General features: G+C 32.9%; 6 protein-coding genes across 6 annotated transcripts; 4 read left to right on the forward strand and 2 right to left on the reverse strand.

The window, feature by feature from the left end:
• Nucleotides 1–9,595: 9,595 nt before the first annotated feature.
• On the forward strand, nucleotides 9,596–13,037 carry LOC144564649 (uncharacterized). Its single transcript, XM_078314251.1, has 9 exons — nucleotides 9,596–9,695; nucleotides 10,156–10,317; nucleotides 10,887–11,421; nucleotides 11,513–11,585; nucleotides 11,707–11,817; nucleotides 11,908–11,997; nucleotides 12,120–12,293; nucleotides 12,400–12,456; nucleotides 12,602–13,037. The coding sequence occupies exons 1-9, from the start codon at nucleotides 9,683–9,685 to the stop codon at nucleotides 12,788–12,790; spliced, it is 1,404 nt and encodes a 467-aa protein (XP_078170377.1). The 5' UTR covers nucleotides 9,596–9,682; the 3' UTR covers nucleotides 12,791–13,037.
• Nucleotides 13,038–21,018: 7,981 nt separating this feature from the next.
• On the forward strand, nucleotides 21,019–23,249 carry LOC144563979 (pirin-like protein). Its single transcript, XM_078313443.1, has 6 exons — nucleotides 21,019–21,526; nucleotides 21,944–21,993; nucleotides 22,096–22,163; nucleotides 22,262–22,324; nucleotides 22,408–22,511; nucleotides 22,599–23,249. Exons 1-6 carry the CDS (start codon nucleotides 21,258–21,260, stop codon nucleotides 23,083–23,085), a joined length of 1,041 nt encoding a protein of 346 aa, XP_078169569.1. The 5' UTR covers nucleotides 21,019–21,257; the 3' UTR covers nucleotides 23,086–23,249.
• A 432-nt stretch (nucleotides 23,250–23,681) lies between these two features.
• Nucleotides 23,682–26,951, forward strand: LOC144563866 (UDP-glycosyltransferase 87A2-like). Its single transcript, XM_078313333.1, has 2 exons — nucleotides 23,682–24,174; nucleotides 26,767–26,951. Exons 1-2 carry the CDS (start codon nucleotides 23,682–23,684, stop codon nucleotides 26,949–26,951), a joined length of 678 nt encoding a protein of 225 aa, XP_078169459.1.
• A 4,094-nt stretch (nucleotides 26,952–31,045) lies between these two features.
• On the forward strand, nucleotides 31,046–35,293 carry LOC144563980 (Nucleic acid-binding proteins superfamily). Its single transcript, XM_078313444.1, has 9 exons — nucleotides 31,046–31,407; nucleotides 31,963–32,122; nucleotides 32,424–32,485; nucleotides 32,911–33,070; nucleotides 33,266–33,386; nucleotides 33,744–33,914; nucleotides 34,648–34,726; nucleotides 34,805–34,855; nucleotides 35,111–35,293. Exons 1-9 carry the CDS (start codon nucleotides 31,162–31,164, stop codon nucleotides 35,192–35,194), a joined length of 1,134 nt encoding a protein of 377 aa, XP_078169570.1. The 5' UTR covers nucleotides 31,046–31,161; the 3' UTR covers nucleotides 35,195–35,293.
• Nucleotides 35,294–35,749: 456 nt separating this feature from the next.
• LOC144563867 (uncharacterized) lies at nucleotides 35,750–36,697 on the reverse strand. Its single transcript, XM_078313334.1, has 2 exons — nucleotides 36,359–36,697; nucleotides 35,750–36,003 (listed from the first exon to the last, which is right to left on the reverse strand). The coding sequence occupies exons 1-2, from the start codon at nucleotides 36,695–36,697 to the stop codon at nucleotides 35,788–35,790; spliced, it is 555 nt and encodes a 184-aa protein (XP_078169460.1). The 3' UTR covers nucleotides 35,750–35,787.
• A 2,517-nt stretch (nucleotides 36,698–39,214) lies between these two features.
• On the reverse strand, nucleotides 39,215–42,089 carry LOC144564693 (7-deoxyloganetin glucosyltransferase-like). The gene is made up of 4 exons (XM_078314291.1): nucleotides 41,508–42,089; nucleotides 40,487–40,759; nucleotides 40,032–40,406; nucleotides 39,215–39,518 (listed from the first exon to the last, which is right to left on the reverse strand). The coding sequence occupies exons 1-4, from the start codon at nucleotides 41,992–41,994 to the stop codon at nucleotides 39,241–39,243; spliced, it is 1,413 nt and encodes a 470-aa protein (XP_078170417.1). The 5' UTR covers nucleotides 41,995–42,089; the 3' UTR covers nucleotides 39,215–39,240.
• Between the last annotated feature and the right edge of the window lie 8,936 nt (nucleotides 42,090–51,025).

Genomic DNA, 51,025 nt, shown 5'->3' on the forward strand with positions numbered 1-51,025 from the left:
GGTCAACTATTTTTGTTAGAGAAATATTGACGCGGAATTAGTGCCGAGGCTTTGAAAGGGTGCTGCTGGAATTTTAGAATAATAATTAGTTGAGACTATATAATATCTTTTAAGAATAATAATTAGTGGACACAATATAATTAGTGGGGACCATAATACATTATTCCTCTAAATGCGGGTACTATAGCGCGAGTATTGTTGATATCTCCATATTTGATCTATTGTTCTGACCAATTCCTGTACCAAAATCTGCGTTTTAAACCACCAAATCGCGTATTTTACATTGAATATCCATAGAATGTGGTACTGCTGCGATTTCATTCTTATTTTGCAGAAAACAGGCGAAATCAGGGAAGTTACTGAATTCTGAGACTCTGCACGCGACCCTCATCAGAGTCGATGCGGGTAGCATCAGACCTGACGCGGGTAGCATCAGAGTCGATGCGGGTAGCATCAGACCTAACGCTGGTCGCATCGCGAGCTTCCAGAGCAGACAGCAAAGGCCCAATAAAGGCCCAGAATTGAAGCACTCGTTTTAAAAAGCCTATAAATAGGTCACCCCTGCTACCAGAGAGAGAGTTCCGAATTTGAAGATTCAAAACCGCAAGAATTGGAGTATTGATCAAGAAAGAGAGGAATGAGGGAAGATCCTTGCTTGATTTGGTTTCATCATGATCCTATCTCTTATTTCATCTCTTATCTTTTCTTTCATAATGCTTGAGTAGATCTTTCTTTGTTTCTAGGGTTGATGTAGTCTAAAGCTTTGATTGTATGTATTGAATTTGAATTAGAGTTGTTCTTGTGATCAATTGATTGAGTATTATTCTTTCATTGCTTGATTTTGATTGTTTGAATCTTGATTGTCTATTGTTGAGTGTTTCTTGCATCTCATCTAATATCTTGACTTGATCCTTCTTGCAATTTAATCAAGCACATGAGGTAGGTTAGAAATCTGAAAAGATAGATCAATTGAACCGAAAGGTGAGATTTCCATTTATTGAGAGATAGTGGATACCTTTAGCAAACCGATCAATTGACTTAGATTGAATACGAATAAACGAGAGTTGAAAGTTGTAGATCTAAGAAGGTGAAATTGCAATTCCTTACTAGGTTTCTGGTGCTAATAAACGAGAGTTGAGGCTCAGGAATCGTAGGTAGGGTCAGTAGAACCTTGCACAATCGAATAACTCAGAAACAGGTGCAATGCTGCATTCACTCGAGGGCCATGCGAGTCGCATGGGAGACCATGCGGGTCGCATCAAAGATGATGCGAGTCGAGTGAGGGTCCAGAGAGGCAAAGCTGGGGATGAAATCTGAAACCTTGGAAACATCCTTTTAAACTTGACTGAAACAAACATTTATTTTCTTTTGCAATCTTTTGTTATTAAATTGAGAAATTGAAACGAATTCAAACCAAACTTTTCACTTCTAGTACCTAACTCGGATTTGCAGGAATTTAGAATCGAATTAAACCGTCCCTGAGGATCGATACCTTATTATACTATACGGATAGGATTGTGCACTTGCAATCTTAGACGAGAGTTGATTCAAGGTTTAAACTGGTACAACTAGCTGTACCTGAGACTTTGTAGCATACCTTTGTAAGCGAACAACTGTACGGGTACTGTAGCGCGAGTACAGAAATAATTATTCAAAAACTTAAGCAGAAAGTTTCAAATTCGGAAAGAACAAAAGATAGATGTAAAAATGGACAACATATACGCAATGATTCTTGTATCTTATTTCTTTCTATATCATGCTCAAATAAACTAAATTTGTCAATTTACGGATGAAGTCAATGTAAAAATGCATTCGAATAAATCACATAACTTTTTTTTATTATTTCACCTATATTAATTAATTAAATTATGATTGTATAAATTAAAAATGCTCCATTAATTAGTGTTATGTCAACTACATGTTTTTCTTTTTTTAAAGATAAGTATTAGTTCGCTTTTCTAAATTTATTTAATTTATTTAATTGAATTCCCGGAAGTTGGAGATTTTGGTTTTTTTTTTTATAAAATAGAAATTTTTTAATTTTTTGTATTCAAATATTAGAAATGTTGAATATATTTCTTTAAAAATAGATGAAATACAATATAATTTGATTTATTAGAAAGACTGCAACAAATAGCCCGGATCAATATTTTTCAGGCCGGATTTTTCGCGGATGTAAGAAAAATTAATATATTTCTTTGTGTTATTGGAAAAAAATAAAAATACTTAGATTCTGAGTTATTGATCCCGATTCAAAAGTCACTTCTAGGTAATCCAGAAAATATTGTGATCCTTCTAGTACATTTAATTTATAAAAAGTTGTATCTATTATGAGAATTCTTTTTGAATAACAGTCATTAAATAAATTAAGTTTTTTGTTTTTTTTTCAAAAATAGATACACATTTTTATAAATGTACTAGAAGGATCACAATATTTTCTGAATTATCTAGAAGTGACTTTTGAACCTGGATCAATAATTCACAATCGAAGCATTTTTATTTTTTTCCAATAACACATAAAAAAATATATTAATTTTTCTTACAGCCGCGAAAAATCCAGCCTGAAAAATGTTGATCCGGGTTATTTGTTACAGTCTTTCTAATAAATCAAATTATATTGTATTCCATCTATTTTCAAAAAAAAATATTCAACATTTATAATATTTCAATACATAAAATAAAAAATTTAAAAAAATTTTGGGGGACTGAAGTTGGAGAATTGTTAGCTGCTTCCTTTAAAAAAAATACAAAAGTTGTACGTTCATTGGAATTTTCAAAATTTAACAAATTAAGTATGTGTATCATTTTTTTTGGTTTCTTGTATATCATTTATGGTTCAATCATGAAAGGAGGAATTTTAATTTTACCCTTAGCTTTAATATTACCCTTAATTTTGTTAAATATATAAATTTTACCGAAATAAAATTGTAGCAGGTAAATATGAAATTAAAAAAAAAAATTAAGATCTAAAGTTTACAGGAGCATATAGAAAATAACATTCCCCTCACCAGTAAATAAAGCCGAGTGTGGAATAGAAATCTATTTCCGGACCTTCTAAAATTTTTTAATTAATGCCTTCCTAAAAATAACAAAAAAAATTTGAAAAAAAAATAGAAGCCGCCTCCAGTTCCAACGCCGCCGACCTCTCTCTTCCTATTTAAAAGCCCTATTACGCTTCTCATTTATTAATTTTACAGAAAGAGAGAAAGTGAGAAGATACGATCATCGTAACAAATTAAAGGTATTCTCAATTATAGTTATTGCCTTTTACAACATTAATTTTCTGTTTTCTTTTTCTTTAAACCCTATTTAATCTTCCCAGTTACGCCTTTTGAATCCTTGGTCATAATCTGTTTCTTTTTTTTTAAAGAATAAATTATATCTCACGATTCATTAAATCATATTTAATGAGCCATCATATTAATTTTATGTAAAGTAGTTCGGTTATATATTATTTAAATTTCCCATTTAGTTTCACAATGTATTGTCTGCATTTAAAATCTATTGAATTTAGTTTTACTTAAATAGTTCTACAATAGAGCTAATAATAATATAAACATAAAATTCAATAATCTAATTTCATATTTATGACTTACATAGTTTTTTGTTCATTATTTTCCTCTTATTAATCTAATTGTGCAATTATTTTAATGATTTAAATAACTAAATGCAGATCAAATGAAGGTCCCAATGTCAAATCCATTTGATGCACTTTTTGATGAAAATTGTGGTATTGATGTAATCAACAATGTTGTTGAACAATGGACGCAATTGAAGCAGCCATCATCAAACGGGTCTAAATCTAACAAAACCAAAGAGGATCATCAGCAAAAGTCGTTGTTTTGTGCGATGCTGACTCGTCTGACTATGGGTGTTGATCTTGTGAGAGACCCTCCACCTCTAGCCAAATTCAATGATGAAGCACGCGCGGCCATCCTTAGAACGACAAAGCAAAGCCGAGCAAGGCGATAACTCGTCGGATGAATCTGATGATGAGGAATGCCCAATAGGCAATAGACATAACCAATCTCTTCATCGCCAAACCAAGTCAACAAGAAATATTTCTATGTAGAATATGTGACACGGTTAAAAAAGCTCCTGGGGCACTGATATGCCCAAAGTGTGGGACTAGGGCTGGGCAAAAAAGCTCGAACTCGTAACTCGCTCATTTACAGCTCAGTTCATTTACAACTCGAGTTGGCCAACTCGTTTAATAAATGAGCCGAGTTCGAGTTGGCCCCAACTCGCTCATTTATAACTCGAGTTGCAAATTATTGGTCACAATAAATTCCAAAATAATCAAACCCAAATCTCTAGACTGTTATTTGTGCTTTGAGATTCGTGCAAAATATGTTTGAACTTGTGTTGTAATACTATCACTGGTTAAACGAGTTATAAACGAGTTGTGAGCCAACTCGAGTTGATAACGAGCCGAGTTCGAGTTGGCTCTACAACTCGTTATTACCATCTCAACTCGAGTTGGCTCGCTCATTTATTAAACGAGCCGAGTTCGAGTTGGGGATAACTCGCTCAAACTCGGCTCATTTACAGCCCTATGTGGGACAAGTCCTGCAAGACGTCTCCTTTGCAATGCAAAAAAACTCGAACTAGGAGAAACTATCTGGGTTCAAAACAGAGAGACTCAAAACCAGGGAAGAAGCTTTGGGATACCTATATCGTTAAGCATACCTTGATGAACAATACCCATCTTCTTGTCAAAGACTCCAGTCGTAAAAGCACAAAATTCACAAATGTTCGAGGCTTGCTCGATGTGAATTGTGTATCCGGATATATTACTTAAGAAGAAGGGGTGCTAATATTCCTTGCGCATCTCTCCTCTTGTATTAACCATGTAGATGTTCTGATCCACCAACGGCTGTGATTTAGTTTGCTGAATTTTAAACGGTTAAGATAAAACAATTATGCAATTATAATTTTATGTGGCAATGTATTAGCATGTATTATGTTGAAGTAAGTATTTAATTAGTTGTCTAAACACTCTCTACACTTATTTTCTCCTACTATTTTTTTCATATGAATATTACCATAAAATCAATTAATTCTTTTTATGTTATTAATTAGAACAAAACTAAAAAGTAATTAACATGTTTATTTACTAAATATTGATTACCTTTCTATTTAAAGGAGAGATAAAGACAAGATATTCATTTCATTATTGAATAAAGAGAAATTATAAAAAGACAACTATTGTTAATGATTAAATTAAATATTTGATTTTATTTAATTCTATTTTTTTTTAATATTTTATGTTTCAATTTTGAACGCATAACAAAGCACTAACAAAATAATCTTACCGAAAACCCTTATTGCTTAACAACATCGACGAAGAACCGACGTGGAGTTCATAGAGGCTCGCTAGTGGAGTTCGAAGAGGGGAACTAGGGGTAGAGATTTTAACAGTCCACATTTTAAAAGGTAAACATGGCAATTAATGATAAAACAATTCAAAAGGAATTACTACTAAATAAACAATATCAGAATTTTCATATTCACAAAATAAAATATAACGGCTCTGTACTGAGTGAAAATCAAAATATATGTGCCAAAATCGACGTAGATCGAGATGAAAATGAAAACATACGAGGTAAGCGCCCAATTTTTTTTTCCGACTGTCGATATATATATTAATTAAAAACAATTATTTACATTTTCTTAGCAGAAGCTTTAGCACTATATACATATCTCATCAACTGTTAACTAAACACTAATTAAAACTATCGTGAGTTCCCATTCTATTATTAATTGACAAACCTCTTACTAGCAATTGGTAGTCCAAAGCAAAATTTCTTCCGTCGCTTTTATTACTTAATCTTTGCACTTGTTTGTGTTTTTGAAATAATATCTTCCGATTTCTCTCCTTCCACGGTATAAGCGTCCAAATTTTTCATTGTAACACTTAAAAAATACAAAAGTTGTACATAAGGGAAATTTTAAATTTTATCAGATTTTTTTTTTTTGAAAACCGGAAAAAAAAATAATAAGATTAAGTTGGACTTTTAGTCTACGTATTACTTAAGCGGTTCAATCATATGAGTTATGCTTAAACTTAATCCTTGTTAAGGCCCGAGATTGTCAATAAATTAACGTGCTACTTTTGTATTTTTTTTTTGTTTTTTTAAATGCTATAAATTAATAAAACAATTCAGAAAAGCGGTGTTGGATATTAGCGAGCTTTAATAATTTTCTGGTGATGTTCATATCAATAGTTCGTGTGGTGCCAATTATTTTTGCAAGAATTTTAAAACTAATTTATTTTATCTATTTTGTTGTATGTTTGTGATGCCAATTTTGTGATGTTAAAAACTAATAAAGATGTTATATCAGTTTTTGTGATGTGTTTATGTTTTCTGTTTTCTAGATGGGACAATTCATTGCCATTCATTTGAATGGAAAGGGATATAATTTATTTATAATTGGTCCTAAAATAAAACAAAATAAATCCGTGGTTGGGATAAAATTATCTTTGCAATTTGTTATTTTTATGTATTCTTAAAAAATATAATTGGGATAAAAACATCAGACCAAGGCAAAGTGTGAATTCCAACCTTATTCTCACTTTAAATAGACGGTATAAATATATAAATAAATTATTTATCATATTTCAATTGTTTTAAATAAAAAATTAATATATTTCTATTTGAACCGAACAAATCGAACAAACTAAAATAGAACTTTGGTTTAGTTCGGTAATTATAACTTTAGTTTGTCTAGTTCAGTTCTAGAAAAAAAAATTAGTACGATAATAAAAAAAATAAACCAAAACACCCTCGTTTGGTCCGAATTCAAGAATTACCCAGATCGTAGAGCCAATTCATGGACCCATTTAATGGAGACCGCACAGTCGATCCGTAGCCCCTGACAGGGGTCTGCAAATTCAATCTGCAGCTCAACCAAAAAAAAAAATTGGTTTACATAAACATTTATAATAAAACCAACAAAGCTCAAAGTTTGAGGTATGTCAGACGACCAAAATATTTTAACATGAAACAATTCAAATTTGAACCCACCATGATTTCCAAGTAAAATAAGAAAAAGAAATAGTAAAACTGGGGCCGCAGACCCTAGTTTAGATCCGTTGATTGGCTATGCAGTTTTCATTAAATGAGGCTGCATATTATCTATGCGATCTGAGTATTGATGGAATTCTCACAAAACAATAGTGTTTTGGTTTAATTTTTTTAAGAGAAAATTTTCAGTGTACCCATCAAAATTTTCAAAATAACTAATATTCCCATCAAAACATTAAAATTTCTTATTTCTCCATTATAAATTGAAATTTTTTTCTTATTTCCCCATTGTTGATTAATTCTGAAAATTTAAATTAAATTTATTATTTCATTTTATCTTGAAGTTTAAAATCCTTATTTTACCCTTCTAAGATTCTCTTTCTTCTTCATCTCAATTTTTACAGAGTTGCTCATGTTTCTTTCCTTTCCTATTCTTGCTCCTGTTGAAATATAAATCATTAATTTGAAGATACCATATCCCGATAAATTAAGCAACTGTGTCATGAGAATTTTGCAATGGATTTAAGTAACCTTATTTTTATTCTTTATTTGATGGGAAATACAGCTCATCACTCTCCTTTCTTCTCTATATTTCTCAACGACACATTAATTGTAATATATACAATTAGAAAGAACAATTAATTTCCATCAATTAGTTTGTATTTTCAGGTTTCCTTTTTTGACAGAAATAGCGGAAAATGAGAGAGAGAGAGAGAGAGAGGAGTCAAGAGTCACATATTGGGATTTATATACATATGTAGATCAAGAGAAGATATGAGGAGCAATTTCGTTGGCACAAATAGTTATAGATATATATACATATGAAGATGAAAAGGTTTTAGATACAAGAGCATGAAAAAAAAAGGTTTTAGATGTACATTCGAAGAATGGAAGGGAATTTTAAGAGATTCATAGAGATAGAATGAAGGAGAAAGGAGACCTTAGTTTTAAATAGAAGGGCAAAATAAACATTTAAACTTAAAAATAAAATAAAATTATAACTTTAATTTAAATTTTCATAATTAATCAATATATGGAAAAATAAGAAAGAATTTCAATTTGGAATGGAAAAATAAGAACTTTCAATGTTTTGATGGAGATATTGGCTATTTTAAAAGTTTTGATGGATACACTAGAATTTTTATTTTTTTTAATTATGCTATTAATAAAATTTTCGGATTCAGTTCCGAACCGATGAACACCTCTAGTTTTACGTTGATATGACTATTTGAGACTGGTTTATTGATTTAAATGATGCTCCAGGTGCAACCTGACGAAGGGACGCTTACCTCCGTATGCTTTCACACACTGCGCAATCTGAAGTGAACCTTGTTATTTTCATAATTATAAACATTATAATATTATAAGTTTAATTTATTGTGTTAACAAAAAAAATGGCGATATTGTAATTTTTTTTCGGTTTAGTTAGTGAAAATGAAATAAAATGTTTCTTTCCAAATAAATCCAGTGAATAAATATCATTATATTGTGAATGTTTATAATTTTCCTTGTACATATTATGTACATAAATATCATCACATTTTTTTTTATTTTCCTTGTACATAATTTCTAACAGAAAATAATGTAAAAGATTGTGAATATTTTTCAACTTGTGTATTCTAATCTGTTAAAGAAAATATCTGAATTTTTCCATAAATAAAATATATACTCTTTTTTTTAAATTAGAATTATATACCTATCAAGAGAAGCCCGTTTTCATGATTCTACCTTCTCTTAGGGGTGTAAGTGAAAGTACGAATTCTAATTTAACCTTTTTTATTATTTGACTTTTTCTCAAGGGTGCAAGTGAAAGAGTTGTAACTTTAGTGTAGTACACCGTGTGCATGCAAAAAGTTGAATTGGTTTATCTCGGAGCATGCAGTTCTAATTGAAACCGATTTCTTGACAGTCACGAAATTCCAAAATAGTCCCGTCAAAATATTTAAGCAAAATGTTTCAAATTTGCAAATAATAAAAAATAGATGTAAAAATAGACAAATAGATAGGCAATGATTCTGTGTCATCGTATTTCTTTCTATCATTCTCAAATAATCTAAATTTGTCACATAAATTAATTTTATTATTTGATCTATATTCTAATTAAATTATTATTATTTGACCTATATTATCAAGAACTTGTTTTAATTAATGATAATTATTATTTTTCTTTTCTAAATTTATTTAATTGAATGTATCTGAATAGTAAATTAATTTGTTCTACCCCATTTATTATATATTTTGTTAAATATTTTAATTCACCACTTCATCCCACCATCGGAATAAAATTGTTGCATATAATTATGAAATAGGACAAAAATATATATGTTAAATTTACAAGATCGTTATTTAGAAAAATAATAGTCTGTCCCCTTCCCCCAGTAAATAAAGCAGGTGTTAAATAGAAATCTATTTGAGGACCTTCTAAAAATATTTAATTAATCCTTTCCTAAAAATAAACAAATTTATTTCACAAGAAAAATCCGAAACTACCTCCAGTTCCTACGCCACCGACCTCTCTCTTCCTATTTAAAGGCCCTATTGCGCTTCTCATTTCTCCATCCTTCCCCATTGAGGGAATTTGAGAAAGAATTTACAAAAGAGAATTCTGGTAATCTGTAAATTTTACAGAAAGAGAGAAAGTGAAGATCTGAATCATGGAAAGAAAAGGTATTCTTAATTTTTTATTTATTTAGTTATAGCGTGTGCAATATTATTTTTCTAGTTTCTTTTTCTTAAACCCTAATTAAACTTCTTAGTAGCTAGAATGTTGTGCTTTTTGAATCCGTGTTCATAATCTGTTTCCTATTTTTCTAAGAATAAATTATATCAGGATTCATTAAAAGCATATTTTAATTTTATGTAAACTTGTTCGGTTTTCTTTAAATTCTCCATTTAATTTCACAATTTATTGTCCGCATTTAAAATATATTGGGTTTTTTTTTACTTAATTAGTTTTACCCTTTCCTTTTTTCAATTTAAGTTTATTTTCTTACTGTAGAGCAAATAATAATATAAACAAATTTCAATTTGACAAGCCTTTTTAAAATTGTACAATAAATTAGTTTTTTTTTTCCTATTTTTAATCTAATTGTGCAATTATTCTAATGATTTCAATGAATAAATGCAGATCAAATGAAGGTCCCGGCATCAAATCCTTTTGATGCGCTTTTTGATGAAGATCGTGGTGATGATGTGATCACCAACGCTGTTGAACAACTAAAGCAATTGAAGGAGGCAGCAAGCGGGTCTAAATCTGATAAAACAAAGAGGAGCAAGAGCTCTAAAATTGGTATATTGCAAACTTCATTTATTCCTATTGCAATATTTAGGTCAAGAAAAACCTTTGCTTTTTTATGGATTTTTTTGTTTAAATTAGGGTTTTATAGGTTGTTTGTCAATAACATTGCTTTAAGAATGTATTAGTTTTTTTTCATAATATTTTCTTTTTGGTACCAGAAATTTCGAGCGATATTAGTAAGAAAAAATAATTTCCAATTTTAGTCCTATTGCAATTCAATTCACCAATTCTTAGGTCAGGAAAAACATATGCTTTTTGTTATGGATTTTTTCTAATCTGGTCTTTGTTAGGGTTAATAGTTTGTTTGTCAGTAATATAGGTTTCAGCATGTTTGAGTTTTTTCATAATATTTTTCTTTTTTGGGACCAAACGTGGCGATCGAAATTACTAAAAAAATAATTTCAAATTTTGCTCATCAATGGAGGCAAAACAAATTTAGTATGGTTTAAGGCATTTAGGAAGAAGGTTGTCAATGTAATTGCTGTAAAAACCTTCCAATAATCTATTGTCAAAAGAAAAAAAAATCCTTCTAATAATCTATTGCAATTTTTAAATTTCAGAGAAAGAGAAAGTAAATACAGTTGTCAAAGCAAATAACATAAATTCAAAGAGTGGCAACCCAAATAACTCAGGATACCAAAATGGCGCTAATGTCCTGAGAGGTGCCGGTGAAAGAGGTGTTTCTGTCAGCCATCAGTACCAAAACAGCACTAATGGTCAGAGAGGTGCTATTCAAAGAGGCGGTTTTGACAATTGGTACCAAAACAACACTAATGGCCCGAGAGGCTCCATTCAAAGAGGTGGTTCTGACCTTCATAACAATAGGTACCAAAACGGAGCTAATGGCCAGAGAGGCGCTGTACAAATAGGCGGCTTTAACGGCCATAACAATCAGTACCAAAACGGAGCTAATTACCAGAGAGGCGCCGGTCAAATAGGAGGCTCTAACGGTCATAACAATCGGTACCAAAATGGTTGGTATCATGTTAATGGTGCTAAAAGTTCCTCTCGTAGCAGTAATGGTACGGATGATGGTGCTAGTGACAAGGCAGAGAGGAGTTCAGTCAAATCTGAGAGGAGTTTCAAATCTGAGAGGTATCTCTTTGTTCATATTTTCTTCATATTTGAACGATTATTAATTGGTTTATTTAATTGGGATAATCTAATTTTATTTTTTTATTGTCAGGGAGCTAAGAGAAGAAGCATTTCAGAAAAAATTGAAGGAGTTTATATATGATCCTCAAGAGGAGGAGAAATGGGTAAAATTATATATAATGTATTCTTTTTCATTTCCTATTATATCTGAATGGTTTCTTTGTTGGATATGTTTCCTAATATCTGGCTCTTTCCCATTTTTTTGTTTATAATTCTATGAAATAGGATAAATTCCTTGCGAAGTATCCAGAAATTATAGCAGAGAAAAGAGAACTGTTACAGAAGTTAGAATCTTTGTACCAAGACGAGGAAACAAGAAAAACTGGTGAAGTAAAAGTATGTATTGTAATAAATTCATTTTCTTGACATTTTTTTTTATCGTGTTGTTTAGTATTAATATAAGACACTTTTCTTATGGTCTTGCAGGAGAAGTTTGACAAGGCAGAAAAAGAGAGAAAAAAAGTTCAGGATGAAGAGAAACAAGCTAGGGAATATATTAAACTATCAGAAGCAAAGGTTCTTAATTTTTAATTTATGTAATTATGTTTAATAACACGAAAATATTACTTTATAGATCAATATTCTTAAAGTAGGAAACTAGTGATCTAATTACCCTTGCCATTTTATATTCAAAATAGAAAATTACTCTTGCTGCGTATGAAAAGATCAAAGAAGAGAGAAGGAAAGCTCTTGGAGTTACCAAAGAAGAGAGAAGAGTTGTTCAGAGTTCAGATTTTGATGGTTTGGTGGCAGTTGTTGCCAAAAAGGATTTAGAGGAGGAAAGTTTATCTGTAATGCCTGTAAATAAGCCGGTATGTTATTCGTTTATTATTCTGTGGCAACAGTAATTTAATTTATTTATAAATTATAACCCATTTTAAATGCGTTTGTATCTAACTTTACTGTTAATATTTGCAGAGCATTGAAGCAGAGAAAACTGAGAAGGCTCAAAGGATGAAGAAGAAGAAAGCTCCGGTATAATATTTAAAACTTTATATTTAGTTCATAATTATTCTCTCATGTTTTTGTGCCACATAAAACATACTGCCTAACAAAAACTCATATTAAAAAAGGAATCATATTTCTGATGAAATTCTTCTACTTTTTAAAATTATTACAGCTCCTTACAATTGGTGGGTCCCAAAGCCAGGGTCGTAACTTCTCAGAACAACAAAATAATCGTCGTTACCAAGTTGGGCCCCGCCCGCAAGTCCAAACTATCAAGCAAAATGTTGTTGAACCATCTTTCAGTTTGGATTTGGATTCAACCGACAACTTCCCTGCTCTGCGCTCTGCAGCCGGCGCCTAATTTTTTATTTTTTTTTGGGCGGGTGGGGCTGATGGTTGTGTTCTGGACTTCTGGTTATGGTGGTTAAACTTTTCTGATTGGTGGGCTCATGGAGTCAGACATGTTTCTCTGATTGGGGTGAGCTAATGGGGTGTGACATGTTTCTAGGATTTGTCCTAGATGAAGTTTTGTTTATGTTTTTTTTCCCTTCTTTCTATGCATTAGAAGAATATTAATGTTAGTATCAAAATCGAGATTGTGTTAGTAAATGCTGAGTGTTTTAATAATACCATGAAAGTTTCCTTACAATATTTGCTTGCTTAATTACTTACTGATTATTAATGATAGCGAAGATTTACTTGGCATATAAGGTGTTTGTGGAATTGCTTGTATGAGAATACGTCATATTCAGGTTTCAGCCTTAAAAAGGATCATGATATATTCAAAACTGTAGCTGTATTTCGTCAAACCAATTTTAATCATAACTCATAAGCGCTTGACAGGATTATTTTCTAGGATGGTATGAATCTTTGTCAGTGCACACAGGTGATTATTTTCTAGGATGGTATGAATCTTTGTCAGTGCACACAGGTTCCTTCAATGATGTACCAAGTTCAGTACTTGGTCGCAAGAGCAATACAGAAGGTTTACCAAAGGCAAAAGAAAGAAAAATTTGTCAAATTGACAAAGATCGATCAGCCAGTGCTAGAATCAAGAAATGGATTGAAAATAAGGCAAATGGGGAGGAAGGGAAGAAAGAGAGAAGGTTAAAATTGTCAATTAGATATTTCATTGATATTAATATGATTTTTTTAGATCAAAAAAATGTGATGGGGAAATAACTAATTTTCAATTTGATGGCAAGTTGTGATGGGCATATATCTAAATTTCTTTGCCTCATCATATCCTTTTTCCTGACTCTTGCCCCTATTTGTGGGCCTATCTGTTGGAATAGCCAGATCACAAGGAAAAAAAATGCTTGAATTGCGAATGTAGCTGAAAATGAGATAATCAGGCCACTAGTTGTGTCCAAATTCCTCCTTTATGTATAAATTAAGGTTGAGGGATTTTCTTGTCAATATATATTCTTCTCTTGACCCTTGCAACATTTTTTTTTGTCAAAATTCTTCTCTTGACTCTTGCAACATTTTTTTTTGTCAAAATTCTTCTCTTGACCCTTGCAATCATCATTCCAATTGGGGAATAATGCCAAATTTCATACAACTTGCAATGCTTTTTTTTTTTCTAATATGCACAGAATGTTTATTGCATAATTAGTATACTAGCTGAAACACAACCATGTTGATGTTTTTAGTTTTATTTTTGGTCAAATGCTGCTCTCAATTGCTTAGTTATTCACAAAGAAAAATAATAACAAATTAAGAGAGAGAAGAGAATAAAATGAAGAAAAAGTTGAGGAGGGTTACAGAATAAAAAGAAAAATTTGATACAATTAATATGACTATGAAAGCACACATACAAAAACTTCTGTGCTTTATTAGCAAAAATAAAAAGAAAAAGAAAAATCAATTTCCAAAAGATAATTTGATAGATAATAACATAGAACGTCTAATTCAATATGAAACATTATATTCACCAACAATTTGTTCTGGTCAAAAATTTCGGTGAACTTTGAGCTAATTGCCAGATAAGGCGATACTTCGTTTACCAGTTGCTTTCTATGTTTCTGTTGAAATTCTTTGTTTGATTCCTTGATTCCAAAGTTACAAACCAACTTGAAGAGAACAACTTATTTCAGTTCAAGTGGATCATGTGGATAAGTTGAAGAGCTTCTAAGGCACTCCAAATTAATCACATGGCCTTGACAAATGAAAATCCTTTCAGTACATGATTTTAGCATCTTCTCTTTATTCATGGTCAAATAATATTCCCTTGATAGCTAGAAAGGGAAACTAGAGCTTCTCTTTGACATGATCTTGTTGTCAAACACACAAGGTGTGCAGAATCTCTCCTACTTTTATCTCTCTCTCACTCGATCTCTATATGTATATATAAGTACCCACAAATCCAAATTAAAAAACATAAACAAGTAACAAGCTAGATATATAGACTGAAGTTAATTAGGCAACAATAAGTGGATACTTTGATAGCCAAGGATGATTTGCCTATGATATTTTTCTTCAAGAGAAGTAATTAATTTCTTTTTAGATCTCTCATAGTGGTTTTATGGGCAATCTCCTTGGCTATGTAAGTGCCTCTTATTTAATTTCCATTTTACATACTTAATTAGTGTGTGTGATCGAAGAAGACAATTCCTATTTTCATTATATTAGATTTGATTTCTTATTTTGATCACTCATTGCCTCGATCGATTGGTAGAAGCCACCTTACATTGTAATAAGATGTTACTTTGATAGCCAAGGATGATTTGCCTACAAGCTATTGACACATAGTTAATACTTTAATTAGACTCAATATGGTCTTATGGGCATATTTCCTTGGCTATGTAAGATAATCTTATTCTTAGAGAAGTACCTTAAATTGCTGCCTGGGATGCCTCAAAGGTTTTCATTTCTTAACTTGGACTAAATTACTATGTATTTCTTAAGTCTGCATGCATGACTATAAGATATGTGAGAGAGTTTTACATGATCATGGTAATAAGAGTATACTTTAATTGACATAGAAACATGATGGGTAATTTTTTCTGTAAATAATCGAAGAACTCTGTGATTAATCCGACTGCCTCAAATGGCCAAGCCACTTATCTTCTTATATATGCTTTTGCCATGGAAAAGCTTCTTCTTTTTTCTTTTTTGAGGTTTAAATAATATATGACTATATTAACTGAAAGGTATTTTACATGAGGGACTCTTTCTCCTATTTAGTAAAATTTGACTTGAAGTGGCAAACCATGATCCATGAAGAAAATTATTACATATAAATAAGAGGATATTTTCAATTGTCAAGGATGGAATTTTCCAAAGTTACAACATGCCAGTTTTAATAGATATTCTTTGTGCCTTTATTATGTCATGGTAGCGAGACTTACATCGCACCTCCATAATCTATAATTTCTTGTAATTCAAAGTTAAGAGATGTAAGTTTATCTTTGTTATTTTTACAGTGATAAAGTTAAATATACTATGATAAATGATAGCAATCATTTTGGGTACATTAACTTATTTCAAAGTGTTAATAATGTCTGAATTGCAATTAATTACCGTCACACACTTTACATTTTACTTTATTGCAGAAATTTTGGAACTTTGGACCGTAAAGTACAATTTTTATTTTACATGGATAAATTTTGCTTTATGTGTGCGCAATGAATGAGATAACAAAGAACAAAAGATTATGGTCAAATTATCCTTTATCCATGCACAATCAATATTCTCCTAGTTTCTTGACAAAAGTACAGAATCCGAATTATACAAGACAAAACGAATATAGAATAGGTTCAAGCTTAAGCTTCCTCCTGATGTGCACATCCACATTTGGAGATGGGTTCGGATCAATTAGTGGCATATATAAGAACTCTAGCAAAGTTTCTCGGCCTGTAATTGAATAAGAAAAAGAAAAAGCCCGGCCCATTTGAAATGACGCAACTCTGCAGTTGGGACCCAACGAATTCATGAGGTTCGTGACCGAAGAGGAGTTTGATTCACTGAAGAATGGGACCCGCGTTCTGGGAACGGAGAAGAGTTGTGCGCGAAGAACTGGAGGCGAAGAGAGGAGCTTATTAAGCGAACCGCTCGAACTTCGAACAGATCAGAGCGATCGCTGATCTGTCGCTGACATGGCAAGACAGATGGCGCACTGCGAAGCATTCAAGCGATTCATTTCACCATTTCTAGATTTTCTGGTACCGTTAGGATCGCCTATGTAAGAGGAATAGATCTATACTATCAGATTAGACTATTATTGTGAAAATTGAGTACTCTAGGCTCTAGCTACGTTTTGACCGAAGGCCGTTGTATCCCATTTCTTTGATATTCAATAAATTTTTTTATTCTTTTTTGTTCTTGTTCAATTTACGTTCTCTGTTGCTTCCTTACGTCTTGGACGTAACAAAATAAGTAGGTCTTGACAAATTGAGGGCAATTTGGAGAATTTTTTGGTGAATTGTGGAACTTTTTTTTATATTTTGATATAAAACGGATACTAGAGAGTGTAGAGAATACAAATTCATTTCACTCAACATGTTGATTACAAGAATTACACGAGGATTTATAATTAATTATTTTTAGATTATTTCCTTACAAGCTTAAATGAAATATATTTAGATTAACACAAAATATTATGCACCAAAATTAGCAACTGTAATCGTATCTACCCATGAAATGTGACAGAGGACATTATTTTTTCTTACATTTAAGATTCCATGCATGTCGACCTTCCCACAGAGGAAAAACAAAATTAAAAATAACAGAAAGAAACCACAGTTCAATTTAATTACCACTGGAAAAAAAAAAAAGAATAACAAAAAGAGAGATGCAAACCTTGTTGTAGTGTTGAACCATAAAATACAGTGTTATTAAAACCAGACCACACCGGACGGTTGGATCTAAATAAACTGGAATTGGACCTCTTTTCGGTTTGGTTTATATAGAAGACCATTTGTGCTATTAAACTAGTAAAAACCAGTTTATTTCTCTGGTTTTTTAAAAAATTGACAGCTAGTTCTTTATAAACACCCGGGTTTTTACATGGGTTTAAATTTTTTTGTACTTTTTCTTGCTTTAAATGAGAGAAGCTTAGGGAATGACTATTAGCTACTAGCTAGGCTCTGAGAACCATATCTTGTAACATGTAAATTTGTTGAGTCACAACTGTAATCTATTTTATATTAAGGACTTGGCTACGGTGCTATGGGTAGCTAAGAGGCCTCCCGTGCTACGGCTCAATATTTGACTTTTTAAAATTCTAACGGTCGATCCGAATCATTCATCTTGTTCTCCATATTAATATGTGCTTGGAGACCAAATTTTACATTTTTTGGAAATTTTTTACTATTTTTTTAGATTTATTGAAAATCGCTGTTTTTCAGACAAATCTGGACCATAAAAAACAGCGATATTCAATAAATCTAAAAAAATAGTAAAAAATTTCCAAAATATGTAAAATTTGGTCTCCAAACACATATTAATATGGAGAACAAGATGAACGGTTCGGATCGACCGTTAGGATTTTGAAAAGTTGAATATTGAGCCGTAGCACGGGAGGCCTCTTAGCTACCCATAGCATATTAGCCAAATCCTTATTATCTTATAATTATTTTTATATTTCATTTGTATGTGAGTATTTGAATAAACCAGCAATTGAACCAGTTGAACTATCGGTCTAACCAGTGAACCGTTAACCTAAAGCTTTACCGGTTTGATGTCCAGTTCGGTTATGATAACATTGATAAAATGGGTAACATTTTTTTTGTTTGCAATACCTGACAAAAGGATTTAATTAAACTATTAATTGCTAATAGAATCGTTCAAATAACCATTATTCAGATCTGTTTGAGCAAAAGCCTAATCTTCTAGCAGGTTAACATACAGCAATTACTGTCCAACCAAATACAAAAAATAAAAATGTTATAAAAACATTCCCAACACAGTACGATATTCATGTACAAAATCAGAAATTTACTATAGTGGGGACTGAATTTAATAAAAAAGATAATATTAATTGAGGTAAATTTTAGAACCAGACATATTTATTATTTAATTAAACAAATATAATATTTATTAATAGAGGAGCAAACTATTTTTTTTATTAAAATACAATGCATAAATTTACAACTTTTCTAAATTTATGAAGAAAATCAACATTAAATAAAAGAATTTTCCTAATAAAATCCAGCACAAATAGTTCTAACTTCAGAAAAAAAAAAGTATTTGTACGTGAAATAGTAGTAGCTTGTGCTAACACGGTACCTCCCGGTTTGACGGTTTCAAATAAAAACAATGTGCAAAGCATGAATGCCTTCTAATTAATCCTCACATTATTAGGAGTGGATACAAAACGGGTTGGATAGAAGTATTTCCATACCCTTTCATATTATCATATTATGTTAACAAAAAAAAATTATTCTTACCCATACCTAATAAGTTAAATGAAAACAAATTCTTACTCATATATATCTTATCGAATACTTACATATCAGATAAACGAAAAATGATACTATGACATCCCTACTCACGTACCTCGTATCAAACAAAAACCAGATAACTAAATTTTAAAGCAATAAATTTATAAAGGAAAAATAATGGATAAATTAATCTAAAAACTAGATTTATTGGGAGGTGTGTTATAAAAATATACTATCAAATATATATCACTATGTAACAATTGGATAAATTGGATATATTCCAACATATTTCATATTTAGAAATTAATTGAAATATATATAGAAAAATAGATAGATGTTGTTGGTATTTTGATGTCATATGATACCATTTAAGATGAGTCAAAGGATGGATCGATTCCAGCAGTAGCAATATGTCAGTCCAAAACGTCACTTATTAATATGCCTTACTATTTTGATTATAAATTCTTCCGACAAACTCCAATTAATGTGATTCAAAGTTCTATGGAAAGCTGTAAACATGCTCTACAATATCATGTGAAATATTATTGTAAAATTAGAATGAAACTTAGTTAAAAATGACATGATAATTATGTGGCAACTTTTGATGATTTTTGTCATTAAATAGTTAAGTGTGAGTTTTTAATGTCGTCAAAGTGTGTTTGAATTATCTTATATTCTGTAGGTTCTTTTTTGGACAAATGCTCATAGACTCAACACACACAAACTTAGGATTCCAATCCAGTGGAAGTGCTACCGAAATATAGCTTGAAAAAAACCAACAAGTAACGCACAATAAGCGCACTCCCACAAAGTTCAAATGAAAGTTATAGGGATAGAAATCATCCAAAAGCAATATACATTCTATCACAATGCTAAACAAACAATTATATTGGATAATATTCACAAAATGCACAATAGACAATTTGGAGAAGTAAAAATGAGTCATTACTCATTACCAAGGTTCTAAATAGAGTTTATAGCGGCATAGTGGGGAGACAAAAAAAAAAGCTTTAGCGAATAGCGCAGCTATAGCGAAAGCTATCATAAATAGCGTTTTCTTATTTCAAAAATTATATTTTATATTTCTACTAATAGTAAACACGTCTCATAGAGAAAAAAAAAATACCAAATTGATTAAGAAGTTATAATATTCATATTGAAGTTCAATTTCTCACTAAAAAGGTTCCTAGGCATTGTTTTAATTTTTCATTTTTGGAAAACCCAACAATAATGCATAATACAAAATTTAATTGATATAGCAGTATAGCCTGCACATATTCCATTATATTGATATAGTTTGATAAAGTAAAAAAAAAAAACCATCTAGACATTAACGCCCATTAAAATTGCAAAATCATAAGCTCATGTAGCATAGCGGACTGCTATTGCCGCTACACGCTATAGCGGCCGTAGCTTAGCTTTCTATGTCCAAAACCGCTATAGCTAGCTATTTAGAAGCTTGCTCATTACGCATCATCAAAATCTCTACTTTGGAGGGGAAAAAAAAAAAACCTTAGAACCAGCTGTTGGTCGCTCAAGACAACAATCACTTTCAATCCTCTGAAATGCAAAATGCAGTCGGGTGAATTGAGACTTGCATATAGGGGTATTCATCAGTTCGGTTCGGTTGAAACCGAACCGAACTTGGCAAACTAAAGTTATAATTCGGTTTTAAAAATAGAACTGAACCGAATTATCATTGCAACCGAACCGAACCGAACCAAAGTTTTATTTCGGTTTGTTCGGTTCAAACTGAAATATATTAATTTTTTTATTTAAAACAATTGATTTATAATAAACCGAAGTATATTAAGAAATAAACTAAGATATTTAGAAATAAATCAAGTATTTAAAGTAATTGATTAAGAAATAAACCGGAGTATTAAAAAATAAACTGGGGTGGTTCTGATCAAATTCATATTATATGAAAGTTCGGTCGGTTCGGTTATTTTGGTTTTGAAATTTTTCAAACCGAAACGAACCGAAGTTATAATTTGATTTTGACAAGCCAACCGAATCGATCCAATAAACTGAAATAACCGAACCAATTAAACCGAACCATTTGAACACCCCTACTTGCATAATCTCATTGATGACGTCAACCAATGGCCACAATGGCGTCATCAAAAAGTCCACCCGAACGTTCCATCAGCATGACGCAACCATGACGTCATCTCAAAGTTTCTCCGCATGGACGTCGTTCTCTTTCAGCAGCCCCAAATTCCGGTCAACGCCACAATCCTTTTCTTCCATCTAACCATCCATATCCATATAACTCTCTAGCGGTTAACAATGTATACTTAAATCAACCTGCTGTACATTTAGAAACACACGATATTGTATAGAGGATCAGCAATGGTACTCCCAAAATCTCTCATTAAATGAAAACAAATAAAGGAAAGAATCCTCCAGAAATAATTAAACGAAAAAGGAACTGGGAACATGAGGCCTATTTATACTAAAATCCTCCACAGTTTCTCCCCACTTGTCTTCAAAAATCAATTTAAACCCACAAAAGACATTAAATTCTCTCTTTTCCCGCAAATTCCCCAATTAAGTACCTCCTTCATGTCTTCTTCTACTGTGTCAAACGATCATGGCGAGACCAAAACCTTAGATCAGATCAAGAACCCTAGGCAGGTGGTGAAGAAGCTTCTCTCTGAGCTACAGGATGAAGGCGTCGGTGCCAAAGTCAGGAGAAGTATTGGAAGGTAATAGTCCAAATTTCAGGGATTTTCGTGGATTAATATTTTATTTACCCTTTCGTTTCTGGAATGGATTTGGATCTTATTGGATTTTGGTTCAAATTTGGGGAAAAAATAAACTGATAAATTTCGAAATTGATATAAAAGCAATGGCCTAATTAGTCTTTGCGAATTTCATTACTTCGGATAGTTTAAACTTTTAGAATTACATTGTCCTTCTTTACTCCATAAATTGGGGAAAGTATGACCTTTTTGAATGATTTTAAGGCGCTTAATTTCACACCATAACTTCAAAGGTCATATGTGCAAATGTTAACTAATGTGATTTTTCCTTATTATCCTGCTAATTTTAGATGTCACGTGATTTTTAAAGTTCATGATGTATTTCTAAACAAATTGTTATATGGTGTTTGTCTCTATCAGGCCAGAGCTCAAGAGCTTAGATCCTTTTCTACTTCTAGATGAGTTTCAAGGTAAGTCTGACATGTGAATTTATGTCTTGAATTTCTAAACTCATAACTCTTCATAACAACATTATAATTTTGCTCGATCATTATTGTTTTTCACATGTATAGTTTCACCGCCGGCTGGTTTTCCGGACCATCCTCATAGAGGTTTCGAGACTGTCACATACATGCTAGAGGTAATCAATAGATATCATGTAAACAACTACACATTTATTTCATTTATGAGATGACAATTGCAAAATTCATCAATTCTCACAAACTGTTTGTGAAACAGGGTTCATTCACTCACCAAGATTTTGCCGGTCACAAGGGAACCATTAGACCTGGAGATGTCCAGGTATACTTTCTCAGTACCCTTTTAAATTTCATACTGTTAGATATCGGTTAAATAGAAAAACTAATTTTATTTTATTGTTACAGTGGATGACGGCTGGTCGTGGGATAGTTCACTCAGAAATGCCGGCTGGACCTGGTGTACAGAAGGGATTGCAACTTTGGATTAACCTCTCCTCCAAAGATAAAATGTATTGAGTACTTCTGCTAATGAATTGTTTTCTGAGATTACTGTTCCTATCATATTAAGTCTTGTTTTTTAATATTTTTTATTTTAGGATTGAACCACGATACCAAGAGCTTCAAAGCAAGGACATAACCGAAGCCGAAAAAGATGGTGTTTTTGTTAGAATAATAGCCGGTGAGGCATTTGGGGCCCGCTCGCCAGTCTACACACGGACCCCAACATTATACATGGATTTCACAATGCAACCCGGGTCCCACTTGCAGCTACCGATCCCTGAAAATTGGAACTCCTACGCATACATAATAGAAGGCGAGGGTATTTTCGGAAATGAAAACTCAGACCCTATTAAAAGCCACCATTGCATTGTTTTTGGTCCTGGGGATGGGATTGAAGCGTGGAATAAGTCGGGAAGCGCTTTGAGATTCGCACTAGTGGGAGGACAGCCGTTGAATGAGCCTGTGGTGCAACACGGGCCATTTGTTATGAACTCCAAAGCTGAGATCAAGCAGGCTATGGAGGATTATTACATGGGGAAGAATGGGTTTGAAAGAGCTGCAAATTGGCAAAGCGATCAGTAATTGCTTAGGCTTGTTTCATAAGGGGATTTGATTTATAGTGGATACAAAATACATGTTTTGGAGGATCAGGTGTCAATAATGGTTATGTGGGTTTATTATTATTTTTTTTTTTTATATTGCGTGTTTAATCATTGTTTCAAATAAAGATTTTTTTTCTTTGATTATATAATCTCAAATAAAGAAATCTGGAACGAGGCATACCTAATCTAAGCATGATTCAGAGTTTATTGGGCCTTCCATAAGCCCAATTTACAAGATTTTAGACAACAAGTACAAGCCTAACAACAGATTAATATATCTTTTTTTTTTTTTTTTAATCTCTTTCATTTTTCCATGTCCAACTGTTTTTCATTTTTGATATTAAAGTTAGTAGGCCGCTAATCAGATTGATTGCCAATAAAAAAATAATAGCTTGTAAAATGAGGATTATATAAATCGAACTGAAATCTCATTGCGAAAAAAAAATAATAACGTTTATTTAAGTCAAACTGAAATAGTGAAACCTCTTAGATAATAAATAATGATGCCCCCTCAACTCTCAAGGTAGATAAATGCCCCTATATATCAATCACTAAAAAACCCCTCTATTCAAAAGCATGGCACCTAACATGACTGGCCAAGTACCGTTCCACATGGCGGCAATAGCATTTCCGGGTCGCGGCAACATCAACGCGATGATGAATTTTTGCCGTCTCCTCTCTGACCATGGCAGTTTCCTCATCTCATTCGTAGTCAGCGAGGAATGGCACTCCATTCTCTCCTCCGACCTGCCACCCCAGCCTTGTGTGCAACTATGCACGATCCCGGATTGCATCCCCTCTGAACGAGGCTGTGCAGCAGACTATAACGGGTTCTTGCAAGTGGTTCTGACTAAGATGGAGGAGCCATTTGAACTGTTGATAATCCAGCAGCTGGAGACACCCGTACAGGCTATTGTCAGCGAATCATTCTTGCCTTGGGTTGTTGCTGTTGGGAACAGGAGGGCCATTCCGGTTTTCTCCTTGTTTCCCATGGCAGCTCGCTTCTTCCTTGCTATGGATAATTGCGACATGCTGCCGGTACAAGTGCAGACAGCTGATTTGATAGCAGGTAAAAGAAATGAACTAATTAGACTTGGTTTAATATATATATATATATATATATATTTGAAGCTCAGTGAGCTTTATACTCACCTACAATTTCATTAATGATAAAAAAACTGTGCAGCACCTCTATTTACATTGTTAATTATGCAACTACCCTAAGCTACCTATCAAATGGAAAAAAAATATAATTACATCATTCCTAGTGACTGAACAACTCCACAATCAGTATCGAGAACCGAGATGCAACATCTCTTCCCAATTTGCCCTTCTGCATTTCACCATACCAGCAGCCACTGTTGAAACTGGATACCAGTATCATTTATTAGTCTTTAGTCTTCAAATTCATTTCTTATTTCATAAAGTGATTATTCAACTGTCATGTGAAAAAGAGGGAAACAAGTAAATAATGAAAAAACAATCACGGAAACTCTACACATTATATTTCTCATTTGCAAAAGTTTCAGTTCTTAATGTTGATTCACTACAGCAGAATGGTTTATCAGCGACCGGTATCAGCGACCGGGGCTGACGCCGGTCGCTGATGCTCAATTTTTTCTCAAAAAAACAGAAAAAAGAAAAATCTATGGCGACCAGCACTTTCAGCGACCGTATCAGCGACCGGCGTCATCGCCGGTCGCTGATAGTCAATTTTTTTTTTTTTTTTTTTGAAATCGCTGAAATTTTCGCTGAGAAGAAAAGGCGCCAACGCGTCGTCTCTCCGCCAAAAGCCCAAAATCCTAATCCGAATGCCTCTGTCTCCTCCGGCGCCTCTCCCTCCTCCGGTGCCTCTCAAGCGGATCCTCTCCACTGTCTGCCGTCGTCTCTCTCCTCCCAGCGCCTACATGTAATTCTTAAACCTAATTTTAGTACCGAATTTGAGTAATTTCTGATTTGAGTAATTTCTGATTTTCTGATTTGAATCAATCCAGTTCTGATGTATGCTAGTTCTTGATGTAATTGCTTATGTCGACATGGATTGCTTCTATGTGCAAGGTTATTCTTCTCAAATTTCTCAATTTTGGGACCAATTTTAGTTTGATTTGGGTTTCTTTAATTTCAGTGGAGCAAAGGGAAAACCCTGATTTGGGTTTCTTTAATATCCATGTCTAGCATCACCTCTAAGGTAATATTTCTTTAAATTATTATTTATCATAATAATTGTTCTCCATTCGTACGTTTTGCTTATTTGAATTATTATTTATCGATTGTGTTCATATATGTTCCCAGTTAGGCTACTGTTTGGTATAGCTAGGAAGCCCTAAAATTTATGAAACTTTACCAGCACATAGAACAACATGCCAAAAGACATGACGTATGTTTAAATACAAACCCTAAAATCAGAAAATACATAAAAAAAAACATAAAAGACCCTAAAAACTCACAAATTATAAAGAAAGGTCCAAAAGTCCATGAAGGAAGACTCGGATCGCGAATCTGAGCCCGCAAATGGCGAAACGAATCATAGATTGGTTTTGCATCCGGTTTTGGGCTGTGGAGTTCCTGTCAAAATTTCAGCCCGATCCGACGGACGGATCAAAAGTTACGCCCCTTTTCGTGAAGCATGCGCAGGATCATATTGCATATATATGTCTTGTATTGTATGTTTTATATATGTCTTGTATTGTATGTTTTATATATGTCTTGTATTGCGCAGGATCAAAAGTTACGCCCCTTTGATGAGGTTATTCACATGAAACTTTTATGATTAATGCAAAGTATTTTGAATTTTCTATATGTCTTGTATATATCAATATCAATATTTATGTTTAAATTTATTTGTATGTTTTATATTGTATGTTGGTACCTGTCGTACCTGGTGCAAATTTAAATAATAAAAGAAATTTCAAAAACCTGACAGAATACTTTCTGCGACCGGGTTTGACTATCTGCGACCGGTTTTGACGGTCGCAGAACTATTTTTCTGACGTCAGCAAAAATCAACAGCGACCCAAAAAAATTGGTCGCAGAAAAAGTATCTGCGACCGGGTGACGTCTTTCTGCGACCGGTGACGTCATCAGGAGAGTATTTGCGACAATGCTTTCTGCGACCGGTCTTTCAGCGACCGGATTTTACTTTCAGCGACCGGATTTTACTTTCAGCGACCGGAAATAGTATCTGCGACCGGCGCCTGGACTTTCTGCGACCGGTTTTCCGGTCGCAGAAAGTCTGTTTTGCTGTAGTGATTTAAGGGTTTTCTTTTTCTTTTAAACACAATAACTTCCAAATTTAGTTTGATTGTTTGGTAAATGGTAAATGTAAATATGTTGTTTTTTATTGCAGAGTTTAATGATCAGCCATTGGAGCAATATATTCCGGCCTACATCCTTTAAGGTATAGTGATCTTAATACATTGCATATAATGAAACCATTGAAGAAGATCCTTCAATCTTTCCCTTGGGTAAAGAAAGCACAATGCATCGTTTTCACCTCATTTGACTCAATAAAAAAACAATTCCCATGCCCCATTTACCTGACATGGCTTGACGAGGAACCGAAGAATTCATTCTTATACATCTCGCTCGGTAGCTTCCTCTCTTTATCACAAACTCAGTTAGAAGAACTTGGCTCTGGTTTGGAACTCTACACTTGAAGCAGTACATGCCGGTATACCAATGTTGACATTCCCCATTTTTTTGGACCAAGATGCCGATAGCCGGCTTATAGTGGAGAAATGGAAGGTGGGTGTGAGCTTGAAGGGCAAAAAGGGAAATGATGATATTGTTTGGAAGGAGGATATTGCAAAGGTTGTCAAGGAATTCATGAAATTTGGATTGATATAAGAATAAAGAGTTGAGAAAAGAGGCACTCAAATTGAAAGAGGCAGCACATAATGCAATACAAGCAATTTCATTGAAGGCCTGTCGGTTAATTTTCATTTTTGACATGGAGGTTTAATTATATCTCTAAATTTCACTTTAAATATTTTACACTACTGGTTATTTCACGGGTGATTTACCGTTTGTTGGTTGTAACTTTGCTTTATATAAAAGCAATATGAAGCATAAATAAAATGTAACTTTCGATACTGGTTATCTTAACTTTGCTTTATAATTAATAAAGTAAGACGTATCATGTAATATATGGTCTTTATATAGGAAACGTCTAATTATCCAAAGACTTTTGTTTACCATTTGTCCACTGACTTGCACGGATACTGTAAAACTATTTTTACATGCTGTATAACTATACAATATATCACATAAAATATATCAGTTAATCACAAAAACATCTAGCAACTATTTCAAGTGATCCCATGATAGTTAAAAACAGATTGCAACTTGCACTACAAGAAAAAAAAATTGTACTTTCAAACTGTACTTTTGGATATTGCAGTTATAGGAAGTTATTGGCAGTCAATGTTAGTTATTACCAATTATTTTGATAAAAAGTGATAAAAAGGCAAAATTAAATTTTCCGATTAATTTTTTTTATTCTTTCTCTCGATTTAATGAACACACAAATAAATCATCAAAATATTGAATGTTGTAAAATTGACCACTTTACCTATAAAAATAAAATATACAAACTATAAAATTACATACATGCAAAATTCACAGATGAAAACGATAAAATATAATGTTAAAGAATATCAAGTTTCAATACTGTAAAAATATTAAGTTAAACTGTAAAAACAACACATAAAAACTATAAATTTTTAACAATGTAAAATTAGCAGATGAAAATGATTAAATAAAATTTAAAAAGTATCAATTTTCAATACTGTAAAATTGTCAACTTAAACTGTGAAAACAAAACATAAAAACTATAAAATTTCAATAATGTAAAATAAGCAGATGAAAACGATAAAACAAAATGTAAAAAATACAAAATTTCAATACTATAAAATTGTCAACTTAAACTATAAAAGCAAAACATACAACATACAAAAACAAATACTGTAAAATTGCTATATCTAAATTATAACTCAATTGCATGTATACAACATCCAGAACATTCAAAATAAAAAGTCAAAAAATAAAAACAACAATAGCTCAATACTGTAAAATGACACATTTGAACTATAAATATAACAATTTCAAACTGTAATACACAATTGCTTAACAAAACACATAGTACGCTCAGATTTTTTTTCCTTATTTGTTTATTAATAAGGCGTCGAGTTAAGCACACTTTGTCATGCTTTGATCTATTGGATCAGTGATCAGCATTTCCATTTTGCTTCCATTCTGTTTGAAGATTTGCCTCAAAGAGAGTTCATTAATTTCATATCAGAAGTGATGTGACAAAAAGAGTTGCTGTGACCCAGTTTTTAGCCATTTTAGATGTTTTCATATGATAATCTCTGATCTAGATTTCTTGAATCCATGTGCTGGCAAGAGACAATGGGCAAGCAAGATATAACCTGGTGAACTGAAACATCTTAGTAGCCGGAGGCAAAAACGATTCCAGTAGTAGTAGTGAGCGAAACGGGACCAGCCTAAACTGTGAAGCTGCCGTATGAGTCAAACAGGTCACAAAGCTTGCCATTTCTTACTAGCAGTAGGGAAAGCATAACTGCCTACCTTCCAACACAGGTGTAATGGTGACTAGTAGTTCTTGGCATTAGTAGAGTATAGAGTAAAGCAACGATTAAAGTAGGCTAAGATATGTAGAAAATCACTCCTTTTGATTTGTATAAAGTAATTGAAACATTGAGAGCCGGAATCTTACTGAGTTCCCAGGCCTAGGAATCCATAAGTGTAAGTGTAAGTAACTGTACCGTAGCCTCACCCGGATCCGATCCAAAACCGAATCGGATTTGACCTGGAACCGACCCGGATCCGATTAATTTGGATAGGGTATGATTTAAAAAATATAACCGGTTAAATTATGGGTACAATTACAAAATTAATAATTTAATATCCGACCCGGATCCGAACCGGAACCGATAATGTAATGGGTAGGATATGGGTATCATTTAATTATCCGACTCATAATCGAACCCGACCCGATACCAGTATAAATGCCCGATAAAATATATATTAATAACTCTGCATCAAGTTTTTGTGTTAGATAATATATTTCAGCTGTGCTATAGCTTGGTAAAACTTAACCAGGTTTATGTTGTAGTTTTACACTAGCTTTTTAATTACGGCCTTAACAAGTTCGGTTCTTCTGTGCTATATTTTACTAATATAAAAAAAATTCTGCTCATATGACTAATCTAATATATGAATATGATACTTCCAATTCAATTTGCTATGTTTATACACACATGAGCTTCAGAATCCGCTTTTAGCACAGGTAACAGAATAATTGATGACAAACGAGCAAGTTTGGAGGCATCAACAATTGAAGCTCTCATTTGTTACAACGATTGGCAAAATAGTAATTGAGATAATGTACTTGCAAATGTTGAATCAATAGGATAATAATTTTTAATTTAGATAGATAACTAATAATTTAGAGTTATTATTTTTATTTTGCTATGTAGCATGATATATTTTATTATTTATGAACAAGATTAATAGTGTAATTTTTTATTTTGTAGCAGTTTTTAATTTATATTGTAATGATTTATTATATGAGATGTTTAAGAAATGATAATTATATTTAAATGTAAATAATTTCTCAAATGCTTTGGAGTTGTGACCTATACCCACTCTGGATCTGGAACCGCCCCGTATCTGAACCGGACCCGATAATTCACAAACAAGTTATGGGTATCTATCTATCCGGAACCGAAAGACTGGACCCGAAATATCTACGGGTAGATAGGTATCCGGATCCGGACCTGACCCGATTTGAAACAAATAAGTATATGGATCGAAGTTTGGACCCGAAAACTTTTAGGGTACGGGTCCAAATTTAATAGTACCCGGACCCGACCCGACCCGACAGCACCTCTACCTAAAATGAGTATTAGAGCTAAGCTTTAATATTTAGTTTTATTTTTTATTTTAATAGAAAGCTCATTTTAGGGAGGCTGATTCAGTTAGCGGAATAACTTGAAGAAAATTAGGGGCGGATTTATGTATAGATCAGGGGTGCTAAGCCACCCTATGATTTTAAAATTCTTAATTATATATATTAAACTTTAGTTAAACTTTTGAGTTTTTTGAACTTTTATATAGTCTAGCACTCCTCATGAAATAACAAATGTTTGTTAATAGTCTAGTGGTTTGAGTTGTAGTTGTTATGTGTGAGGTCATGGGTTCAATTCTCACTAGTTACATTTTTTTTCATATATTACATTTTATAGTTCCGCCCCTAAAGAAAATAGTATTTATCAGCTTACGCTACAGTAAATATATTTGGTTTGTTTGAAATATGTTTATTGCAAAAAAAAAAAAAATCTTTTGTATAAATGTATTAATTCATTATAGTCTAGATTTGTTTATAATACATTTAACTTTACAATCTTGAGTACTGTAAAATTCAACTTCTAATTGCGTAACCCAATGTTAAGAATGTTATCTACTGGTTTTTGTTGAAATATCCAATAATATCCTAAAATTACATGAAGTTGATGGACAATCGATCTATAGACTTGTCCATATATAACAAATGAATGGAAAAGATTCTACAACACTACTACAAAGGAAATTAAAAATTAAGTGAAGTACCTCAGATATAAAATATGGGAAGATATCTATAACACCGACGGATTAACATCAAAACAAAAACCAAAAATTAATTACGGCGGAGCCGCAACAAAGTAACTAGTGGGGAATGAAATGAAAATCTTCCATTTTAGAAAGTAAAAAAATGAGTATCTTTGGAATTTTCTTATGATCCGTGAAAGTCAACACCCACATTAGCATACGAGGACCATTATCAAGATAAAAATATCGGTCCCGCATGTCAGTATCTTTTGACACGCTACTTTCACAGCAAATTGCAACACAGAATCCGAATCCCACAATCCGGATTACAGTCTCCATTTGAAAAGCTCAGATTGTGCGTGGCGAACTCAGAAGCCACTCTTCCTTTCGCCCCCCACCACAATCTCTCCTATCCCCTTCCCCCTCTCTCTGTTTCTGTAGCGCCATGTTTTCTTCACTATGCTCGACTCGAGCTCTCTCTTCCCTTTCCCGCTTCTCACTCCCCGACTATCCTTCTTCCTCCATTGTTCCCGCTCCAAAGATTCCTTCTTTACGGTTATCTCCTCTTACAGCCACGCTTTCTCTCACGAGACATAGGCGCGTGGCGCGAGTGAGCTCCACGGAGGACGTGTCGGCCTCTGAAGACGCCGCGTCAGCTAAAAAGACTGACGAAGAGGCTAGCGAGGAGCAGGTACGAACGAGCACCATTTCTTATTTTTAGTTTCAATTGAATAATGGAGATAAGAGGAAAATTTTAGTTCATTTTTAATTGAAATTACTGAATACAGTGACAATTTCTCATGCTTACTGTAGGTCTTGACTACAAGATATAGATAAATAAATGCCATAAATTAAACATGGAAAATTTTCATGAAAACCCCGAAATACATAAAAATTGTTATAACTTATGGATAAGATAATTTTCTTCAGTACTTTAAAAGAAATATAGTGCTGAGATATTATCATACAACATTAATCAGATGTCGCTTTGATTATAATTTATTTTGTCAGTAAATTATTTTTAATTCTTCCATTACATAATAGAACTAAGAGTGTTAATGGCATACTAATAGAAGGCAGTTGGGGATTTTCAAGTTTATTCAACAAAAAGGCTTAAAAAGTGAAAAGATAGAGAGGGTTTCTCAATTGATGGATAACATAGATAATTCATGGAATAATTTACTATAACTCTGAATATTAATCATGTCGTGATGATGTTTACTATAATGCTTGCATGAAGAAATAGAGATCGGCTGATTGGGCGAAAGCGAGGTCATACAAAGAAACAGGAGATATCTTTGAAGTAGAAATTGAAGGATTTAACAGCGGAGGACTTCTGACTAAATTTAATTCTCTTATTGGATTTCTTCCTTATGCACAACTAAACCAGGCCCCCTTTTGTACAGGTAATCTTATGATTAATTTCTTTTACGAGGGACCTGGTACAATTCTAGTTGGTACCAAGTTTGAGCAGAAAACATAGTAAGTAGAAATAATAAATTAAGGAATAAAACGCACACAAAATCTGATTGAGACTGAAATCATCTGGTACTGTACTGGTACTTCTATAGTCTCTTTGCTGAACTGCTTTTCAGGTTATGTAAATGGAAAATTTATTAGCAATTTTGTCAAATTAAATTAAAGTAACTAGCCTGAAAGTTATTTAGTTAATTTTCATAGTGAAGTTTTTTGTTTTGTTTTCTGTAGATATTCAAAAACCTATCCAACAAAGAGCAAAAGATTTAGTAGGCTCTCGTGTTTTCGTAAAGGTAAATGGGCCTAAACTTTTCTAGAGTGAGGCTATTGTAATATGCATAATACACTACGGTGCTATCTGTTTTTAAAGTTCAAACAGTCGATCCGAACGGTTCAATACAATCTTCATATGAAATTGTACTTGCATACCAAATTTTATATATTTTTTTATTTTTTTAGATAGGTAGAAAATCATTCGATTTGAAAATTCTGGACCATCCAAAAGGAGCGACTTTCTACCTATCTTAAAAATAGTAAAAAATTAATAAAAATTATAAAATTTGGTGTACAAGCATTTTGATATGAATATTATGTTTAACGGTTCAAATCAATTGTTTGAACTTTAAAAATAGAAATATGGGTCCATAGCCTCACTCACTTTTCTAAAAGAACTAAAAGTTATTGAATTGTGAATAAACCATGTTATGTGAAATTGTAGGTGTTAGATGCAAATGAGGAGATCAGGTCACTGATCTTGTCAGAAAAACTTGCGAGTTGGTCCAGGTATTCTACTAAACTCGAGGTGGGGTCCGTTTATGATGGCCGGGTTGCCTCAGTTGCCGACTATGGTGTATTTGTTCATATACTTTTTCCTGACGGTCTCTTTATTATCTTCTTTTTCTCACATATCTAAAACAACTTTCTCTGAAAAAGCAGTTGCTTTTGAACATTATGCTTTGCTTTCAAGTGTGACATCTATTATTATTTAGATTGAATGAAAGCCCTCTATTGCTGTATTTTCCAAGGTCTCCTAAAGTTGGTCAGAATTTAGTATACTTTTATTTTTGTTGCAGGTATATATCATCTGACAGGGATGGTGCACATCTCTGAGGCATCTTGGGATGTGATACAAGATATGAGAAATTTGTTTGCTGAAGGGGATGAGGTCAAAATCAAAGTTATTGACATTGATAGGTAGAAAGGTGTAAGATATATTATTTTATCTTTTGTTGAAATTTTGGGGGTAATTTCACACAAAACCCTTAATAAGTATTATTAGTGCAAAAATTTAGAAGACCGAGCATGAGCGTGCAAAGTACTGGAAACATGACATATGCAAAATAAACATCCTTATTTGTTTTCAAAATCCTCATTATTCCCTGTACATTATACATATTTTGGTGATACGATTTGGGGAGAAATTGGAGATCTGGACCATAGCTAATACATTTCCTTGTTGAATTTTTTCTTTTCTTTATGAACATGGAAGACATCCTTTATGTTAAATAAGTGGAGATAGAAATTTTTTTTTTTTTTATAATTACTTCTCAGGGAAAAGCAGCGGATATGTCTATCAATAAAGCAATTAGAAAGGGATCCCTTGTATACCACATTAGACAAAGTAATTACCCAATCAGGTGAAGTCAGCACGGATTCTGATGGAAACACTGAGTCTCTACCGGGTCTTGACAAAATCTGTGAAGAGCTATTGAAGGAAGATGGGTAATGATATATAATAAAATTTAGAGGATTTGGTTGATTTTAATTTTTCAATGATGACTATGCAATACTTACTTTGGTCGGAACTGTTATACCCTAATATTTCTGGTATAAGGAGAAAGGAAAAGGTTAAAAAAAACACAATCAGAAAAAATCAAAATCTTGATATGATGCATAAGCTTAAATATCTACATCTCTGTGTACACTTTCCTGTGTATGGTGCTTGAACCTCGTAGCTGTGCCTTAAGTATTTTTTTTTCAATTTTAATTACTGCATTCAAGTACCTTAGAGTCCCTTTCTCCCAAAAAAGAAAAACTATGGAGTATAAACAGTCGATTTCAACTGTTTTACACAATGGCCCGTGCTATGAACTCATATCTCAGTTTTTAAGGTCCAAACAGTCGATCTGAACTGTTCGACATTCTCTTTATATTGAAATGTACTTGTAGACTAAATTTAACTTTTTTTTAGAATTTTTTTACTATTCTTTTGGAAATTCTGGACCATCCAAAATCAGTGATTTTCTACCTATGTAAAAAAGTAGTAAAAGAAGTTTCTATAAAATGGAAAATTTGGTCTACGAGTACCTTTTCATACCTTTTCATATGGAGATCATGTTTAATATTTCAGATCGACTATCTAAACATCGAAATTAGAGATGTGGATCCATAGCACGGGTCCATTTGTAATATGCATATTACGATAGCTTCACTCAATTTGTAAATATCTGAACAGAATAACGGATGTTCAACTGGGGCGCCAAGGATTGGAGAAGCGAGCTGTATCTCAAGACTTCGAACTTTGGCTTTCAAATGTATGTTACCCATGCAACTTGATCTCGGTTCCTTATTATTTGGCATCCAACTTATCTATCTTAATTGTCAATATTTAGGCACCGGTCAAGGATAATCAGTTCACTCTGCTTGCACGAGCTGGCAGACAGGTATTTTTGGCCTCCTTTATTTTCCTCTCTGGTTTTGAATATACCAGTACTATTCTTTGTCAGTGGTGATACATTTTTGATATCTCAAACCAACTGATTGTCATGTATGATACCGGTTGGTGAAGGAGAAATGTGATGTGACATGATTGAAAAGTTCACAGCGTATGACGTGATGTGTTGTCATGGAACAGGTAAGACTATTTTCCTTCACTAATCTGAATAATTATTGGTTAATAATGCAAAAATAATGTATAGGTACAAGAGGTGTACTTGATAACCACACTAGACAAGGATGGCATAAAGGCGGCGGTACAACACATACTGGGGCGAGTTCCTTGATGTAACAATTTGAATTCCAGATTAGTTAATATCTTTTGTTATTCTATAGGTTACAATATAAGCATCAATTTTGTTATATATTGATACTTTTAAATTTCTTTTCTACCAGTTTATACTCATGTTTACGTTTTCATAGCATTCTATAATTCGAAAAATGAAATATGCTAGTAAGAAAAGCAAACAAAAAGTAATGAGCTACTTGTTTTACAATGAAAAATAAAGAAACTTTAACAACAAAAATAGTGCAAATATAATAAAAGGATTGTTTTGACTTCTGAATGAGATAGCACAGTAATAGTCTCCCTCTAACACTCTTTATGAATGAACTACTCTTGGAATTTTAGACATCCTTAGGGGGTCCATGTGATTGTATTTAATTTTAGTAGACAAATCGCTTATACAAAAAACAAAAAATAAAGAAGGTTGTTCCAGAGCACAACCGGGATTTATTTATCCACGCAAAAACATCAATGGATGAAATATGGTCTCAGCTCAACACACCACAAATTTTCACAAGAAGATGCAACCAACAATAAAATATATACATCTCATCTAAAATGTGAAATTTACTGGAAATATTTGCAATCATTAATTCACTCTACTCCAATAAACGACTTCAATAGCTGAATATTATCTCTTAGTTTATCACAGCCAACCAATTTATTCGAATCAAAAGGAAATTCTATTCCGATAAAGATGAAAATAGCACAAAGTTCTTCCAAACATGAAGTGTGCAATGGATCCTTGTATCCGATTATAGCTCGTATCAATTCAATTTGCTGCCATATTTCCTCTTCAGTACATGCTGCCTGTTGAAATGATCAAGTAAATTATAACAAAATCGATTTAAACTTGATCAATTAAATTACATTATTGGTTATAAGTTTCACAGTATATTTTGACAACTACAGCTAAATACATAAAATCATATGGTAATGTTCCTACTTCCTACATCAGATTTCAGTACTAAATTCGCGACCCATAACCAATTTCATGGCCCATAATTAATCCTAAATTCTGATACATTGTTTAAACGAATGTTCGCTGACAATTTTGTTTAAAATATAAGGCAACGTCTGACAAACAAAATTCTCATCATAACCAACATTGAAAAAAATAATAAAAGAAATAAAATCATTTACACTACTTATTAACCAAAAATACCTGATGATTTTCATTTTCTTCATCAAACCAAGCATCGAACTCCTCGTTTGGTTCTTCCTCTACTAATTGCTCCTCTGGCAGTAAATAATTCATGAATTTATCTGTCAATGCAACAGTGCCAAGATACACACAAAAGGGCACACAGAAAGCGCCACCGAGAGTCGAAAGTACAATGGCCGGCGGAATCAGCACCAGTGCCGCCACTGCCGTGGCACCCACAATTGCTGCCTTTCTGATAATGGAGCCCACACATGTCCCCCACCCGCTCTCCTGCTTGTAAATTTGTTGGTTTTCTTCTTCTTGTTCTTCTATTTCTTCACTTTGTATTTCTTGTCCCATGATTTTAGAGTGTTTTTACTTTTAGGTGGAGTACTTCGTTTGTTTAATGTTTGTTCTCATCAGATATGTGAAAAGTGAGGCTACGTGTCAAAAGTATGGACAGGTGGCTTTTGTCTCCATGTTTGACAAAATCATACGCCTTTTCACTGGACTTATCCATTAGCTAAATAGCTATTCCTTGGGTAAGCGAGCGTGGGGTTGGCGAAATCAATAGAAAGTTTCACAATATCCTTGGAAAATTCGAAATTATGTACTAATATTTATGTTTATAAATTTCAAAATTTCACAAATTTATCTTCTCTTTTTTTTTTTTAAAAAAACTCCATTTAATTTTATAAAATTTTCATTTTTTCTATATTAAAAGTTAAAAATTATGTAATATAGAATAATATATAGTCTTCTAATTAGAGTTTGTGAGAAAGAATGATTCATTTTTTTTTGGTAACGTGTACATAATAATTTTAAGATTCTCATGTGATACATTATAAATAGAGAAATGAACCATTATAATTATGAATTTTGAAGGGTATATATGACATTTCGACATAAATCAGTTCTGACCGTAGTTTTAATGGTCTGTCGATGGATGAACAATCAAAGTTTTCCACTTGGACTCTTTGATTTGAAATCAATTTTTCGTCAAAATTAGAATGTTAATAAATTAATTTTAATACATTCATTTTTTAAAAGTTTTTTAACTGCTTGACTTTATACTAAATTAATTCGAATGTTTAAAATTTTCACATGTAGACACATTACTCCTAAGATAGGCGGGTTTCAACAGTTAGGATCTGTTATTTAAAACCGATTTGACAGATTTTAGACTTGAGTTCACCAAAGAACTTGACGAACTTAAGAACACCCTAGTTCTGAATTTCAAAAAATAAGAACACCCTCGTTCTACTCTATTTTTTTATCTTCTACTCTGTTTCAACAATACGTCAAAGAAACTTACAATTCAATAGTCTCAACAATGAGAACTTTTTTTTTCTTCTCATTTTTGACATGTAAACGGAAGGATAATAAATAAATCATGCGGCTCTAAATATATTAAAAAGCAAATCCCAAAAAATTAATATTCATAAATATTTGACAACTAACAGGTATGGTCATAATCAAAAGACCCATACCCTTATTCCCTTGAATAGGTGAACATAAACAACAATTTTATATCTACTTGAACCACGTACAAACAAAAATAAAATAAAGAACAACTATAATTAAGAATGCACGGCCATTTTTATTAATACCCAAAAAAAAAAAACATTTTTACCAAAATAACCTGAAATTTTTTTTTTTTTTTAAATCTGACCAGACCGCTAGGGTTGCTGGCGGTCTGGTTCCATAGCAGACCGCCAGGAACCTGGGCGGTCCACTATGGACCAGACCGCCAGTGATCCTGGCGGTCCATTATGCTGCCATATAGCAGCTCTGTCTGCTGTCTCTCCAGCACAGTATCATTTATTAAACCACAGAGAAGAAAGAGAGAGCGATTTTGGCGATTTTGAAGCGATTTTAAGCGATTTAGAGGCGATTGCTACAGGTATATTATTTTTTATTTAATTATTTTATGTTTAATTTTTAATTAATAATTATTATACCCGCAGTCTGTAAAAACTATAAATTAGGCTTTAATTAATATTATAATTAACTTTTAAATTCCAAAAAATAATGAATCTATTATACTGTAATTCTTATGAATTTTTTTTTTAAATGTAGTTTGTTAAGGACAAAATGCTGGTTGCACTGTACGTGGGCGGTAGGCTAATTAAGGGTGTAGATGGTGTGTATTACTCGAAAGATGCCTCATTCGGCTTGCAGGTTAATGAAAGAACCACATTTATTGAACTTAAGCAACTAGTATATGAAAAGACTGGTGTGAACCCCAACCGGTATGAATTAGAATTGGCTACCCGAATTGACACACAACGGGCTGGGGCGGGTAGACCTTACTTTGTGAGTTTTCCTATAACAGATGAGGAGTTGTGGAAGGCTGTGTACCAACAATTTGAGTCTAGGGGGGTCGCTATGATAGACTTATATTCCAGGAGGGTTCCCCAGGCCGGGGCTAGACCTTTTAGTGCGGCTGGGGCTGGACCTTCTAGGGCTCCCCCTGTTGGACCTTCAGGTTATGACAATTCGACTTATGACAGCCAGGGGTACCACCACTCCCCTCATGATAGCCAGAGGTACCACCACTCCCCTCATGACAGCCAGGGGTACCACCACTCCCCTCATGACAACCAGGGGTACCACAGTCCCTGTTATGACAACCCGGGGTACCATAACTCCCGTGAGTTTACTGAAATTGATTAGGAAGGCTAATTATGTGCGTAATTAAATACTAACTGTACAGTAATTGATTAGGAAGGCTAATTATGTGCGTAATTAAATACTAACTGTACAGTAATCAACGACTAATTAGAAAATAATTAGAAAATATTTAAAAAATAATTGTAAAAATCAGGTTATTATTGTAAAAATGTTTTTTTTTTTGGGTATTAATAAAAATGGCCGAAGAATGCATCTATACTTTGCAACATTCAATCATTCTTTAACAGGACATAGTTGATCAATCTATCAAGACTAAGAGATGAAGATCCCCCAGCACTGGCAGCTTCCTCAGCCTTTCTCTTCCATGTCAGTGCCATTCTTCTTTTCTCTTTGCCAGATTCACCTACCATCATCTCTCTTACAAGCTCAGCTACTTTCTCTCTTTTCACATCCTTGTCTAATTCCATGCCATTGCCCCAAACCTTACAAAGCTGTCGACAATTCGTCACCTGCTCGGCAACTATCGGCCAGCAAATCAAAGGAACACCTGCGATACAAATCATGATGCGAGTTGAATGTAAATTTCAATTGATGTTCTACAAATATCATACTTTTTCAATGAAGGAATACAATGCTAAAGTGGGGCTATGGATGTCATGTTGAAATGTACATGCATAGCGCATATTGATCCCCTACATACTATAGATCAACATGCTTATTTTCAAATTTCAAATAATCGATCTGAACCGTTTAACATGATCTCCATATGAAAATGTACTTGCATACTAAATTTTACATTTTTTTCTTTTTTTAATGGATAGAAAATTAGTTGATCTAAAGATTATCGACCATTCAAAAGCAGTATACATATATGTACATTTTTATACATGTACATTTTTATATGGATGTCATGTTGAACAGTTTATATCGATTGTTTAGACTTTAAAGATAAAAATATTAATTTGTAGTACGAACCAATCCGTGCTATGCATAATAACATAGGTATAGGTACGTCCATAGCCTTACTCATTATAATAGCTTTGAGAAATTAATTAATTACCTCCAACGATAGCCTCAAGCAAGGAGTTCCATCCAGCATGAGTAACAAACAATCCCAAAGAGGGGTGTTTGAGCACCATTTCTTGGGGACACCATGGCACCACTAGACCTCTCTCCTTTGTCTCCTCCAAGAATTCTTCATCCAAAACCACTTTCTCTCCTTTCACAATATTTGGTCTCACCACCCACAAAAAATCAAACCCACATTTTGCAAGGCCCCATCCAATCTCTTTTGTTTGTTCCAATGTCATACTTGCATGACTTCCAAAATTGACATACACCACTGAACTTTTTGCTTTGTTGTCTAACCAATTCAAGCATTCTTTGTTCTCCTCAAAGAAGGTCAAGTTTTGGGTGTTATCCTTCAAATGACCATCTGAAAGTACATATGCTCAAGTTAATCTCTTGAATTAATTAGTTATCAATGAATTAATGTCTTGAATTAGTTATATGTACCTGTCATGTTGGCTAAAGGGCCTATGGTGTATATAGGAGGATAGTAGGTTGCCAAAGCATCAACCACATCTTTCTCCAACTCATATAAAGTGTTGATGATTATTGCACCAGATCTTTGGCAATTCTTCATTTGTTCAATGCAGTGGTTGATCATTGTATCGTTCGGGTTTGTGGTGTAGAGAAAAGTATTCACATCTCGGAGCCTCATATGCTTCATGCCGGGAATCCAATCCAAAGGAGTGTCGAGATAACCGTTCTTCGTGTAGCTTTCATCTGAATCAAATCCAATTATTAAGCAGGTAGCATGTAAATGATGAAACTATTTTGTTTATTTCTACATATGACAGTATAAAAAGTATATAAAGGAGCTTTTAGTTCAAATTTTATTATTTAGAAATGAAGGGACTAAAACAAATATGTGACCATTTCAGATAAGAAGGGACTCAAACGCCATTTGTTCTAATTTTAGAAAAGAGGTACTAAAGTATATTAACAGAAGGACCTGGTAGTTATTTTTTCTTTTTTTGAGAGATAAGAAGAGGGCCTGGTAGCATGGTAGTTCTGTAACGCATCAAAAGTAAAAAAACAACCCTTTTTTTATCTCTTTTTTCTTTTTTTTTTAGATAGAACGTTTGATCACAACTTCTCACACGGAAAATGTTGTCCTTTTTATTGATATTCAGATTTTTATAAGAGAAATAAAGCAAAGATGAATTATTGGTATTGTAAAATTAATTTTACTTCTGTAATTATTTTGTGAACCATTTTAATTTTCTGACGAACTGAGCTGGCGTATATATTTTTATCTAGTGCCAAAATATATAGCTCAAAATCCACAAGAAAACAGCTAGTTCGTGCAAAATGGTTTTGATGTCAGCAGATTGTTAAGATTAGTTATATTGTAAATTATGATCACCTTTCAATTAAACTATGATTGGAGCATCCTTGATTGATCTCAACAATAATTTGATGAACTCTGCTCTATAACAAAGCTCTACTAAATTTTATACTGGTTAATTACCTTTCAAAGGCACAATCCCTCTTTGGATAAGCTCCTCAAAAGAGTGGTGTCCCATAAACCCACATGCCGAGGCAGTCCAAAACTGCACCTCCGGCAACCCGACTTCCCTCGCAGCGTGCATTGCACATGTCATAACTGCATCAGATATGACACACGTTGGGGCTGGTGACTTCTCCATCAGTTGCTTCAGCAGAGTCGTGAATGTCTCGGTGCAATTCTTGTGTGTCAGAGTGCATTTTGTGCCAATGTCAGGCAGGGTGTCGGGCAGATTATCGGGCAGACGTACAAACTGAAAGTCTGGTGCCAAGCTGGGGATCGAATCTGTGCTTTTGGATTTAACGAGTTGGCGGTAGAAATTGTCGGTGTACACAAAAGTGATGTGGAACCCTTTAGTGTGGAGGATTTCGGCGAGTTGCATGAGAGGATTTACATGCCCGGCTGCTGGGAAGGGAAGCAACACTGCATGAGGTTTCATTTGTGTATCCATTGAAAATGGTACTCTTCCTCTTGTTTTTTTCTTTGAATTTTGAACAGTGGGTGGTGCCTTTTATAGTTTACATGATGTATATATTAGAAGAGATTCGATTATAATTTTTGGGTGGGGACTCCATGGCGGTAAATTTGTTTAAAATTAAATTTCAAATTAAATTGTTGATATTAGATAAATGAAAAAAATCGAAGAATTAATAATCGGCTAACCGTGCATTGATATTTTTTATCGTTTAATCTTACAACAAATTAAAAAAGCATTAAATTTTGTAACTATCAGTAATTAAAAAGCTAGCATATATATATAGCTATAAGTGGCATAGGAGAAGATTAAAAAGGAAACAAAACTGCTGCTATTTCTTTGGAATAATAGGAACCTGTTGTTTAGATCTCAACCGTTTATTTTTGTTGATATTTGTGCATAAAAAACATACTTCGTTGAAATTCATGCGTGAAAAAATTTGAACGGTTGGGATCGAAATAACATGTTTATGTTATTCTCAAGGAATAACACAGCAGGTTTATTTCCGAAGATTAGTGGTTTAAAAAAAATTGAATTATTTATATAAGAAAGATGAGAAGGGTTCAAATGCATCCAAATTTTTGTGCATCCAAATGCACTCTATTTTTCAAATTCTTTTTCTCCGTTTTTGAAGTCTGAATAGTCAATCCGAACCGTTAGATACGATCTATATATTAAGATGTGCTTGGAGACCAAATTTTACATTTTGTGGAATTTTTTTACTATTTATTAAGCCACTTTGAAAATCGCTGATTTTACATTTTCTGGACCATTGGATCAGAGATTTTCAAAGTGACTTAATAAATAGTAAACAAATTCCAAAAAATGTAAAATTTGGTCACCAAGCACATCTTAATATATAGATTGCATCTAACGGTTCGGATTGACTATTCGGACTTTGAAAACGGAGAAAAAAGATAGAATGCATTTAGGTGCACAAAAATTTGGGTGCATTTGAACCCTCCTCAAGAAAGAGACTATTCCCATTTTTTTTAAGAGACTATTCACATTATGTTTAAATAAGAGACATCACGATTTGATCCTTTCTCAATTTAATAGATATGGTTGATAAAAGGACACAATATTAATTACTTCCTTAATATTTATCACGTTATGTGCAAAAAAAGTTATCATTTTTTTCTCTCTCAATAGATATAGAGATGGTTGATAAAAGGACACATTTCTTTTATGCTTATCACAAACCATAAATATATAGGTGACCATTTAATTTGAAGTCATTTCTTTTAGGTTATTTAACTTTCAATTTGTTTTGATCAGGTTATCTCTAAAAACTACTTTGATGGCATGCATAATTTTGCTAACATATATATATGTAATTTAATATCATTGATCAGCTTGTGATAATTGAGTTCTGATTTCTGATCCAGTGCCGTATCCTACCGTGTCGGCAAATAGGCACCGAAATGATTTTAGTTCAGTTGGGAGTTATTTTATGTTTAGATCTAGACCGTCCGATTATAATTTGAGTCAATTTGTCACGAGGCCTTATTTATTATTTGTGTGAATGAATTCTGAGATTGGGAATATCTGATTCTCATCTGTGATAATTCATTTGTCATTATTTTAAAGTAAGTAATCTCTTTAATATTCGTGCAAATTTTTATTAGACGGTTCAGATCTAAACAAAAATATTAATTACATGTTGTGATATAAACAAGATATATATTTTAGACAAAATATTATGTTAGCTTAGTTGATATGATTTCGTTATTCTATGCTATCATCATTTTTATGTCGGTAACCACTTTTTGTTCCTTAATTACATATTGTGCTTGTTCCTTGAAAAACTTTACAGTACCGAGATAACTGATGCAACCCGTGGCTATGATAGCCACGTACCATGCCTGCCTTTATTATTCTACTTTGGTTGTTCGAAAAGGGAACTTAATTGATGTACAATTTTATTTATTTCATTTCTCAAATATTTGACGTGGTTCTGATGTGCGCCGCTCCTTGTTATTTAGATTTTTGTAGTCGGTCCAGTGTTCAGCGCTTTTGTCTTATACGTTATCACAAGTAAATATCTCTAATCAAGGCCATTATTTAAGAGCACATCATTTTCTTTCTTTTGAGAGAAAAATGTGTAGGCAAGAGCAGTAGAACACACCATTTTTTTTTTAATGCGGATAGATTGACTGATCATATATTGAAAGAATTATTGTTGCGTACCTCGTGTTGCGTTTTTCGTCCACGGAGCTGGCGGGCGTGATTTGATAAGAGGAGACTATATATTATCAAAATTAATGTTTTTTAACATTTTAGGGTAGGTATCGAGCAGTATATTACATGAGATGTGGTCGTATTTTTTTGGGGGGGGGGGGGGGGGGGGGGGAAGGGGGGCAAAGATCCGAATTCGCATCCTCTGAGATATCTCATATTTTGCGTGACTTTTTGGAAAATCTCAACCGTTGTAATACGTTCTACACGAATCTCAAAGCTCAAATAATACTGGCCCCGCGTCACCCCGAGTAGGCACCGGACACGTCGGTCACGCAAAATATGAGATATCTCAGAGGATACGCACTCCAAAGATCCGAATTCGGATCCTAATTTGACTCAAAGTTTGAATTTGTATCTGGACTATAGATTTTTGCGTAAATATTGAAGGCCTCCGGTCTGTGAATTGAATTCTTTCTCGGACTAGATTGACTTGAATTTTAATCGGACGTTCTGGATTCAAACTTAAATTTTGAGTTATTTCAGGAGATTCGGACCCCAAACATCCCGTCAAGCCCGAAGATACCATAAGTTGATAAATGAAATATTTTCTATTTCTAATGGAGACTGGAGAGGGTAATATTTTGAGTTCTCCGTCAATTTTTTTTTCTCTTCTTTTAGTATAATTGGGAATCAAGTTATTCAACAGTTTCTAATATTTATAAGAGATCTAATTCAGATTTCAAACATGTAACATTCCACACAAAAAATATTATTTTTGTAACCGGATCAAAAACTGATTTTCAAGTTCTCATTTACTTGCATAGAACTAAAACAATGTAGCCTTGTTGACCCCTTTAGCATAGATAGCATTGCCTATTAATTATTTTCTACAAAACCTCTGTCGATGCATTTTTTTGAAAATTAGAATTAGAAGTGAGATTGAAAATTAATTTTTTTTTTTTTTTGCTTCAAACATGCCCGTAGCAAAAAAAAAAAAAAAAAAAAAATTCTAAATACATTATTGGACACATATATAAAGTTTTAAATAATCAAAATTTTGCTGTTGCACATAAACAAATAACCTAACAATTAAATCCGATTTAAATTATATTATTTGCATAAAAAACCGTTTTATAATTTTGAACCGTGTACTGATTATTTTGATGAGGTCACTCCTAAATTAATTTACTCTTATCAGTTATTTTATTTTGTTTCATTTTCTGCGGCGTCATTTCGAAATACTCGATCACAAGTGACAGACTGACATGTGTTACGATCAGTATTTGCACGAATATTAAAGGACTCAGTGCATTTCACCTTGGACCAGATTGATTCGGATTCTGATCGGACGGCCGAAATGCGTTAACTCAGAGTTTGACTTAATGCAAATGATTCCTATTACACAGTGATCATTTTTGGTGATTCATCCCTGCCGATTTTTTTTTTTTCGGTTTGAGACTGTTTATCCCGTCCAAGCTCTTTATTTTTTACTTTAAACTTATCTAACTAAGTTTGTAGAATATTAAAAAAATAAATTCAGAAACAATTATTTCTGAATTAAATATATAATTTTTATTTATAATTAAAATTATTGGTAAAAAAAATATTTACTTGGATGAGTAAATATTTTTTTTAAATTCAGGAATACTTATTCTTTATGATTTTCTACCTACTTAAAAAAAATAACTTCAATACGATGAAGGCTAGCAGCCTAAAAAAACTTGGACGGAATGAACAATAGTGATCATAAAAATTATCATGCATCCTCATTATTCATTGTAACTAGGAGTGTTCATCGGATTTAGTTTAATCGGTTTTAAATTGAACCAAGAGAGTTCATATCAAACGTTTCAGCGTTTCAGTTTTTCCAATTAAATAGATTTGGTTCGGTTTAGAAAATTTCAAAACCAGTTAGACTGAATCGGTTAAATTTTTTAATCTCGTCTATCGTCCGAACCAAACAATTAAAAAAATAAAAATTACGACATAATGTATATTGCTTGGATCGGTTTAAAACCAATTAGACCAAACCAAACCAAAATTTCAAATCTATCTTGAAAAAAGATTCAGAAAAAATAACAAAAAAGATTTATTTTTATGATTAATCTACTTATTTTGATTCAACCGAATCAACCAAACAAACTGAAATATAGTTCGGTCGATTCAGTTATATTTTTGAAAACTGAATAAAATTTGTATTTACCTATTTTATTTCGGTTTTAACCGAACGGGACTGATGAACACCTCTAATTGTAACTTTTCTATTTTAAACAATGTCACTGATTTAATATTTAATTTTTCTTAATGCTATCAATAAAAAAAATGGGCCTACCATGGATTCCTTAATTGTTCCTGGTACTGGTCACTGATCGAAAAAAATGAACTTACTACAATTGGTAGGTAGTACGAATGATGGGCATATTAACGTACAATTTCAATTATGAAATATTTAACGTGGTTCTGATATGTACCGCTCCTTGTTATTTAGATTTTTGTGGTCGCGCATTGTTCAACGCTATTGTTGCATGGGTTATTTAATGTCAGGAATCAGACGTAGCGATCAATTAAATTGTATATAGAAGTCGAGTCCGTGTCGGATAGATTGACGACTGATACAATGAAAGAAGTATTATTTATTCTTTTTGTCGTGTTGCGTTCTTTTCCCTTAATAAATGAATGTTTGTTAATATTTTCGGTTATCCAGGTAGCCGAGATTTTTATTTTTACCCAAAAAATAAATAATTTTATTATAAATAATCACGTTTTTCGAAAAATTATATTTATGCTCAAACCGCATATATTCCTGGCGGGCCGAATTTTTAATTCGGACCGCATATATTCTAGGCGGTCCGAATCGAATTTTTTTTTTTTTTTTTTTTTTCTTCCTTAAGCACTATAACTAAAATGCAAGTTATCAATAGTTATGCCAATACACCAATTATTAAGGTTAGAAACTTTAAACTTCGAAGTAGATAGGTAATTATAATAGGTTAGTTAAATAAAACGCGTTTAATTTATCGTCTCACGAATAATTAGGGTGTTCTACGATGAAACTTGGCAGTGTTGTTCTAGGATGTCGAGACTGTATGTCGGTAAATTTTCATGATTTTTGGAGATGTTTTGCTAAGGAAACCAGAGATGCAAAGTTGGACCCTGGATGAAACATTCATCGGTTGGGGCTATTTTTGCGAGCTTATATCTCACGTTCTGTTCAGAGATTTTGCATGAAACTTGGTAGTGCTATTCTAGAATGTCGAGAATATATGTCGGTAAATTTGCATGATTTTTAGAGCTGTTTTGCTAAGAAAACCAGAGGTGCAAAGTTGGACCCCGGATGAAACATTCATCGGTTGGGGCTATTTTTGCGAGCTTATATCTCCCGTTCTGTTCGGAGATTCTGCATGAAACTTGGCAGTGTTGTTCTAGGATGTCGAGACTATATGTGGGTAAATTTGCATGATTTTTAGAGCTGTTTTGCTAAGAAAACCAGAGGTGCAAAGTTGGACCCCGGATGAAACATTCATCGGTTGGGGCTATATTTGCGAGCTTATATCTCCCGTTCTGTTCGGATATTCTGCATGAAACTTGGCAGTACTGTTCTAGGATGTCGAGACTATATGTCGGTAAATTTGCATGATTTTTAGAGCTGTTTTGCTAAGAAAACCAGAGATGCAAAGTTGGACCCCGGATGAAACATTCATCGGTTGGGGCTATTTTTGCGACCTTATATCTACCTTTCTGTTCGGAAATTCTGCATAAAACTTGGCAATGCTACAATTAGCTTAAAATTTTTATTATTTATATAAAAATATGATTTTGATAAGTTTCATGCAGAATCTCCGAACAGAATGGGAGATATAAGCTCGCAAAAATAGCCCCAACCGATGAATGTTTTATCCGGGGTCCAACTTTGCACCTCTGGTTTCCTTAGCAAAAAAACTCCAAAAATAATGAAAATGTACCGACATATAGTCTCGACATCCTAGAACAGTACTGCCAAGTTTCATGCAGAATATCCGAACAGAACGAGAGATATAAGCTCGCAAAAATAACCCCAACCGATGAATGTTTCATCCGGGGTCCAACTTTGCACCTCTGGTTTTCTTAGCAAAACAGCTCTAAAAATCATGCAAATTTACTGACATATAGTCTCGACATCCTAGAACAACACTGCCAAGTTTCATCCTAGAACACCCTAATTATTCGTGAGACGATAAATTAAACGCGTTTTATTTAACTAACCTATTATAATTACCTATCTACTTCGAAGTTTAAAGTTCCTAATCTTAATAATTGGTGTATTGGCATAACTATTGCTAACTTGCATTTTAGTTATAGTGCTTAAGGAAGAAAAGAAAAGGAAAAAAAAAAAAATTACGATTCGGACCGCCTAGAATATATGCTGTCCGAATTAAAAATTCGGCCCGCCAGGAATATATGGGGTTTGGGCATAAATATAATTTTTCGAAAAAAATGGTTATTTATAATATAATTATTTATTTTTTGGGTAAAAATAAAAATCTCGGTCGAGGTAGGTAGGGAAGCAGGAATTTTTTATTTTTATTTTGGCAAATATCCGAATTCGGATCCTAAATTGACTCAAAGTTTGAATTTGAATCGGAACAATCTGATCAGAATATGCGTGATCTTAAACGCCCTCGTATATCGAATTCTACAGTTTGAATTGAATGATCCGGATCCAAATTCAAATTTTGAGTTACTTCAGAAGGTTCGGACCCAAAACATCAAGTTATTAACTGAAATATTTTCTATTTCTAATGGAGAGGATAATATTTTTGAATTATCTTTCAATTTATTTTATTATTATTTTTTTGAGTAAAGTTGAAAATTAAGTAATCTAACTTATTTTAAAATTCACAAGAGATCATCCATTTATATTTTTAATCTGTAAACTGTCACACAGAGACTATTGCCTTTATCACTTGACTAAATATTAGTTCTCTAGTTCTCCTTCACCTGTATTGAATCAAAATTTTGACCCTTTACCACACAGAGAGCATCATTGTATATTATTTTATGCACAAACTTCAGCAAACACATAAAATTTTTGCCTTTTTTTTCTTTTTCTTCATGAAAAAATAGAATAACACTAGACAATAGTTATTTTACTAATTTTGAATATTAATTTTCAAAACAAATTAAAACAAATTTAAAATTTAAAAGTAAATTTATAAATACATTATTGGACACATATGCATAAAGTCTTGAATAAAATTTTGCTGTTGCATATAAACAAATAATCTAACAATTATATTTCTTCGATTTAAATTTATTTGCATAAAAAAATAGTTAATTAATTTCAAATCGTGTACTAATTATTGGAGTCATATTTGACATCCTTCTTTTAATTCAAGATGTTCATTTGGAAATACTCGCAAGTGACAGACTGCCACGTGTTCAAATCACAGAGCACTGCAAGATCTGTAATCTCTGAAGCAAATAATAGACTCATGCGCCCATGTATTTTAGTTCCCTCTTCTCAAGGGCCCATATATTTCCCAACTGCCTAGAATTAGATGGGCCCAGTAAACAGAATCAAAAGCGTAGCAATGTGGCTTGTTGCTGCGTCAATTATTTTTGCGACCAGAGTTTGCTCAAGCTTATGGGCCTGGCGAAAACTTATCAGCACAATTGTTGTTTTGCTCAGGAGGTATGTTTTGAAATTCGTACCAGTCAGGTTTATATTGCACTGGATCTGAATTCTGTGAGTTGGGTTAGCCGTTAGCCTGTGTTGTGCTAATTTTTTCTTTTTTGCCCTGATCCCTTAATATGTACTAGTCAAGTGTCCGTGCGTTGCAACGAAAACAAAAATATTATTTTCATCACTTTCTTTAGATGTTAATAATTTTTATTTGATTTATTCATCATCTAGCAGTTAACAATGAGAACAAATGATAATTTTAGAACTTGATAAAATAAATGTATATGCAATTATTTGAATCATTTGAAAGTACTGCATTATTTCACTTTAGATGCTTTACAAAGTCAAAAAGGAAATATCAAAAGAATCAAATATAAATTAACATGGATATTATATTTTTCTAATTTACATGTAAATGTTTCATGTATTAAGCCCAAAAAGAGAGAATCATTAAAAGCACAGCCCACATAAGCTGCATTTATATCGGTGATCCTTGTCCAGTGGCCTACAAAAAAAAGAGACCGAGGAAGGAGAAATCAATTTCAAAACTGCGTCGTTTGCATCGGGAAGGAGAGACACCTGGAGTGGAGAGACGCGCGTCAGAAAAAACGCTTCTTGTGTTTGTTTTAACTGAAATAATTTTTAAGTGACTTTTTATGCGGTGGGTACGTTGTCAATTAACTTTAGATTTTTATACTCTTGACAACATAAAATAAATATATAAAATTAAAATTATTTATTAAAGGATGAGATTGAAATCTGATTTGATGAGTGGTTGAGATTTATAGCATGAACGGCTCAGATCTTCTCTTGACAAATAGAGAGTTGGATCCCAAAAAAAAATGTATGTTATTATAGTAGTGAGGATTAACATGGTGCATGTGTTTGTTGTGGCAACCTGTGCTATATGATTTTTCATTTTTTATTATTTTGCCAATAACGCGATATAATTAAAAAAAATGGTCGTTAAACCCTCTTCTTTCCAATGAACGAGTAAAACCCTAGACCCTCTTCTGTCTTATCTCCACTCTTGACTAGATCTCATTATATCCTCAAAGCTATATAGTCCCTATTTTCTCAATTTCTATTCTTATATTTAATTTTCTTAATGTCGAAATTATATCTTTTAACAAGACAACTGTTAAAATGATTTTGTATCTTAAA

The sequence above is a fragment of the Carex rostrata genome, chromosome 13 (assembly GCF_964058835.1).
Source record: "Carex rostrata chromosome 13, lpCarRost1.2, whole genome shotgun sequence".
NCBI classification, from domain to species: Eukaryota; Viridiplantae; Streptophyta; class Magnoliopsida; order Poales; family Cyperaceae; genus Carex; species Carex rostrata.

Bases quoted from the DNA above. Each gene is read 5' to 3' on its own strand.
- LOC144564649 (XM_078314251.1), top strand. The intron at 11,998-12,119 runs GTTCTTAATTTT...TATTCAAAATAG, and splicing joins TTAAACTATCAGAAGCAAAG to AAAATTACTCTTGCTGCGTA. The intron at 12,457-12,601 runs GTATAATATTTA...AAATTATTACAG, and splicing joins TGAAGAAGAAGAAAGCTCCG to CTCCTTACAATTGGTGGGTC.
- LOC144563979 (XM_078313443.1), top strand. From the start codon at position 21,258: ATGAGGCCTATTTATACTAAAATCCTCCACAGTTTCTCCCCACTTGTC. The intron at 22,325-22,407 runs GTATACTTTCTC...TTATTGTTACAG, and splicing joins TTAGACCTGGAGATGTCCAG to TGGATGACGGCTGGTCGTGG. The intron at 22,512-22,598 runs GTATTGAGTACT...TTTTTATTTTAG, and splicing joins CTCTCCTCCAAAGATAAAAT to GATTGAACCACGATACCAAG.
- LOC144563866 (XM_078313333.1), top strand. From the start codon at position 23,682: ATGGCACCTAACATGACTGGCCAAGTACCGTTCCACATGGCGGCAATA. The intron at 24,175-26,766 runs GTAAAAGAAATG...CACTTGAAGCAG, and splicing joins GACAGCTGATTTGATAGCAG to TACATGCCGGTATACCAATG.
- LOC144563980 (XM_078313444.1), top strand. From the start codon at position 31,162: ATGTTTTCTTCACTATGCTCGACTCGAGCTCTCTCTTCCCTTTCCCGC. The intron at 33,071-33,265 runs GTCTCTTTATTA...TTTTTGTTGCAG, and splicing joins TCATATACTTTTTCCTGACG to GTATATATCATCTGACAGGG. The intron at 33,387-33,743 runs GTAGAAAGGTGT...ATTACTTCTCAG, and splicing joins AAAGTTATTGACATTGATAG to GGAAAAGCAGCGGATATGTC.
- LOC144563867 (XM_078313334.1), bottom strand. From the start codon at position 36,697: ATGGGACAAGAAATACAAAGTGAAGAAATAGAAGAACAAGAAGAAGAA. The intron at 36,004-36,358 runs GTATTTTTGGTT...TCATTTCAACAG, and splicing joins AAGAAAATGAAAATCATCAG to GCAGCATGTACTGAAGAGGA.
- LOC144564693 (XM_078314291.1), bottom strand. From the start codon at position 41,994: ATGGATACACAAATGAAACCTCATGCAGTGTTGCTTCCCTTCCCAGCA. The intron at 40,760-41,507 runs GTAATTAACCAG...GATTTGATTCAG, and splicing joins AGGGATTGTGCCTTTGAAAG to ATGAAAGCTACACGAAGAAC. The intron at 40,407-40,486 runs GTACATATAACT...ATGTACTTTCAG, and splicing joins CCCTTTAGCCAACATGACAG to ATGGTCATTTGAAGGATAAC.